Genomic DNA, 60,948 nt, shown 5'->3' with positions numbered 1-60,948 from the left:
AACTGCAAATCAGAATCAGATAATAATTCTGCAGCAATGTTATGAATCATTTGTATCCTAGAATGGTAGTAAACAAAGTTGAGGAGGTGGAGAAAATGATTTCAGAAAATTGAGGAAATAATAAAGCATCGATATCACCTTTTTTTTTCTTTTTTTTTTTTTCCCATTTCCTAACTATAATTTGCGAATCAAGTCCAGACACCTGTAAACAGCCAAGGTCCACAGAGTCGGCACAGACCCTTAAAATCTGGGGAAGATCAAATCAGACTAGCCTACAAAATACAATTGACAACAGTAAAACTTCGATTACAGACATAAAACCTCATTCTTGTTCAAACCACATCGACCATAGCCCTCAAGTACAGTTTTTCTGTGCATTGCCTTAGACACTCTCCCAAAGTACCTCAATCCTCTGCGTGGATCGTGACTGTGAGAGGAAGGAAAAAAGGTATAATTTCACTGCCAGAAAAGATCCATATACATAGGAAGAAAGCCATTCAACGACAAAAAATTAGCACTGCAAAATTATATATAAAAAAAAAAAAATTACATGGCAGTATATGGTGCAGTCATTAAAGCAAAGAAACAAAGAGCTGCCTTAGCGTGGCACCCTTTTCCGACTAAGTATCTCCTGTTCTTTCAATCGGTGCTGGAACCTTGCAAGGCGAGCTTGCAGACTAACCAGACCTGCTGCCTTGCGAGAAAGCGCAAAGTTCAACTGAGTAACATAGTTGTCGATGAGGCTGCCTGGTTGATCCACTTCTGCCAGCAGTTTCATTTCCTAGAATCCAGTGAACGGTTTAGACATTAGACATGTTCGAAATTAAATTTGAGAAGCTATGAAAAAAATATGTACCTGAAGTTTCTTGGAATTTCAAGCTTTTTACTAAAGATTAATGGGTGATAATTAACTGTGATTAACTCACATGTTTCAAATAAGATAAATATCTCTCTTTTTCAGAGGATTATAGAAGATTAGAACTCCTTGTCATGATTTCATATGCTTTGGGATTAAGAAATCAACGGCACATAATGCCTTGAGCAATGACTAACCTATCAAGTCAAAACAACTCCAAAGTTAAAAACCTATTAACTGATCAATTTTTCACTTACTTCACGAACAATCTCCATCGTGTCTTCAATTTCTTTTCTATGAGCAGCAATTAAGGCCTCTTCTTCCTACAGCAGTCAAAATAGCACATAAGATAAACAAGAGGCAAAAAGAAACCTCTTACAATTAAAATATTTCCAGGAAAGGACAGGCTACACAGATGTCCAACCTCAAGTATTGCATTAATATTTCCATCAGGTAGGGGTTCTGGTTCATATTGCCGAGGTCCAACATTATTTGAGCTGTATGTGACTGTATTCTGCTGCTTGGTTTTTGCGGTAGAGAGATCTGATCCATTAAGATCTTTTCTCAGCCAGTTCCCCAGCTTCTCTGATTTTTCTTCCCTAGACACTTTTCTACGAGGTGGTGAAACCTTCTGCACTTTCTCTTCTGTATCTTCTGAGTTTTGGGAATAAGAGGAGTTTGACTTTTGAATAGTAGAATCACCATAAGAATTTTTCATTTCATACCTCTCCCTGTCCATTGAGCCGGAAGCCACCCCTTTCTCCTCTCGTCCATTTAAGGGGTAACTAGACGAAACACTGGAGGACTGTTTATTGCTATAATCAACAGTAGGATTGTATGAGGCATTTTCCTTTTCCACAACCCTTCTTCCTACATCTGGTACTTTCACCTCTTGCCACTGGTCATAAACATCATCTGAGTCAACAGAAACTGGCAGAGATGATGCTGATGAAACATCTTTATTAATTGGTGGTAATGAATTGATAGCCTGATCCTTTCTCGCATTTCCGCTTCTGGATAGACTTTTAACCCTGTTCATTTAATAGCCATTCTTCAGATAAAATTACATAAGATAATAACCACTGATACTGGGATACTTCAATTTTTTGAAGCAGGTAAAAAAGAATACCTGTCTGCATATCGCAAAGTGTTAAGCGTATGCTCACAGGAACCTGCATTTGGAGAAATGCAAGAAATCATAACAGTCCTTGAATTGCCAACAAACGAGTCACGAAGCACTTCTGTGAGTTTGCTCCCGCGGAAAGGAATATGGAGCTGATCATTGTCAAGTGCACGAATGCACTCCTTGAGAGCCAAAAGACTCTTGTTGATTTCAGCTCCCTCAATCCTGCAGTGAACCAAATGATCCAGGAAAGGCACATATAAGGTCAATTTCCACAGCAATAAAACAACAGTCCAACATCAACATAAAAAGCTTAAAAAAGTGGTTTACAAAATGCAATATCTAGCTATGAAAATATCTATTTATAGCAACTCCATGGGAACAACTTAGTACATTCAATTAATGTTTCCAGATGCATGAGTGGCCTTCCAGACCCAACATGAGCTAAAGTAAATGAGTGGCCAGGATTTTGGTCTCCCAGTAGATACTTGGAAAAGATAAGGAACACCGTTTAAGTGAAAGAACTCACTAGGCATAACCCTAACAAGTCAACGAATGCCACAAAATCCAGCACCTTAAAAAGACCAGGATTGGTTGGTCATTGCCAGCAGATTCAGCTCTAGGGCTTGAGCTCTGGCAGGGCACCTATCCAACCTGTGGCCCAATGCGAAAAAGGGCATTGCCCAATCCAACCTGCAGCAATCACCTCTGATAAAGGGTGTTGCCTTTGGTACACAGCAGGGTATACGTGGGAAACAGCTAATCAGAAAATGAAGAGGAAAAAAAAAGCATAGAAAACTCCTGGAGGTAAATCACATAAAAGTGGATAGTGTCTGCTACAGATGCTTCCCTAAAACAAGCTAAGTCGAAAAAGTCAGGGAAGGCTGCCTTATGTGTCTGATCCCCCACATTACACATGCCAAAATCTTATCCTGTTCCATTCCTCCCAGAAATCTAGTCAATTGAACAAACTCCCCCCAACCCCTCCTGATATTATTCCACAAGCCCACCAGCCCACCCCATTTGACCCATTGGCACTTCAAGGTCGATAGGGTTATAACAACCTACTTCAAATCTTAAGTTAAACCAAAGCGGAATCTAAAAACTTGGATTTTAATATTAGACACTCCAATTCTTCATGCTTGACTACACAAGAAAATAAGAAAAAGATGCACAAATCTGACCTTGTTTGTCGGTCATTGTCAGTGGTGTCAGCACCTCTTTCACTACCAGCAAGATCAATAAAAGAAATCTTCCCAACAACCTTCCCTGGTTTAGACTCATTTCCTTCATTATTACGCCTGGAATCTTTCATCTCATTGTGCTTCTTAATGGCAAGTTGCAAGATAGCATGGGACCTGGAAGATTCCTCATTGGCACCAGTGGATCCTGTACTTCTTGCAGCATTACCTCTCTCAATGTATTCTTTAACAATTTGTACATCTGAAACTTCGAATTCTTGCAGTCCAACAATACAAACTTGTTGCTTTCCGTCTTCCCTCATAAAAAGTTTCCTATTTGAAAAAAATGGTCATTAGCAATTCCATACAGGCATACATGTGAACGCCTATGCATCCCCCATTAATGCAAATGGCTACAAACTCATATTATAAGACGCAAATCTACTTAACTTTTAAAAAAAATATAAGGTAAATGGTATCTTATCTAACCAAAAATCATGCATTCTTGATGTCAGCCACTGTCACACCCTGCATGTACGTATTAGTTACTCAGAGAATGGTATTTCAAAGAATGATTTACCATCCTGATCCAAGAACTTCAGGTGGCAGAGTTGCAAGGAGTGACCCTTTCCACAAACGCTTAGCATGCAAAATTACGCAAAAAATTCACTTGAAGCACAAGGACACATTTTATTTGTGGGTTACCGGAGCAACAGATGCTTCACAGCATTACAGCATGATAAAAATGAATCATCCACATACAAACACATGGAAACAATGCCATTAACTAAGTCATACACCTTCAGCTTTTGCAAGAAACAGGCATGCTGAAGTTGACTTTGCAAAGCAAGGACTACATTACTTTTCTCAATGAAAAATGATATATACATATGGCTCTTCATGCCTTCTATAACCGCTATATCAAATGAAATGCATCCAGGTTTTAAAGCCAAATAATAATAATAATAATAATAATAGCAAATGAAAAGCCAAAAACGATGAAAAACACTAACTTTCTGTCACTGAGAAGATCAAAGAGTTTCCCGCCATATATCTCAAAATAGCTTAGCCACAATTTAAATCTCTGATTACGGTAGAGTGGTTTATGTAACAATCTAGCAAGGTCTTCAGCAGCTCTGAGAGGTAACGGTTGCATTGTGAATGTCTTACCACTACCTGAAATTAATCAGAGTAGATAATCTAATAAGAACTTACCTCTAAAAAATGTAAAACCAGGAGCAGTGGCAATGAACAACAAAATAGAGAAAATTCAGCAAAAAGTTGAGAAACTTGAGATTAGAAATTATTTCAAAAGAGAGATCTATAGATGGATAAAAAATTACATTGAAACATAAGTGTGCCAATAACTAAATAAGAAGCTTTAGCCAATATTTTTTTTTTTTTTTTTACTTTTTAATTTTACGATGTGGAACTCCAGCAAGGCAGAGCCATTCAAACTAGGGATGAAATTGGTTCAGTTCGGTCAGGGTATTGCATGTTTTTCAAACCAAACCCGGTCTGGTTGGTTTGCTGACCGAAAAATTCAGAGAAACTCCTTGTGTGGAATTGAACCTAGGATATCTGAGTCTACAGCTCATAACAAACCTGCTCTTTGACAAATTGGCTGCAGCCTGACAGATAAAACTCCATCCAAGATAAATTCTCTATTCTAGAGGATTAGGAGGATTCCAAACATGGGACCAGATTTTATGCATTACCACTTAAACACCTTACACAACTTCTCCTCCAAATCGTAAACAAACATTTTGTCAAGACACTAAATACTGTTCCCTCCATCCCATTATAGATTATTTGCTTTACTTCTTTAGGCAGTTAGATGATAAATGGAACTTTTTCCCCTTGAATTACCCAATGTACACTTGCAGAAAACTCCTTGTCGAGGGCCTGTGCACCCCTAGGATTAGTCGGGACTTTGTTCTTGGACACCCAGTACCAATCAAAAAACAAAAAATAAATGAAACTTTCAAAAAATGAAAGCATATATATTATTATGTACAAAAGAAAATAAAGCACATCATTTGCTTTGCTTGACTTTCAAGATTACTTTTAAATTTAAAAAACTTTTTTCAAATTTAAATCCAATTGTCCTGACCCATCTAAGGGCATTTTAGGAATATTTTATTAAAATGTGTCATTTATTAATTTTCATATAATGAAGGGATGGATTGAGTATTTTATAATATAATACAATTACAAAACAGACTTCAGACTTTTTTTTTCATAAGTAACTTCAGACTTCAAATAACAGATTTTAACCTTACTATCGTACACCAATAATAAACACGATCTGGCTGGAACTTGTTACTCTTCCCTTTTTTTAATGGGATCCGGTTGTCTCAACAAGGATTTAACATGGGGGAACTGTTTCAACAAATATTTGTTTAAAATTCATAGACAATTTTATCATTCCTCCATGACTTCAGCACAAATATCTTCTTCATCTCATTCTAGCAAAAATAAATTATGAAGATCACATGAAACTTGACAACTCTCACGTCCAAAAAAATTTCAAGAAACAACATAAGTCCATTATGCGTCCAAATTCCTTTATACCATTTGTGATACATCCACAAACACACAAGTTTAAAGAACCTATACAGTATGAGATGCATCCAAATTCCTGATGTTCTGAACAATTCAAATTATTCAACAGGACTAGCTTTAATCTTATTAAATGATTATGACATAATTAGTTTCCTACATGGTAAGGGAGATCAGAAACTCAACATACCAGTCTGGCCATAAGCAAAACATGTAGCCTTTGTTCGCTCAAAAATGGTTGGAATGATAGGTTCAACGGTGACCCTGTATACCTGTCTCAGATACCAAGTAAAGAAGTCATGCATGGATCTAAATATCAACAATCATAAAGAAAAACCAAGTGCAGATAAAACAAAAGTCTTGAACATCAAACCGAGAATTAACAAAATCATAAACATCAAGGAATGATTATATCAACACATTTCAAAATATTCATGTCTACAAAATATGTCAGACAAGCAGCAGATAGAAAACTTCAATCTATAGTACTAGAACGATTACCTCATCATTGGAGACATCCTCATCAAGAACAGCATCAAAACAAAACTCATGCTTCTCCACATATGCAGTCAAGTCCACCTTTAACACCAAGATAAAAAACAATATGCTCTTTCAACATATGTCTCTAAGAGTGTGTTTGTACAAAGGAATAGAGAGAGAGAGAGAGGGGGGGGGGGGGGGGAGGGAAGAGAGAGCTCAATATCAGCTGCACAATTTTATTTAAAATCAAATTTAGCAAAAAAACACAAGCTATGGTGCTTTTTAATAACAAGCAATAATTACCTTCAGTTTGGGTTCATGGACAGTCAAAGCATTGTCATATACACTTACTATATCCTCCTCCTTCCGAGAATTCTCCTTTTTGTTCAAAGGCCTTTTACGTACCTAATATAACAATTAGAATACAATGGTTTCAGGATTTCAGGAAAAGAAAATTTGACAAATGAAATCCCAGCTAGTTGCACAAGCAAGAAAAGTGACAAACAACATTATCTATAACCATGTGCAATCAAGTCACAAAAGAAAATTTGGGACCAGCATATGCCCAAATGCATATGTAAATATTTTTTGATAATTAATAAGAATTTTATTACCATAGGCATAGCCCGAGTACACAGGAAGTATACAAGAGGAAATACCTATACACAGCGACTAAAAAGATAGAAAAAACTAGATTAACTCCAGCACATCATCACCATTCATTACATTAGCCTTAGTCCATAGACATAGAGTTTTAAAGAAAAATTCCCTAATTTCTACCATCGATCGTTCTTTGTCTTAAAAACATCTCCCATTCCTTTCTAGCCATAAACACCAAAATGCAAATGTAATTATCAATAAGTGATACACAAGGTTCATGGTTCCAAGTTCTGAATAACATATACTTTTGACAAAAAGAAGAAAAAATAAAACTTATCAAAATGTTTTGGTAACATATTTGTAAGCAAACAACCCCTAGGGGTTGGCTCAAGTGGTAAAGGCCTTGGACTTAGGGATATGCTCCCCCCAGGTCTAAGGTTCAAATCCCCTTGGGTGCAAACAATCTCTATGAACCATCGGATTGGGGGATTTTCCCCTTAAATTACCCGAGGTACACTTGCGGGAAACTTCTTGCCGAGGGCCTATGCACTCCCGGGATTAGTCAGGACGCTGTTCCTGGACACCCGGTGCCAATAAAAAAAAAACATATTTGTAAGCAAACATGAAGACAGATTTTCTTGTATGAAATAGGCAGAAAATTTGGTGGGGTGTTTTGTGCAGAAACAGCTAACATTACATAGGCAATCAAAGAAGGAGCATAGGTATCTCAAAATCAGTCCTGTCACATCATGGATATGGAATGGGCATTTATGGACTTGTAATAGTCAATCAACATATTGTGTAAATAGAGAAGAACAAAAAACAATCAAAACTATCTTTTAGTACAGAGTGTATGCCCCAAACAAACAAACAAACAAACAAATAGAGCACCCTACCACAACTTTAATTTTAGCCACATTATTTTCCTTCATGCTCTCTTTTTCATTCGCAGGTAATGGAAATGATGCATCTACATCTGGTCGCCCTCCTTGCTGTCCACCGCCCGTCACATTGAACTCATCATCAAATACTTTGGCACTGCCAGGCATAAAGGGAGAAGCCTCGAAGGGTTCTGAAATAACATGCTGAGAGTGGAAACAAAATGATGATCCATAGGGAAAAAATATATATATAGAACACGCTTTCAGCACAGATAAAATCATCCTAACCTTCTTACAAAAACAGATAATACAACACTGGTAAAATTGCACACAATAAAAAACAATTCAAATTATTCAGAAAAAAAAAGAAAGAAAAGAAACCATTACAAATTGCTATAAACTTCAAACCATGTCTGGATGATATACGATGGATTGGGGTAAATAACTAATGGGCAACAGAGCATTATTCTCCTTTTTTTTTCCATGAAACTCACAACCAACACGAAGAACATGTTATCATTCAAAAAACTTCAATCAACTTTCTCGCAAAACCGGTGTGCTTAAAAGAGCAATCCAAATCCCAGCCCAAACAATAAACAGCCCAAGAAGAAAGAAAAAAAAAATTGAACATAGTGCCTTTTTCTCTTACCAGTAAGAAAGCAAAACTAGTACCCTATTTTTTATTACTCATAAAAAAATTAAATAAAGCCTTCGATTTCTCACAAAGGTTATCAAACCAATCCCTAGTTCCTACAGTAACAATAATCAAATACTTTTTGTATTCCATAAGATAGAGCTTTCATATTAAGAAGAGCAAAACTAGTACCCTATTTTTTATTACTCATAAAAAAATTAAATAAAGCCTTTGATTTCTCACAAAGGTTATCAAACCAATCCCTAGTTCCTACAGTAACAATAATCAAATACTTTTTGTATTCCATAAGATAGAGCTTTCATATTAAGAAGAGCAAAACTAGTACCCTATTTTTTATTACTCATAAAAAAATTAAATAAAGCCTTCGATTTCTCAAAAAGGTTATCAAACCAATCCCTAGTTCCTACAGTAACAATAATCAAAAGAAGAGAAGAAGAAGAAGAAGAAGAAAAGAATCCCCACAAAAAATAAGCTCAAAAGCAGGTAATCCAATGAATCGTTCTAACACCCTTTTTATTCCAGCACAATTTACTCCCTATATTTCTTATGCTTTTTATTTAAGTTAAGAAGCTAGTTCCAGCCCAAAAAAGGTCGAGTAACTCATCCTATATGCATGTCTACATAATGTAATATAAAAGGTACTTTGAATTAAGCTAAAGTGCTTGTGAACCTCTGTAGTTGTTGGTGACTGAAGGTTCAGTAACTGTGCCACATGTATTTAACCGCTTTTCTCATATAAGGGGACAGAAACACAAGCATATATTACTTAATAAAAATCAAAAATCAAAAAATTGAAAGGCAACCTCTTTGTGTTTATAAGTAATTGAAGTTTTACTAAAATTTGAAAGAAAACTTTGAGCAACAAGGACTATATCCATTCCATGGCTTTCAATCTTAGTTCTTAAGACTACACTATAAGGTACATTATAATCTGATTTTATCAGAATAACTTCACATAACTATTTATGAAGTTTCCTGCACAGTTGAACAGAAAACCTTTCAAGGAGACATACCTCAGACAAAAGCTCTGTATCATCCATAGCATGAAGATCCAAAAGCCCAGCACCAAAATCGCCCCTAAACTCCGGAGAATAAAACCCATCAGATGTGGCTACCCCACCTGAAGTTTGGGCAGTATGCATGTATGGCTCAGAAGCAGACTCCCCATTAAATTTAAGGTTTCTCATCAACTTAAAAAGCCTCTGTTTCTCTTCAGCAGACTGAGCTCCGTATCCCTATGACAATATCACATGACACATACCTCCTCATCAAGTCTCAAACTTTACTCACACCCAAAGTACATAGAAGAGCCAACTTTTAACAGCATTTCAACCATCAATATCACATGAAAAGTACTACTAAAAGACAAGCTTCACATGTCAATAGACGCAGAATGATCAAACCGACCAAGATTAGAACTGAAAATCCCAGAAAGGATGACCAGTGTCTTAACAGCAAAATCCACAAACTTTGACAGGAAACATGCATTGATTTCTCATACGACTGGAAAAAAAAAAAAAGAAGAATCAAAATCAAACATGATGAGTTTTTAACGTTAAAAAACTTTGAATATAGTTTATTGATAAGTCACTTAAAATAAGTTTACTGGTAAGTTATACACTCGAACAGCTCTTAGGCCCACATCCTTATCCTTCAACCAGTTTTTATGGGAGGTATAAGTGTTGAGTAATGCTAATATGCCTCTTAATTTATACCACTCACTTTGCCCCTTGACATGGCACCACAATGTGATGCCACGTGGCTTATTAAAAAATATATATTCAGAACAAAATGGCTCCCAAAAACACAAAAAGAGGAAGACTAAAACCCTAGATTCCCTATACCCTTTTATGTTTGTGTTTTTAATTTTTTTTAATAAGTCGTGTGCCACGTCAAGGGGACAAAGTGAGTGGTATAAATTAAAGGGCATAGTAGCATTTCTCATAAGTGTCGGTTATTTCCAATAAGCTATAACTCATTAGCAATAACACCATTAATTCAAATAAAAAAACATTAAATTCACAAAAAATCTAAAGCCTATCAAAGAAATGAATAATCAAAATGAAAACCCAGGAAGAAATGAACTTCTCTAATTACCTTTCCCTGAAAAATAATGTCAACTCTAATGGGATCACCGCAAAGAGTGATCAAAACGACCACATAAAAGTACAGAAATATTCTGGGCAAACTTCATACCTAAACAAAACTACAGGCATTCATACCAAACATTAACAAACAAAGATACCATGTTCACAACCAGCCGATATATCAATAAGCATACCCTTAATATTCCTCAGGGAATGAGCTTCAGCAGTGATACGATTACCTGCATGAGAAGAATGATAAGAAAAATGATTACCTGCATGAGAAGATTAGGGAGGAGGCGGTGATCGATACTGGCGGAGGCCAATGGAGAGGCCAGATGCTGCAACCCAGCGGACTGAAGCCACCGCGCCATGACCGCATCGCCAGCGTCGCTCGCGGGGCCTGCATTGTGAACAGACCCGCCACCGGCATGATCGTATAGGGCGGTTGCCGCCGCAGCATTGCTCTGCTGCATCTGGCCACCCATGTGGCGCTGCGATCGTCTTTGAGGAGCCAACTTTAAGATCTATTGGACAACGCTACACGCAAAATTATCCATCAAGTTAAAAACTAAGGGAAAAAAGCTGAAACAAAAATCACAAATTCAAAATATAACTATTAAATTTCTAATCCAAATAAAAATCAAAACGACAAACGAGAAGGAACTCTTGAAGCCAGTGATATGAACGAACGGTACTCAAAAGTAGGGGAAAATTCGAATTCAAAGTAGAACATGAAAATGATGACGCGAGAACGGGACTCAAATACACGGAATCTGTAATTAGATGAAATCAGGTTTCAAAAAGACAATAAAAAAGAAGAAAGAAAGAAATTCCTCCAAGTTTCAAATTTACAACGAAATAGTTAAAAAGTTACAAGCATTTCCAACACATGAACACGCGTACCGGGCTGCAGTAAGAAAATGGACGCTATCAAGGTCTGTCTTTTGAAATTCTGGGTTGCGATCGGATCCGAAGCGGAAAACCTAAATTGATCGGACAGAAAAGGTTCAATGTCTCTCTCTCTCTGTATCCATCTCTGAAAAAAGGCTGAGGCTCCAAAGGAGAGAGTACGCCTTTGTTGATTTACAATTGGTACGCTTATTTATTTTCGAAGTGTATTAAACGGCTATTTTAAACTTATGTAAAGACTAATTTGCCCTCATCGTTATTCGTAATTTTCGGGTGCGTCGTTTTAGTCGACGACAAAGCGTTTGAAAAGGTAGGTACCGACCGTAAAGGGTAGTTTGGCAGAGTGGGTAAAAAGTAAAGAAATCAATTTCTTTATATCAAATTCTCAATGAAAACAAAATAGTATTGGTTTTTTTTTTTTTAATGGAACAAAATAGTATTGTTAGTTAATAGAAAAGTTCTATATAAATTTTTTGTGAAAAAATGAGTCTCATTAATAAAAAATAATTTTTTTATACTTTTTGAGCTGGTATTTATTTTTTTTACAAGGACTTGTATGGAACTTATCTATTTAAAATTTGTACAGATTATTTCTCAAAATGAAATAAGATTAATGTTATATGTGATTTTAAGATATGTAACTTGTAAGTCTCGCATATTCTTTTAAAAATAAAAATAAATTAATTAATTAAAAATTAAAAAAATTATCTATACTTACAATTTTATTTATATAAACATACATGCTGATGTGTTAACTATTGTAAATAATGAAAATTTTAAAATTTGAGATTTGAAAATCAAATTAAAAAAGAAAATACTGATAAAATGAGATTACCACTCAGTACTTATAATATTATGTGCAAAATGTACGTGTAGTACTATTTTCAGAAAATACGAAATTCAAATTCAAATTTTATTTTTTTAATGGTTGACTTCATTATTTTTTAAAAAAATTCATGAGACTTACACATATTAAAATTATAAAATCATTGCTCAAAATAAGTTGATGCAATGGAAATCGATCTCATAAATATAAATACTGTATTTCTTATAAATGTTTTTTTGATAAGTCTTTCTTTTAAATGTTATTATGCTTTATTTTTTAGAGATAGCAAAATCATATGCTTTTTTGCATCGTCTTGCAAACTAACGGCTAAAGACACCTCCCATTTTTCTTTTCTTTACTTTTGTTTCGTAATCAATGTTGTTACTTTCAGCATTATTAGACACATTTATTTCCCTTTTTTTTTAATATTTCCCTTTTTTTGAATTTATCTTTTGTAATTAAGGGAATGCTTAGGAAATGGATGAGATAAGAAGTTTGTAAATAGTAGTATGATGGTTTATGAATAGTAGTATAATAATTTGAGTTAAATATTTTTTAGATTTTGGAAAAGTAGAGAAAAAAAGTTGAATAAATAATATTATAAAGTTAAGATATTATTAGAATTTAATTTTTTAATATTGTTTTCATTTTGATATTTGAATTGTTTTTATTTTTTATTTGAAAGTTGAGAAACTTGTAATGATTAGTTTAAAAGTATTTGAGTGTTATATAGTGATGTTTAGAAATGAAATAATATAGGATAGGATGAGATCAGAATTTTCGGGTGTTCAAGTGTAGAAATCATAATTTTTCTTAACTCTATGAGATAGTTTAGTGGTTTTAGAATGAATAGTAAGAAATCAAAATTTTTCTTAACCCTGTCAGATGGTCTGTACACACATTATATTTGAATGTTGAGTTGATCTCAAATGATCTGTAAATAGTAATAAAAAAATAAATAATAATAAATAATTTATGAATAATAGTGAACTGTTTGTGAATAATATTAAAGTAGTATGAGACTACTTCTCATTCACCAAAACCAACTTAAGAGTGTGTTTGAATGTTAAAGTGAGTTGAAATAAGTTGAGTTGAGTTGATAAAATATTATTAGAATATTTATTATTATTATTATTATTATTATTGTTTTGAAATTTGAAAAAGTTGAATTGTTTATTATATTTTATGTTGAGATTTTAAAAAGTTGTAATGATGAGTTGAGATGAATTGTGTTTTCAAACGAAGCCTAGATTCATTAGATTGAAAGAGATTTTCCTTTTGAGGGCTTGTATTTCAAAACTTTTTTACCAAATATCCGGTGGCAATAAGAAAACAAATGTTTTTATTTTTAAAGCTCAGTAATGTTGAAGTGTCCAATAATAACGCTGAAAGTAAGACGGCAATTTTTTTGGTTGCCAATTAAACAAAGCAATTTAGTCAAAACCAGTCGTAGATAATTCCTTTAAATATTAATCAGCAAGCGTTAATGTCCAGACGGCATTTAGAACAAGACACCAACAACCATCAAACATATTTACTTGGGATATATCTTAAATGATGTAATACTACTTTTACGGATCTTAATTAAGTGTATTATTTATCATTCCACAACGTTGTGTCATTTTGGGTAGTTGAAGATATAAACCATAAAATCATCTTTAATTGGAGATGTAATGTGTTTAGTAACGACACCTAATTCATGTCTCGACACATTTTTCATAATAGAAGTGTTATAAGTACAAAGAGATCACACAAAAATAAATTTACAAACTGACATAATTTCATATAATATGTTAGATCTATTTTACTTTTACGTGATCTTTTTATCACTAAATCATGGGTTTTCTTTCGGTATAAAAAGCACCCTCTATGACAGTAATTAATATGGATGTTTGGCTGGGAAGGAACACACAGCGGCAGCACGAGACCACCCATGCCCTCCGATTTTGAACAATCATGCAGAAACGTGCTCTTTCAAAAGGGAACCATATATGTAAGAGTTTGTACTTTAATTATTTTGATGTCTCCGTGTACAAATAAAAACATACGTTTGGTTTTGCATAATGCACAGCTAAATATGTTCCAAATATGGTATCAAGTTTACTGCCTAAATACTCTGTTGTTGAATTATATATTCTTATAAATATAAAAGGTTTTGATATATATGGTTTTTTCATATGAATTATAAGATAATTATTATACAGTTTGTCGTGTTTTTATTGTTGATGTCATGGAAGTCTAGCAAGGCACAACAAGATGGAATCTTTTTTAGAAGATTTAAAAAAATATATAATTACACAGAGTAATGTTAGATACAGTTCTAATATATGCAAGTATTGCACACTTTTCTTTTTTTAAAAAAAAGTTAAAGTCTATCATTAAAAAATTAATTTTTTATGTTAGTTTCAAATTTACCTACTTTTTATAAATGAAGTACGCAAGACTTGTATATTCCAATGTCCCGTTTGGATGGTGAGACGAGATAATTTTAGATAAAAATTGAATAAAATATTGTTAAAATATTATTTTTATTTTAAAATTTGAAAAAGTTAAATTATTTATTATATTTTATGTAAAAATTTAAAAAAATTATAATGATGAAATAAAACCGTTTTGATATGCAAACGGAATCTAAAACTATAAATATCATTTATCAATTACAAAAGGAGAAGATGTGTAGTCCCAACCAAATGCTCCACAGCAAATACATTGCATGATTCGAATAAAACAAAAGTGAAAGGCAAAGAAGTCAATATTTTGTATGAAATCATTGTTTCAAATTTGAGATAAGGAAGGAACCGTTGTAAAGGTCGTTGTTTTATTCAATCTCGATGAAAATTACGTGGTTTTAACTACATATTCAAAATTCAATGGATAATGATGCAACAAACTTGTTTGTTTCGGCGTATTCGATGGAGCATTTAATGCCCCATCCTTTACATCCTTTAGAAGAAGAGTAAAGAGTTTAGATGGGTCATTTGGATTTTAATGTGGTTTTAAATGATTTGAGTTAATTGATAAATAATAATATTTTATAAGTCTTATTAAAATATGTTTAAATATAAATAGATTGAGGCATATGTTTAAATATATAAAATGAGTTTAACTTTTTATGAAAATTGAAAAATTACTAAATTCCATTAATAATTAAATTAAAATATATTGATATGATTTAATCTTCCGAACACAACCTTATTGCAATTTGCAAAAGAGAGAATAACAGACCATCTCTCCAGAGGGAAGAAAACCTAGTAAGAGTGTTGTCGGGGGAGGCAGCACATGGCCCATTTCAAAATCTAGTGAGAATGCTGCTATGGAGTGAGAGTCCAACCCCTAAATCTGAAAGAAAAAAGAAACCTAAAAAAAGATAAAAGAAGACAAAAGACTCGGATCTTTGTACAAAATGTAGTCAATGAATGTCGTGCATGCATGAATCCCCATGTCAAAATGGAGATCTCAAATTTACCAACAAACAAGTTTTTTATATGTCGAGAAGTATTGGCAATGGCTTAGCGTGTAAATTTTAACTAGAATTTGAAGTTTTGGTTATAGTTAAAAGTTTTGAAAAAGTTAATCTACATTAGATTGGATTAATTATTCTAAAGTCAAAATAGTAATATAATATTATATATTTTAATAATATTTTTTAAAAAAGTAATATTTTGTAAATACACTTGTATTTAATTTTAATATTATTATAAAATATTGATTTAATCATTTTACAGTGATTCTCCAAATATGACTAGGAGTCCTAAATTACTAAAGCTTAAAGTTTCACAAATATCCTTTTGGTTAGTCCAATGTAGGAGTTTTAACTCAAAAAAAAAAAAAAAAAGGTAAAATTTAGACTTAGACTAGGTCATTACCAATGCTCTAAGAAAGATATTGCCGATATCTTAGCTATTTTCGTTGAAGTTCCTTAGTTGCTACAAAACCAACAATATTTATGGATATTGACGAAGCATAAACAACGTGATAAATAAAACAACCACATGTTTAAAATAAAATAAAATTTAATATGTCAAGTTATAAAATTATTTTTATTAAAAAAATAAATCTAATAGATCATATAAAATTAATTAAGAAAGCAAAGCATAAGGATACATAATTAACTAAGAATAGTATAAGTAGGTTGTAAATGATGTGTTGTTGCGATGAATGTGGGCCAGCAAGAAGGATTATAATTATATTGCTGTTCGATCCGAAGGTGGGGGGGCCACCTGAAAAAGACGGGGCCTTTTCAATTCTATCATACCTTGCAATTCACTTCTTTTCGAATAAAGTCTTGCTTTAAGTTAAAGCATGTAAGGTTGAGACCCAATAATTAGGAATGGTAATTTGAATTAAAGTTTCATCATTTTTTGGCCGGATTTGCTCTTGTTATCTCTCATCTTTTCTATTCAACCTCATTGGGAACCCTATTAATGATTTCAATGGACAGCAAGTCCTTGATTTATTATTTATTTATTTATTTTTTGAGTCTTTTAATAAAGTGTAATTATATAGGGTTGGTGTCACGCTGCAATATTAGTCAATAATTTTTCAAAAATGATATGCGCACGGGCAAAAACATGAACAATAGACCCTACATTATTGTATTGATTTATGCGGACTTTCTTTTAATCATAGAAGAGCAAGAATTACGAGAAAAAAGAGAATTCAAGATATCATAGATGAGGTTAGAGTTGAATAAGTGGGTTTAGCCCATTTGGAGACGTCAATTTGACTAAATTGTACACAATAAAGTTGGCACTTAAGTGGATTTGATTTTTGGATGAATTCAAAAAAGTCCGTGTGGTGTCTGCCAATTTTGCCATATCCCTCATTTTTTGTTTTCTGTACCCTACCCTCGAGCTAGTAGTTTTCACTTTTTATGTAGTCACTTTTATATATTTTTTATACATTTCATTGATATAATTGATTATGTTACTTTTTTTTATATAAAATAATTGTTTTGATCAATCATATCAGTAGAATGCGTAAGAACTACACAAAAATGAATGTATATAACGGAACTAAAAAAAAAAAAAAAGATTTGTTTGGATGAGTCCATAGGTTTTACAGATTCCAAGGTTCAGTGTGTATCTCATGCATGCTGGTGCTGACGTTTAGAAATGGCATTTGCTGTATTTGCATGGGGAGATAAATACCTACATTATTATTATTTTTTATAAATATATACCAACTTTTAAGTAAGAGTTGATATAACATATTGGGAGGCATTTAAAGCCTTTGGATTGGACCTAATTATGATCCATGCAATATTATATCCACTTACTTTTGACACATTTTAATCGCATACAGACAACAGTCCATGCATGCAACCCACCTAACTGCAAGACCTGCATAATTAATTAATCGTGTTTTAGGCCATTTAACAAGTCATTTGTCCTTTAGTTTTGGAGATCTCAAACCCATCACACAACGAAATGGAGATGTTGAAAACATCTTTTGTAAAAGAGGGAAAAAAAACGGAGGGGAGAGGAGGCAGTGACCATTTGTATATGCACAGTAAACTATAGATTACCCAGAACCTGGAAATTGCATTTGCTAACACAACTTGTTATATCACTCAATGCATCGTTTTAGAATGAATCCATTTTTTAACCATTTCCGACTACCATTTTGAAACAAATACATTAGAATGTGCCTCGCCAGATTTTTTTTTTTCTTCTTTAAAAACAATGGCATGCTTCAATGCATCAAGTGTGGTACAAGTTTGACAAACCATAGAAAAAATGATCGATTCTCTCGACTTTCTAGAACATTAGTTCAATTTTGAACTAGCTTGAGTTTATTTTCAATCTATACACGTAAATCAGTAAATCTAATTATAAAAAAGCGAGACTTTGTTATAACATTCGTGACTAGCTTGGTATTATGGTTTATCAAAGACCCCCTCATATACTTGCGACAATTCTTAAGATATCTTTTTTTGATAGGTGTCGACTCTTAATATATCTACATCGGTAAAGACATCACAGAAACCATGAATCCATCATTCATAAATGCTAAAACAAGTTTATGATACTCCTATCATTTTTAATTTTTATAACTAATTTATACTCCCTTCAACTAGACACAACACATCTCTTGATGACAAGGAATACCGGAGACCATGTGAACGCAACACGTCTTTTATCCTGTTAAACCTCAGACCCTGTAACACTTTCTTGAGTGTCGTTTGGATTTGAAGATAAGTTGAGATGAGTTGTGAACAGTAGTAAGATGGATTATGAATAGTAATGAGATTTGTGAGTTAAAGTTGATGAATAGTAATAAATAGTAGTGAGATGGATTGAGATGAGTTGAAATGAGTTGAGATGGGTTGCGAATATAAGCCTCTCATAAATCTTCATCCGCTTTTCACTAATGGGACATAACTCCAGAAAATAGTTTGAACCCAAAGATCTGAACCTTAGACCCAGGGGCAAATGGAGCATACACCAAGGCCCTTGAGCCAACCCATAGACTACACTCAAAACATTTTTTTTTTTTTTTGATAAGTATAGACTAAACTCAAACATAACACCCATTGAATCAGAGAAAACACATTATAATGAGAAAATACCCATCAAAACCCAAACACTAGGCACAAAGCCTTATGTCAACAATAAAAACATCAGAAGACAAAACAAACAGATAACTGCAAATTCATCAAGAACGTCTTGGCAAGCAAGCTACTCCACTTTTAGCACTTGACCTCCTTCAAAGCATAGCCAAAGTACAAAAATGTCGGGTCAGTGGCACCTTCCTTGTAGTAAGCAAATACGAGGCAGCCATCATCATGCATGCTCTCCCCCACAAAACTGCAAAGGGTATAAAGGCTTTGTTTGAGCTATTTAACTTAAGCCAAAGATACAGGCATTAACAACTAAAAAACTAACTTTCAAGCTACTCAGTTGAGCCTGATATTATATCAGAACATAAAAGGAGAGGAGACAAATAACAATTACGTGCATTGGCATAGACAGAACATTGACACAAGGAAGTGGTAGTGAATCGGTAACTATTTCAAAAAGCATCATATATAAGAGGGCCTTACAATTGGAGGTCACTGAGCTTCGAAAGCAGGAACTTGGTTGCTGCCTCAATGTTTTTCTTAAATTTCTCTTGCTGCTCTCCCTCAAGCTTGGGTGTCAACAACTTGATGAACCTCTTCATATATGTGACAAATTGCTTCTTGTCAAAAGCAGGTTGCTCCTGCAAGCATGAGATAATAACCTAGTCAAACATTGCTTTGCAATAAAAAATAAATGATGTCATAAGATTTTGTGGGCACAACAAACCTGAAGCCTAAATGTGTCAACAATGTCAACCACCTTAGCAGCTTGGTCATCAACACCCTCATCATCCTCTCCACCTTCAGCAGAGGGGTTTGCACCTATGTCTACATCAACAGCTCCTTGAACAACCCACTGAGCAAGCAAATACATTGAAACCATAATTAATTGAATTCCAATATATATATATAAAGTCAACACAAATAAAATCCCGGATATCCTAATCAAGCCACAGCATTGTTTTCTTTTAGTTCTTGTACTGCGTAAACATGTAATGGCACAAGTCAGTCACTTGTATCAAAACCCTTGTTAGCATTACAAAGTAGTGAAACTCTTCAAACTAGGTATTCAAACTAAGATCTAAAGAGAGGAAGTTATAAACACCAACCTTTCCCTCAACTTCCCACAAAATTCCATTCTCGATTTCCTTATATGGGAACGAGTCCGAGAGAAGCTCATCACCTGATATCAATGCAACATTTAAACGGTCAGACAACTCCTCCATAACATCCCACTGCAGAAGCAAATTTCAATAAAAAAAAGTAATACCACTCAAATATATATAGCATTCCGTTAGTCAACAAAACCAATAAATTAATCCATCAGAGAAAAAAAAAACGCAAGCATCAAATCATCACATCCAGAAAGAGAGACTACAACAAAACTAGCAACACTCCAATATGTATGCACATAAAAAAGAAGTCTCAAACAAGTTAAATCAAAGGACAGTAGAGTATGAACCAATTAGCAAAGTCACCCAAAGCAATATAAATAGAGCAAACCAAGCGAAAGATTTTTCAAATGGGTCACTTTTTTCTCTGGACAGTTGAAATGGATCAGCTAGATTATCTGATATATGGCTTTAAATAAACGATATCTCAGCTAAGGGAATGATAATTCAAATGGGCCCATTAACTTAGCTCACACAAACTTGTTCAACTTAAACCGATATGTAAAACCTCCAGATCTCAACAACAGACGCAACAAAGAACACCAAACATATGCAATAACACGCAAGAAAGGAAAACATACCTTCAGAAATAAAACTTGATAGACAACACACCGATCTAAAACATGTATAATGCTTAAAACAAGACAAGCCTCGATTTAAACAAAAAGGTGAATCTGAGAGAGAAGCAACGGTACCTGTGAGGAGGTCCTGGTAAACCAACATGCTTGCGGAATCTCTCGGACCGTTCCAACAAAGAGTTAAGGGGCTAAGGAGGAGAGAGCGAGGATGCAGCCAGGGGCGAGAGAGAGAAAGAGGGCTCTGGCGCGTTGAGGACAAGGAGTATTTATAGTCAAGGGTTTGGGCGAGACGCCGAGAACTAGAAGTCAGTGTTGAGGGGTGTTCAGTAATTACGGGAAAAGGACTTCTGTTCGTGAATAATGGCCAATGGGTCCTTCGCCTCGTAGTGTGAATGTGGTGCCAATTTGGAATCGGGCCAGGTATCCATGGGCCAGGTACCTCAACATATTTTCTCTAGGCGAGATGGCACTCTACTCAACAGTATTCAGAAATAAAAATTTTATTTATTATTTCCTCAGAAATGATATTTATAATTTTAAAATGTATAAGTATCGTACAATTACTTTAAAAAAATGAGTAAAAATAAGATCTATATAAAAAAGTTATTTTTTTAATAATAAATCTCACTCTTTTTTAAAACAACTATTAGGAGTGCTACCTGCTCCTTACGGGGTTGGGACACCCCCTCCCCATCCCCCACCCTGCATGAGAGGGGGTGGATATTTTTTTCCCGTAATCCGTCTCCGTCCATGTGGAGGTAGGGTACTCCATCCGTTGCATGGGGTGCAGGAGTGGACCTCCATCCGTTCGCTCCCCGCCCCCTCCTCGGCTCCCCCAAACTTAGTGGCATTTATTACAACAAACCCAATCGAGTCATTTGTCGATGTCTGCTACTTCCATGGCAAACGAGATTAATATGAGAGGGATTGAGAGAGATTGAGAGAGTTTGGGAGTCTGGGTCTGGAATAAGAGAGTGAGAGATCGAGAAAGGAATACTTGGGGGGGGGGGCTTAGACATGCTGGAGCAGGGCGGGGGCGGAGCGAACGGGGCAGTGCAGTAGGTGGCAAGCACCCGCTGCCCACCACTAACAACTACACGACGCTTGTGCATTCTACGACTGTATGTAATATTACTCATATGTGTGTTTAAATAGAATGATTAAAATGAAAAATTATATGTTGGTGTGTGATGTGTAGAGATGATAGGTAGTATTTTTTTTATTTTCTATATTTTTCCAAATTTTTATATTTTTTAAATAGAAATATTTAATAAAAAAAACTGATAAAAAAAAAATACCAACTGGGTCAATCGAGGGGCCAACTATCATTTTCCTTGAATTTGATCTAATTTTCTCAAATCGTTATGATCCATCTACTACAGAACTAGAAGTTATGGAATGGACTGAAGGTACTTTGTTCCCCAGTTGAAAGTTATGTTTGTAATGAAGAAGATGTTGTAGATGTCCAGACATTCATGTGTGATGGGCCTTCGGGTCTTTGTCAGCCTTTGGGGCTGAGGATGCGCAGGACTTAATTCAAACCGGCATGCCCTCTTTGCCATTTTTTCCTTAGCCTATATACAGTTTTGGGTCTGGCCTTAGGCTTGTATACAAGCACCTCACAGGATCTTTCACCCATGAATAAACCGAGTTTTAGATGTGAAATCTCAACCCTTTTCATAATTTAAGGAAAGACTTCTCAAGTTCATGGCCTCTTAACAATTATGAGAAGTGGGACAATTATATAGAGATTTTATAAAGATAAATTTATAAAATGATATAATTTTTTATGATACGTTAGATTTATTTTACAATTTAAAATATCAAGTGACGTCTTTTGCAAATTATGTTTTATGACTAAAACATTTTTTAAAAAAATTGTATACATTTAAGAAAATTTGAACATTAGATCTAAAATGAGTATATTGCCAAAATTAAAGTGATTGCCACTTTAGCCAATCATCTCTAAAAAGCTGACCTCTCTCGACCATACTCAACACTCGGGCCTAGTTTATATATTTTTGAAACTATCTCATCTCATCTCAACATCTAAATAACAATTTTAGATTTTCAATTTTTTTATTTAATTATTACTTAATTATTATAACAAACAAAACATAAAAAATGATTTATTTTTTTTAAATTTCAAAATTTTAAAAAATTATATTCTAACTTTCTTTTAATTTTATAATTTTTTTATTCAATTTTTCGTTTTTTTTTTTCAAAATCTCATAAAAAGTTTTACTATTTATAAATTATTTTATTAATACCGTTCATAAAATTTTAATTTCATCTCATTAATATAACGAAACGAGGAGATTATTAATTATTTAAAGAAAGCATGTCTGAGTGGGGATCTCTGCAGTGCAGATTCTGGCCAGTATCCTATGTGCTTCATAGAGCGACAGACTGTACTATGTGAAGCATTGTTATAGGTAGCTGACACTTCCCACAACAGATTCATTAGCCGTACAAGAGATGACAAATGCATACAATTTTTAATAAGTTAGATCTGAAAATAATGTACTTAAATAATTTAAGATAATATGCAGCTCGATCCCAATAATTCAATATTTATATATATATATATATATATATATATTCTTTTAGAATTCAGATAAACAAGGGCCACGTGGCAGCACGAAGTTGAACAACGAACTAAGGAACCAGGAAAGGCCACAGAAGCAACCTCAACAAACGACAAAAATTGTTACGAGAGTAGTCTCTCTGAGAGACACGGCCACCACTGACAACGCGCCACGGTCTGTAGCCACCGACAGTGACCAATTTAAGCCAATTTAAGGTCCGGTTTATTTTCAAAATTAAAATTTTAAATTTTAAATTTTTTTAATCTCATTATTATAATTTTTATATAAAATAAAAATAAATAATTTAAATTTTTTTAAATTTTAATATTAAAAAATATATTCAAATGATATTTTATTTAATTTTTTAATTTTAATATTAAATCATTTCATCTCATTTCATCTTTAAAAATAAATTAAAAAAATCTAAATTTAAAAAAGCAATAGTCTCTTCTTCATTCTTGATGACAGAATTTAATTATTGAATTCTCTAATTTAATTATTTTCTTAATTAGAATAATACCAACATTTTTACTTCCTTCGTTATATCATTTCACTTATCTTTTGAACTTCTTTTGCATTATTTAAAGGAACATTTATTGCCCATTTTAATTCTTAAAAAACCCTTCAATTTTTGCTTTTTTATGACCTTTCAAATTTCAGGTCAATCATAATTATCATCCCAAAACCAAAATTTAATTTCCCAATGAATTTAAAGACCTTTCCCCCGAGTAGTTCATCTCAAAAGTCAAACCATCTGGCAAGATTCATTCTCGTATGTATATAATTTTATAGTGTTAAATTTATTTTATAATAAAAATAATTTTATAATTTAATAAATTAAATGAATACACATGAAATTTCTTTTGTTAAAATATTTATCTTAAAATAATACTTAAAAATGCTTATATCTCACACATTCATCTAATTAATAGGAGGAATATTCGTGATGTAAGCTAGTAGAATTTTTCTATCTAGTTAAATGAAATTTTCGTCTTAACGAGGGAAAGAAGAAGAAGAAGAAGAACAGTGTCTCAAAAGGTAATTCTGGATTAATAAAAATTAAAGCTCTAAACGTACAACTATTCTGAATGAACAGAATAATCTCAAAGTCTTTCATCACCATGTGTATACATGACAATTCTACGTACGTACACTATACCCATATACCGCAAAAGAAATTAAAACCCCGAAACCAAAGATAAATCAACGCCTTGAAAACCAAGATCCATCCATGTTATTCACCGGAGTCGTCACCGCCGCCGAAGATCGATACGCGATTGTACAAGAGAAACAAGACGATGATAAGAACAAGAGCCACCCCCACCGGTGACCCACTAACCCTGTGAATGGTATCGGGCTCGCCGGTAGAGAAAATGCCAGAGATGAAGGAGCCGCGCTCGGAGGAGAGGAACTGGATGGTGAGGAGGAGGAGGATGGGGAGGAGCAGAAGTCCAACCGGGCTTAGCAGCTCGGAGATGGCCTCGGCGATGGCCTCGCCTTGGTCGCCAATAAGGGACGGCACCACAAGCACTAGGATCACCACGACGGCCAGCAGGACGCCGTGGGGTGCTCCGGCTTGTCTTTCTTCTATCATTCTGCTTGGGGCTGTGATCTGTGAAGTTTTGTGAGCTTTGTTTTCTGATTGACTTGGGTGTTTTGGTTATGGAGAGTTTTGGTTATGGATCAGAGCAGTGATGGAGAGAGGTGCAATGACTTGGCCTTAAAATAAGTGCTAGGAGACGCGTTTCTCCAAATAAGCGTGGATTAGCTTCGCTCTCAAAAGAATACAAAAGTAATTGTTTAATACAGTATACTCGGGTGTCCAAACTTGAAAATGATATACCATTGTATTGTCCGAAATTACGGATAAAGATGTTTTTGACGTTCTGAGTTTAGGGTTTAAAACATTAGAAAGTTTGAATTTTCTTTTATTTTTTAAAATTTTATGTCGTTTGAAAATGACGTACATTCCTTTTTATCATTTTCTTATTCAAAGATTAAACTAAAAATCAGAAAGATATAAATATAACTAATAGATGGTCTCCCCTTTTCCTTCTTTTTAGTAAAAAATTAAGAGTTTCAGATCTGATTTTTACATAAGAGGAGGAGGTATCGGCTTTCTTTTCGGTCTCTCTCCTTCTCTCTTATTTCTCCCTCCACCTATCTTATTTATCTCTATTTGAATTATAAAAAAAAATTGAGTCTAGAAATTAGAGTGGATCTCAATTTCATTTTATGTAACCCTCAAATTAAAAAAAAAAAAAAAAAAAAGACTTCAAACATCTTTTATACTGAAATTACGTCATTCTTTCTTCCCAAATGATACCTACACCTCTTCTAAAAGCTGTTAAAAAAGTATTTATGTACTGCTATTAATCTTTTAATTAGTGTAGCATATATATATATATATATATATATATATATATATATATATATATACGGAATATCAACTATTTCATCGCGAAAGATAGGAGATAGGAGTAGGGATTTTTCCCCCCCGTTTCAATATGATAGCAAAGTTTCGGAAGTCCAAATGAGTTCGATTCGCGTCAAATTAATAGTATAAAGCAGAAGAAAGTGAATGAGAACGTGGAAATTAATACCAAGAGACGAGTAAGGGGAAATGCAGTGCAATTTCCTTTGATTTTCGATTCGTTAATTTCCGCGTTATGAGCGAAGTTGGGAGGAAGATGTTATAGAGCACATGGCCTAAACTGTTAAGCTAAAAAAAGTTCATTTGGATACGTTAATCCTAAAGGCATTCCTCATTGTTAGTTCACCATTTATATTTTGTGATCGTTGTCTCGACATTTTATAATACGATATCAAATATTATAATTATAGAGATTTCATAAAAATAAACTCGTAATCTGACTAATTTAATGTGGTATATATATATGTTTAAATGTATAATTATTTTTATTGTAAAATAAATTTAATATATTATATAAAGTTATATCAGTTTATTAAATTATTTTTACGAGATTTTTTTATAATTATAGCACTCTTCTCATATAAAATACATTTATTGATCATGCTTGTGATAAAGAGTTTTTGAAAAATTTCTCAAAATATTCTTGCTCTCAATCTAAGCATGATATCTGGACCAAAACAATCTCAATCATCAAAACATTTTGTGTCAATTGTCGTGACAAACGCAAACCAAAAGAAAAAAAAAAAAAAAACTTACAGAAATATCTTCACATGCATTTTCTCAATCCAAACATATTTTTAATATACATTACAACTTTCACAAAATTTCACAAAACCTGAAATTTTTTATGATTGTTGTGTTTGGATAGAATAATTTGAATTTAGATTTAGATTTATGGCATGATTTCAAAGGTTAAAATCTGATTCGAACTTGGTGTAAAATCTAAATTTATATTTTAATATGCAATCCAAGCAATAGATTTATAATTTAAAGATCTAAATCTAAATCTAAATCTAAATCCTCCACTCCAAATCTAGTCATCAAAACACATCATAAAAATATTTTAAAAATATAATAACTTCAAACCATCCTCAAACCTAAAACATAAAAAACTGCATTAACGGTAACCAGTATGGTGCACCTACCACCAACGTCGACCGGTTGCGTAGATGGTAGGGCTATTGTTTATTAAGTTAACAAGTTTTATTAGCTTTAGATAGAAGTTTAGCCTCCAAATGCAGTTAATTCTATGCAAATTAGCTATCGGTTAATTAGGAAATGCAGTCCCCTTTTGGGCAACCTTTACGTGACCTGTAAAATGGAAAAAGACGAATAATGTTAGATATAGTTTTAGAGTTTGTAAGGCTTACACTCCATTTAAAAAATAGTGGAACCTATAATTAAAAAGTAAATTTTTTCATGTGGATCTTAAGTTTATCCATCTTATTTAAATGGAGTATGCAAGATTTGCATACTTTATGATTGTATAAATCATTTCTCTTAATTAAATACTAAACCGTGCGTAAACCAACTTATATCGACTTTGCGGAGCATAAATTAGAGGGAGTTCTTATATTTAATTACTATGTCTCAATCTCACTCTCCACCCACCCTAGCAAAACTTATAGCTAGGATTTTCCACTATAACAAGCAACATGAAGGAATAGGGGGCATTGAAACTCTAAAATGCATACTGGAATATTTCACCATATATTTTGTCGCATCATGTAGTTTTTTGGATATGGAAATCAGTTACATGGTCACTGCCAGAGGTAGTTTTGGAAAAACACTCTCAGTTAGCAGAAAGAATACAAGGGATTGTCAACAGGGTTGCCATACATGCATTTGGAAAATGATGAGCTACTGTATCTGTCTTCCAAGTGCAGAAGAGTGCTTTCAAAGTAATACAGAGATGAGTTCTAAAATCGAATTCACAAGGACAATGTGGTTCATGTGAGCATTAAATTTTATTTATAATAAAGCAAGTTAGAAAACAAAAGTTGGAAAATGATGTTGTAACTATTATATACACAAAGATGGATTTACAGCAATGTGAAAATGAATGCATGGTATCTATTTACATATAAAGGGCTGAATGGATGAGAATAAAAATTTTGGATTGATTTTGGTAAAGTTGTATTCCATTGCTGAATGTGAAACTTAAAAGAAAGAGTAAAGAAATTAACAATGAACATATTCGAAATACTCCAAAGATATTGTGCAAAATGTGAACCAAAAGACTAAGGGACAATAAATTGAACACCTAAGATTCAGGTTTCACCCATTCATGGATTGTTGTTGAACAACTCTCAAATTCCTCTTTACTCAACCATCTACTCATCCATAGAGATGATGATTGGAAAATATAACAATTCAGGTCCAGTTTATAGCTTATCCGAAATTCCTTACTAGATTGCAAAGCAAGTTTGGACAATGAAAGAAGAAAAACTATCGGAGTCTTATATCATATTCAAGCATCAGTTGCACCTTACGTCAACAACAAATCAAGATTAAGAAAATAGAACTCCAAGCTTTTACAAATATAAAATGCCACATAACACAGTAAGTTTATGAAAAGGAAACCAATGGGAAAAAGAGAAATCAACCCCAATCCCATTTTGAGTTACTCCCCAAAATTTAGGATTAAAAATTTAGCCTAATATATTCCAATCAACATTTTGTCTCAACATTATATAGTCATGAAATTGCATAAAAGAAAATAGAAAGATGAAAAACGATCTGTTGCTCCTTGCTCTCTCCCTGAATAGAGTGTTTTTCCGTTCTATATATTATGCCTTTGTATCCCCCTCTCCCCTCATGTGCATGCACCTCTCCAGCTGCCTTAACCGATTTCTTCTCATCTTTTCTCAAGTCCAGAACCTTCCCCCTAGCTAAAACGCACACTAACTAAGCAAAAATATCAAATTTAGTTGGTATTTGCTCTTCCATAAATGCCTTGCAACATATATGTGCAAGTGCTCATTATTTTAAGGGCAAAGATGGAACTTTAGACTTGATATTGCTTAGCAATATGAATGTCATGATTATTCCTAGTACCACCAGCTGCAACTTCAATATTTTTACATGCAAATTATTGGCAGCAATCAATTTTGGCTCCAATACTAAAATCTAATGCATAATTAAGTGCTCAACCTTCTTTGATGAAATAATTTATCACTTAAGCTACTTAGTTACACATTTTTGACACTTTATCATACCCCAACTGGCTTTTTACTAGTCTCTAGCAAATAAAGTAATCAAGAAAGCAAGTAGATTCAACTTTCATCCAAAAATCTATGCCACATATAAGATTCATTGGGTTTAGGAGCATTGGAGCTGATGTAGATTAGATACTAACTCTTCATAGACGTTCATACATTATCTAGTTAATCTACCATGGGGAAGATGCAAAAAAAATGTTTAACACTGAGTGCACAAGTTGTGATTAGATTTCTAAGATGACTGTCAAAATCCATTAAAAATTCTAAAAACAACAGCTGATCAAGAAAGAAAACTGATGTTAATCTAATTTAAAACCATTGCAATGGTGGCTTTCACACTATTACACTTTAAAAGGCCATTTTCTTTTTTTTAGATGCCTCGGTAATAGATAGCCTTTTCCATTACACACAGCTTTTTCTTGATCCCTAGCCTGTCCCTTTTCTCATTTGTTTTTCATGCTTTCATTCTCCTTTATTTTTTTTTTTAATACTAACACTGCATTTTTTTCTATACAGTTTCTTCCTAAGCCATTAGGATATGATTCATCAAAGTTCCAAACAACTACAGTGTTGATCACCAAATAATGGCATAATAGTGTCAACCAAGGTATTCTAAATTTATGTTAGCACCAATAAGCAGTTTTTAGCAAACCTCCCCTAGTTTAAACAATTGAAAATTAGATAAACTTCTATTTTGATCTAAAATCTGGATAATTAGAAGTTAAAGTAGCCCATAACTCCAACAAATCCTTTCACAAGCATAAATGTTTGAAAGTAGAAGTTCTAAATCATGTTGAATCATAAGAAGTTCATTTCTTTTCAAAGGTTCTTCTGGGGTGCAATAAAATGTGTCTAACACAGAGTATAACAATGCAAGATTAATGATTCTGCTCACACCACCCAATTGGAAATGAGCATTGTCCTCAATGATAAAAAAGAAAGAAAATATAAGAAGACAAGAAACAAAAAAGAAAGGATACCTGAGTGAGGATGAAAGGAGCAATAAGAAAGGAACAAATGGAAAAAAGAGATATAGAAAGTAATACCTGCAGAAAAAAAATACAAAATAATACAAAAAGAAACTAGGGCAAAGTGAAAATTAACTAGTTGGAAGAGAGACAGGATCAAGCAAATGGAGAGTGAAATCTTCATGTAAAAAATTAGTGAGGAAGGGCTTAAGTCTCTGACCATTAACCTCGAAAACATTCTCATTTTGTGGGTTAAGAATTTCTACACCACCATGAGAAAAAACGGTTTGAACAATATAAGGACAATTCCATCGAGATCTCAACTTGCCAGGAAAAAGGTGAAGCTAGAATCGTAGAGAAGCACTTCATGATTAGGTTCGAAGGTTTTCGTTGAAGCTAGAATCGTAGAGAAGCACTTCATGATTAGGTTCGAAGGTTTTCGTTGAATATGCTTATCATGTAAAGACTTCATGTGTTCATTAGACAACTTAGAGTTATCATAAGCATCCCTCCTAAGTTCTTCTAATTCAGAAAGGTGTAACTTTCTCAAAGATCCAGCCTGGTCAAGATCAAAATTAAATTTCTTGATGGTTTAAAAGGCACGGTGTTCAAGCTCAATAAGGAGGTGACAAACCTTACCAAAGACTAATCGATAAGGAGACATGCCAATAACAGTTTTTTATGCAGTCCTATAAGCTCATAATTCTTTGGGTAATCTCAAAGACCAGTCCTTGTGGTTATGATGGACAATCTTTTCTAAAATGGTCTTAATTTCTCTATTAGCAAGTTCAGCTTGGCCATTTCTTTGAGGGTGATATGGGGTAGAAACCTTATGATGAATGTCATACTTGTGCAAGAGAGCAGCATATGGATTGTTGCAAAAATGGGTGCCATTGTTATTTATGATAGCTTTAGGCATGCCAAAGCGAGAGAAAATGTTTTCTTTTAAGAACTTAAGCACAATCTGATGATCTTTTTTTTTTTTTTTGCAAGAAATGGCTTCAATCCATTTAGACACGTAATCAACAGCAACTAAAATGTATAAATAACCAAAAGAAGAAGAAAATGGTCACATAAAATCAATGCCCCAACAATCAAAGACTTCAAGCACCAAACAAGTTGTAAGGGCATCATATTTTGCTTAGTTATTTTACCTAATTTTTGACAAGATTCACAAGATTTACAGAAATTATAAGAATCCTTAAACATGTTAGGCCAGTACAAACCATTTTGCAGAATTTTAGCCACAACCTTATGAGTAGAAAAGTGGCCACCACATGCTTCAGTATGAAAAGTAGAAAGAACAATAGATATTTCAACATTTGGGACACACTTTCGAATGATTTGATTTGATCAGTATTTAAACATATAAGGGGTCATTATAGAAGAAATACTTAGCCTCAATTTTGAATTGTTTTAAGTCTTGAGCAGTCCAATGTGGTGGAGTCTGACCTGTCACTAAAAAGTTCACAATGTCAGCATATCAAGGTAAAGTATCAATCGACAAGAGCTGATCACCAGAGAAAGAATCAAATATGGAGGAAGAGGGTTCAATTTCTATGAATTGAAGTTGAGAGAGATGATCAGCAACCACATTCTCTACACCCTTTTTGTCCTTAATGGTAATATCAAACTCTTGGAGAAGAAGGATCCATCGGATGAGGCTTGGTTTAGTATCCTTCTTTGTCAAGAGGTATTTCAAAACTGCATGGTCAGTGTAAATTACCACACGAGAGCCAAGAATGTGAATCTGAAATTTGCCCAAGGCAAAGACAACAACAAACAACTTATTTTCGGTGGTGGAATAATTTTTTTGAGCTCCATTTAAAGTTTAACTTGCATAATATATGACAAAATGGAGATTCTCCCATCACTGTCCAAGCACATCTCCTATGGCAAAATCACTGGTGTCAGACATAATTTCAAAATGAAGGGACCATTTAAGATAAGCTACTGTTGATGGAGGGAGTTGCTCAACTTTATACCTCTAGAATGTCCCATTTTGATTCCCTATGAAAGAAACATCAAGCTGGTCAGAATTGTTACCAGGAAATTCACTAACAACCTCTAGATCAGTTTCTAAATTAGCAAACTATTTTTTCTAAATAAGTCTTTTCATCAAAATTTGCCTCCAGCAAATTAACTTCTTGAACCTCTTCCAAGTCATGTGGCTGCCTGCATGTGTTAAAAATATTTAGTTCGAGTGTCATGTATCCAAAACTCAATTTCAAAACACCACTTCTATAGTTAATCAAAGCAATGGATGTTGCAAGAAATGGCCTCCCAAGGATTACTGGAGGTTGGAATGAAGATGACAAAGTCTACCGGATAAAAAATTTTATCAACTTGAACCAAAACATCTTCAACAATACCTTTAGGCATCTTGATGGATCGATTAACTAATTGTGAGATGATTGAAGTAGGTTTCAATTCTCCTATACCTAGTTGTTCATATATGGTATGAGGCAGCAAACTCACACCTGAGCCAAGATCCAAAAGTGTTTGACCAATTTTTGAGCTACCTATTACACAGAAAATTGTGGGAGATCCTGGATCTTTATACTTTGGTGGGGGTATTACTTTGTATAATGGCGTTGACTTGCTCAGTTAAGAAAACCTTTTTTTTTTTTTTTTTTTTTTTTTTTTTTTTTTTTTTCTGGACATTTAATTTTCTTTTAACGGTACACAAGTCTTTTAGAAATTTAGCATATAAAGGAATTTGTTGGATGGCATTTATAAAAGGGAAGTTGATCCTAACTTACTTAAAGATTTCTAAGATGTCGAAATGATGTTTATCTTTATGCAATGGAACAAGTTTTTGAGGTAAAGGAGCTGGAACAGGGCAAAGATTTATCTATACATCAGTCACATTTTCTTCAACAACAATTTGGATTGGGTTAGAAACCTTACTAGTCTTACCTAACCCGTGAGCAGGAATGTCTACCACTCGTCCATTCCTTAAAGTTGTGATGACCTTCATTGGTTTGATATTGGAACACGAGTTGCAGCTTGAACTTTTTGAGGTTGAACTTGCGAATTCGGTTGTGGCTATGTAGGAAATTTTCCTTTTTCTCGAATGCTCAATGTGGTAGTAAGCCTTGTGAGTGTGCTTCTCATATCATTTATGGCTTTAGAATTCTGATTATTGATTGTTGCTTGTCCTTGCATGAATTGTTGCAGTGTATTAGCCATTTGTTGGATAGTTTATTCAAGTCCCATTTTCTGAATTGGTGCAGGTTGGTTTGTATATTGAGATGCTCCTTGAAATGTAGGTACTTGAGCTGCATTTCGGTCATTCTTCCAACTAAAATTTGGATAGTTTCTCCAACCTGGATTGTAGGTGTCAAAATAAGGTCTAAGAAATGGTTTAGAAATAAAATTCACAGCATTTATTTGATCTAACAACGCCTCTTTAAATGTAGGGATAGTAGGACATTCATTAGTAAAATGTTCTAATTCCTCACAAATTCCATACTTTTCAGGCTCTCTAGGAATAACTTGCACCTCATAAACCTTTTTCAATTCAATAGCATCAATTTTCTGGACAACAGTGTTAACCTAGCACGCATATCATCATCATCTTTCAAGTTGAACTTGTCACCACTAGACTCAACACCCTTAGATTTGTCATAAGCACCAACAGTATCCCAAGATTGGGCATTCTTGGCCAAATAATCAAAATATTTGAATGCCTCTCGATCTTCAGGTTCTTTATTGAAAAACTCTATTAAACATGGTTTCAACGAATTTGTACATTTTAGGTGTCAAACTCTCATAAAAGAAATTAATAACACACTAATGCTTATAACCATGGTGTGTACATGAATTTAACAGATCTTTGAACCTTTCCTAACATTGATAAAAAGTTTCAGAGTCTTTTTGAGAAAAATTCATGATCTGTTTTTTTTCAAAGAATTTGTCCTGTGTATTGGAAAAAATTTTTTCAAAAATTCTGTCTGCATCTCCTGCCATGTGCCTATAGATTGAGATCTAAGTGATTTTATCCATATTTTAGCTTTGTCTTTCAAAGAAAATGGGAATAGTTTAAGCCTAATGACATCTTTTGCGCATGTCTGATCCAAAAATGTAGAATATACTTCCTCAAATTCCTTGATATGTAAATAAAGATTTTCAGATTCCATATTATAAAAATGTGGAAGTAAATGCTTCATGCCAGGTTTAAGATTGAAATTGTTTGCATTAAGAGGTTGGTTGATGCATGAAGGTGCACTAGTTTGAATAGGATGCAGGTATTCCCCAAGAGTCCTATTAGGATTTACAACTTCCCTCTCGGGATGTTCATTATCATCCATATTGCTCTGAATTTCAAATGTGGAATCAAGATACACTGATACTAAATTAGATTATGAATCAGAAGATGTTGAATCAGAGTGTGTGTTGTTAAAATTTCTAATCATACAACCATAATGATTTTGATCCCAATTAGACATATACAACAGCATAAATTCTATAAAATAAAGAGAACAAACAATTGAAAAAGAAAAGGATTAGATATCACTAAAACTGTGAAGATGTTCACAACATCAGAAACTTCAACTCTTTTAGACAAAATTGCTTCAATGAACACCAATTGTCCCTAGTAACGGCGCCAAAAACTTGATGAGTTGCTGTATCTATTTGCTCAAGTCCAGAACCTTCCCCCCAGCTGGAATGCACACTGACTCAGCAAAAATACCAAATTCAGCTAGGATTTGCTCTTCCATAAATGCCCTGCAACATATTAGTGCATTATTTTAAGGGCAAATATGGAACTTTAGACTTGATATGGCTCAGCAATATGAATGTCATGGTTATTCTTAGTACCACCAGCTGCAATTTCAATATTTTTACGTGCAAAGTATAGGCAGCAATCAATTTTGGTTCCAATACTAAAATCTAATGCATAATTAAGTGCTTAACTCTTTTTGGATGAAACAATTTACTCATTTAAGCTACTTAATTACGCATGTTTGAAACTTTATCAGAAAACTTCTGACAACCAATAGATCTAAACTGATACATACTCTTCTTGATTTTTGAAGTTAGCAGAACTTCTTATTCAAGTATTCGATGATATAGCCAAAACTCATGATGGATGGCCGACTTACATTTGTTCCCTACTGTGATTACAAAACTTGGAAAGCTCCTAAACATGTAGCCGTTAATGAAAGTTGCCTTGGTGACACTATTTTTTCTGAGAGTTAATGGGACATTATAAATTAAATGTCAAGAAACTACTAAAATTTGAGACTAGGGATAGAACATTCCTTATGTAATTAGTTTGTTGTACTACTTGGAGTGTTGGAAATTTTTTAGGTAATTGCATGTTTCAGAGGCTAACTTCGAGTGCTTGTAAAGTTAGCTGTGATAACAGGATGAAGTGAACTTAATTTTACTTATTTGAACTTGAGAACATCCATCTATTTTCTTTTGTTATTACAACATATACAATTACCAGGATAGAAATGCATGGGGACACAAAAAAGCCTGTATCTTAATTGTGGAGAGGCAATTGACGATTGGTGATAGGCGATTTGCGTACTAGCGCTTTTACGTGAGTTTTGCATGCAGTAGTGAAGGGCCCCTGGTGGTCCTATGCAGGTGGCCAAATCTCGATCCTTTGTAGACCATGTATCTGTGACTCCTCAGTCGCTTCTTGAGATTCCTTTGGCCATGAGGGCTCCTAAACTGATGGATGGGGAGGTGTATTTCCAGTTTTCGAAAGAGGAGATTCAAAAATTGGCAGAGCCTTTCCAGTTTTCAATCATTTTGAAATCTTTACGGCAACGTCCTTCATTGGATGCTATTTAGTTGTTCATCAAGAGTAGATGAGGATTAGCAGGGGTGACAGTAGTTTCTGCTATGAGATTGCATCGTAATGTTTTTGTTTGTTTTACGTCGGAAGAGGATTTTAACAAGGCATTTTTGCAAGAGGCCTGTGATATCGATGGTATTCAATACAAGTTGTTTCATTGGTCTCCAGATTTTGTTGAGGAGGAGGAGCCATCCGTTGTGCCGGTCTGGGTTTTCCTTCTTGGTCTACCCCTGAACTTTTATCAACCTTCTATTTTATGTATTTTGACGGTGCCCATTGGAAATTTTATTCGTAGTGATAATTCTATGCAATGTGCTACGAGAACAGATGGTGCGAGGGTTTGTTTAGAGTTGGATGCAGTGAAGAAACCTCTAACGTCGTTCTGGATTAGGGTGTCAACGAGTGTTTCCAGTCGTTCTCAAGAGGTGATTTATGAAACTCTTTCGGCGTATTGTATTCACTGTAAAAGGCAAGGCCATAATGAGAAGACTTGCAAGAAAGACAAATTGTAGGGAGATAAGGAGAGCCAATGGTGAGACAAGAGTATAGGGTGGTGAAGAAGCCTGCAAATGTTTTGGTTGATCCTAATGAAGATGCTTCAAATGTTTTGATTGATCCTAATGGAGATGCTACAAAAAACATAGAGGTTTTAGTTTTGGAAAATACATAATCATTGAATTTGATCAGAGTTGATGATGGATTTGCTGGGAATCCATTGAATCAAACACGTGATGTAGATAATGGGGTGAAGGTTTTGTCCCTGATAATAGTGTTAAGGAGACAGTTGAAGTCGTAGTGATGCCATTGACACAATCGATAGTGCTAGATCAGGGGGAGAAAGAAAATCTGAGGCAAGACTACATGTTGAAGGAACAGAGCATGGTATTTCACTATTGAAAGATATGGAATGGTTCGAGGATATGAATGGAAGTAATGAAGAGTCACAAGCACATGAAGAGGGCTCTGTTTTTGCAGGAGCGGATGATCGAATGGTCAATCTCTCTGATAGTGAACCTGGAGTGGAACCACTGGATGTGTGTAAGGAGGTTTTATCAAATTCAGAATTTCTAATTTAAAGCTGAAAAAACTAGAAGTGATGATGGTGAAAGGCCGAAGCTCGAAGTGGGTGATCACCCGTTCCTCTAAACTTAATTTATGATCAGTCCAATTATATATTGGAATGTCTAGGGGATTGGAACGTCCAGAAATAGATTAAAGAAAATAGTAAGGAGGTATGAGCCAAAAGTTTTTGTACTAGCGGAGCCCTTTTTGAATGAAGTTTCCATGGCAGCTCTTTATCGAAGTCTTTCTTTTGATGGGTGTTTGTCGAATGAGTCAGTGGAAGGGAAGTTGTGATTATTCTGGATGCAGGAGGTTGGGGTGACAATCATTTCAATGAGTAATCAACACATTACAATAATGGTTTCCGATGGTCTGCAAGAGTTTAAAATTTCCTTTGTTTATGCAAAATGTACATATGAGCAATGACAGAGCCTTTGGGAGGACTTGGAAAGGAATGGGGGATCGAGTATTTTGGAGATTTTAATATCATAGCAACTGAAAAGGAGAGGAAAGGTGGAAGGCCTCGATCCATGCAGCCTATGAATGATTTTAATACTTGTATTCATTCATGTGGCTTGATTGAGATGAAGTTCTTGGGGAAGAGCTTCTCATGGTTTTATGGACAACAATGGTTATCTCGAAGTTGGGCTCGATTGGATCGCACACTGATGGATCAAGATTTTCTATACTGTTTCCCGGAATCTTCTATGCACTATTTACCTCGTACTACTTCTGATCATGCACCAATGGTTATTTCCTTAGCAAGCAAGGTAATGTCTTATGGCCCTTCCCCTTTCTGATTTCAACAAATGTGGGTGCACCATCCTGGTTTTATGATTGTGTGAAGGAATCATGAGAGCAAGATGTACAAGGTCCGGGTTTGATAAAACTAGTCTCTAAAATTAAAAGATTGAAGGTGCGGCTAAAAACTTGGAATAAAACTATTTTTGGATGGATTGATCACCACATTTAGGAGTTGAAACGTTGGATTGAAGGCTTAGAGTCCAGTTTGCAGGGGCATTTTAACGAAGACATTGATAGAGCTTAACACTTGGGAAAAGAGAGAGAATATTCGACTGGCGTAATGTTCAAAAATTCGGTGGCTGGAGCAAGGGGATAATATTACTTGGTTCTTCCATACATTGCTCAACCACAAAAAGCAGAATCAGGTTCTAGAGGTGAGGCTTTAGAATGGGGTTGTGATACATTCCCCACAAGAGATTCATGATGATGCGATTCCATACTTTGCAGAGTTTTTGGGTCAGTCTTCCAAAGTGTAGTATCCAGAGTTGGAGGGATTAATTGATCCGATTATTTCAGAAGAGGAAAGTTTTCAGTTGAGTAATTACCTTTGGTGGAGGAAGTTAAAGAAGCTGTATTTAGCATTCCTATGGAAAGTAGCCCTGGATCGGATGGAGTTGGTTCTGGATTTTATAGAGCATGTTGGGAAATTATTTTTTAGGATGTTACGGATGCAGTAAGGGAGTTTTGTAGTGGCATCCCTCTTCCGAGGTTCTTTACAGCTTCTTTGTTGGTGTTGATTCCTAAAGTGCTGCAACCTTCAGGTTTATTAAGTTTCGCCCCATAAGTTTATGCTCTGTTTTTTTTATAAAATATGTTCCAAGGTCCTTGTTAATCGGTTAACACTTGCTCCCATCTATGATCTCTATGGAACAAAGTGCATTTATCTCCGAAAGAAATATCTTTGATAATATTAGTTTAACGCAAGAAATTGTTTCTTCTATTAATAGGAAGACAATGGGAGGTAATGTGATTTTCAAGATAGATATGGCAAAGGCCTATGACAGGGTGGAATGAGATTTCTTGCTGCATGTTTTGGAGAGGTTTGGATTTTCTAGTGCAATGTGTGGGTTGATTAGAAATTGCATTTCTTTGTCGTGGTATTTTATTATGATGCATGGGACTATTCGTGGATGTTTTCAGGGAGGAAGAGGTTTGAGGCAGGGCGATCCTCTCTCGCCTTACCTTTTCATTATAATGGAAGAAGTTTTATCTCGATTAATAAAGAAAGATTTTTCAACTAGAAGGATTGGTGATTTTTCCCAACCACGAGATACGCCAATTATTTCTCACCTGCTTTATGCAGATGATGTTGTCAATTTTGCAAATGGGAGTAAGAATCCGTTAAAGCTTTGACGGAAGTAATCGACATATATGAGAAATGGTTTGGGCAATGTGTAAACAAGGAAAAAACAGCGGTATGTTTTTCTAAGAATTTCTTAATTGGGTGAAAACGTGAACTACTTCGGATCACAGGTTTTGTAGAAGGATCCTTTCCATTTACATACCTTGGTGTTCTGGTTGTATTTGGGAAATTATTAAGAAGATTTTTGGATCCTCTCATCACATGGGTAAGGGAAAAGATTGGTGGATGAAAGAATAAATGTTTATCTTTTAGGGGTAAATTGGTTGATGAAGCATGTTTTGGCAAGCTTACCAACTCACTTGCAAGCTATTCTTCAGCTTCCAAAATCTGTTTTGAAAATGATAGATCGCATGTTTAGCTCATTTTTTTGGGGAGAGTTGAATGGGAAAAGAAAAAAAAATGGTTCTCATGGGGGAGAATGTGTCAATCGATAAAGGAGAATGGAATTGGGCTTCAAAAGTTTGAAGATGTGTAGGATTCTTTGCATGCCAAATTCGCATGGAAGATCATTCAAGGGGATGATTTGTGGTTCAGATTTTTTCGTGTGAAATATGTTGCTCATAAACATATTTCTTTGGCTGATTTGCATAAAGGTACATGTTTCTAGCGTATGGTAGTTCGTAGCATTCCTTTATTAGTGTTACAACAATCTAAATGGAAGGTCAGGGATGGAAGGCTATCCTTTTGGTTTGATAATTGGTTGGATGGGGGTCCACTTGCTAATGTAAATTAGATAGTAGAAAAGCCGATGTTGCAAATATGTGAGTTGAAGGTGGATAATGGCTGGGATATTGATAAGTTGGAAAGGCTGGCTGGCATTGCTAGAGCGAACAAAATTTGTAGCTACCTAGGTCCACGCAAAGAAGGCCAATATATATTGGTATGGACGAATAACAATGATGGGAGGTTCTCAACAAAGAGTGCTTGGGAGTGTGTTTGGGTTCGTGCTTCGGAAGTGTGCTAGCCTTCTTGGGTTTGCATGTAAGCTTTCCAAAAAAAAAAAAATCCCTGTGTTTATGTGCAAGGCTATGGATAATTTTCTAAGTGTTGATGAGAGGCTGAGAAGGGTTGGCATTCCAATTCCTTCAAAATGTGATTGTTGTGAAGGAGGTGGCTTCAGAGGATTTAAATCATGGCTTGATGGCGGGTGAAGTTGCTTCGAAAGTTTGGAGATTTTTCTTGGCTCGTTTGGGTGTTCCATATGAGTCGAGCAAGTCTTGGTTTCAAACTATTTTGATATGGTTCAGGAGGGCCTCAAGGGCGTCTCAAATGGGAAGTATCATTGCCTTACTTCCATTAATTATTTCATGGAGATCATGGTACCGTCGATGCAAGGCAAGGATGGAAGGAAAATTACTAGTAGCTGAAGAAAATACCAACTGGTCAGATTCTTGGTGGGTAATTTGCAGAACATAAAATCAAATTTTCAGAGAATTTCGCGTGCAGATGAAGTTCAGCTCCATGAGCTCAATGTCCTGATAATTCCAGTCAAACAGAAGGTGATACAGACCGTAAATTGGTTGAAACTTATGCCTGGAAGATTTAATCTAAATATCGACGATAATAGTTTGAGGAACCTGGGTGCTTTAGATGCAGGAGGTGTTTTACGTGATTCTTACGAGGATGTTTGTCTAGCATTTTCGTAACACCTTGGTGAAGGTATTAACATTAATGCAGAGTTGTAGGCAATTCTATTTGGTTTACATTATTGTCGAGATTTGGGTATTCAAAGAGTAGATGTGGAATCATATTCTCAAGTGTGTGTGAAGTGGGTGCATTGGCAGAGGTGTGATGTGTGGTACTTAGAAGATTATTGGGATGAAATAATGGGATTTGTTCATAGTGGTGATGTTATTGTGAAGCATATTTATAGAGAATGTAATGGTCCGACGGATTATTTGCTGAAACTGGGGGCAAATGGAGTTTCGTGCGTGTGAAGTTCTTTAACTTAGGCTCCAAGTTTTTTTAGAGGTTTGGTTCGTATAAACAAATTGGTTTTGCCTTATTTGCGCTTTTGTTAATAATTGTAGCTTGGGGGATGTTATTTTTTTTTTTGGTCGTGTTTTGGTAATAAGGTTGTTTTGGCTTTAGTGAAATAATGTAACCAAGGTCCTCTGCCAAAAGTGAGGGTATTTGCAATAAAGCTTTTGGGCATTTGAAAAAAAAAAAACCAGAACCAATAATGGAAAGGAAAATAAATGGTCATAAGATTTTTATAGTTGAGTTAGCCACCATATATAATCACACATTGCATAGGAGCACCTAGATTGTCCAAGACACTCCTCAAAACAAGACCCACAATGGTGAGGATCATTTCGGATATCAACACACTTCCCATCACAACAAACAAGCCCATAAGCACATGCCCTCCTGCATTCTCCACAGTGGTTCAAATCTCTCATGGTCTCCTTGCAAAACTGTCGAAAACAACATGTGCTCCTACCCTAAGGGGTTCTTCTCACGATTTGAGCATACATTTGGCACACAACAATACTCTGTTAATCCTACTTCGTAAAGCATAATGAAAGAAGTAATAATCAACACAAAGAAGGTGATTGTTAGAGCAGTCTTGCAGAACAAGTGAACAACCTTACAACCGTGCTCTGATATCTAAACTTGGTTGAAACCTCCTAAGTTAGAGCGGTCTTGCGAAACAAGCGAACAACCTTACAACTTACAAGGCAGGTTATTCATGCCATTTTTCTAAGAACGCAAGTGTGTTCTTTCTCTGTTTTCATCACAAGTGTTGGACTGCGTTTGGTTCCTAAACTCAGCTAAGTCCAGCTGGGGTTAGTTTAATTTTAAATTGAGTCTAACATCCAAATACCTAACTCTCAAATTATTAAACTAATCTCAACTCAAAACCTTCTTACATGTGGGATCCACAACCTTTTTCGATTTCTTATAAAAAATACTAAACTTATCTTAATATCTAAACACACTTTAAACTCAATTTAAATGGATTCCACATAACTCATTCCATTACTCAACTCATTACTATTCATAAACTAAACTCAACTCAACATTTAAATGTAGAGACTATGGTTTTGGTAGGAGGTGCGCCCGGCCCTTGCAAAAGTGCAACGCATGGGCGACACTCAAAGGTCCCAGCAACAAGCTACTGTGATGGACCTTCTCCCAAGAAAAATTAATTTAACATCATGTGGTCCGATGGACCATGTATAAGATATTAAACTGATAAGAACAGATACCACACTTGATCTTAGTGAAAAAGCCGAGAAAGGTATGCTTCTTCCAATGTCTTGCTTCCTTCTTTATAGCTGGCTTTTGGTTCACTCGGCTATCACTTCCTCTGTATGGAATCAGAAAAAAATAATGATAGAGTTACTACTCTACTACTATCCATCTATTATTCTTTTTATATTTAATATTTTTTAATTTTTAATTTTTAATTTTTACTTAATGTGTAATCCTATCCTCAGAAAAACATCGAGTATCTGACTTAAACTTGAGCAGTGGGAAGCGCGCTCATGACTTTCTAATGGAATAAGTTAAAAATACACACACGAGGCAACTGTAGACCCGTGTCTTTTCCTCCAAGAGTCCATTACATGTAAAGGTCGAGATGACATTGTGATGGGCCTTCTAGGCTTCAACCATAGCAAGAGATGAGTTTTATTAGGTCCATACACTTTAGGAACTTATAAATTTATAATTAATTAAGGTCTCTTTTATTTTATAAAACTTTAAATTTTATTTTATTTAATTATTATAATTTTTTTAAAATTTTTACGTAAAATAAAATAAATAATATAATTTTTTCAAATCTTAAAATAAAAATAATATTAAAAAAATATATTCTAACAATATTTTATTTAATTTTTAACTTTTATCTCAGTTTATCTTATCTGTAAAAACAAGGGCTAAAAGTTGAGGGGTAGCTAAAGCTTAGCTAGCTAGATGCCTAATTCCTAATTGTACTGGTATGTTTATCATCATCCCACCATCTTCTTACTTGATATTTAATAATTGGGTGATAAGTAATGGATTATAAATAGTTTTTAATAATTTAATGCCATATTATAGAAGGAGAGAACGATGATGGTACTTGCAAACGAGCCCGAAATGTTTGAGGCAATTGCACGTTTCAGAGACTAATTTGGAGTACATGTAAAGTTAGCCATGATAACAAGAGAAAGTGAACTTCATTTTACTTTGAACATGAGAACGTACATCCATAATATTTTCTTATTGCAACCGACACAACCACGGGGACAGAAAATGCACGTAAGAGAGACCCAAAAAGGAGAATTAAAAAAACCAATGAATGGTTTATAATTTATAAGATTTTTATTGCTCAATCACCCACCATAGTCACACATGGCATAGGAGCAACTAGATTTTGGGGGACACTCCTCGAAACAGGACCCGCAATGGTGTGGATCATTCCGGATGTTAACACACTTCCCATCACAGCAACCAAGCCCATAAGCACATGCCCTTTCACATTCTCCACAGTGGTTCATATCTCTCATGGTATCCTTGCAAAACTGTTGGAAACAACATGTGCTGCCACCCCAAGGGTTCTTCTCACGGTCTGAGCATACATTTGGATCTTTGGCACACGACATTACTCTGTTCCTACCTCGTAAAGCATAACGGAAGAAGTTCAAATGAACTGGACCATTCGAGCACTGCAAAGATGTTTCTTGGGTTGCAGCAATCCCATGGGAAGTAACAATCAACACCAAGAAGATGAGGGGCCAGTGGCAGTATTTAGTTGCAGCAAATGGAAAGAAATTGCCAGCATTTTGTGTGAGTATGCAGAAAGCATGGAAGTTCCAAAACAAAAACTCAGCATATGTGATTTTTGTAGCGTTTTGAATGAGAAAAGACCTCCCTATAGGTTGAGGAAGCATCAAAGAAAGATATGCACTTTTGTACTGAATTTTTTTTTTGGCTGCAAAAGCTGTGCCAAAAATGTAGCTAGCTTAAACACTCTTGATTACATACATAATCAACCTAACATGTTTCAAACTATTAATGAGTAGATAAGTGAAACAGACATGAATACGATCATTTGCGGGAAAGATGATTAATAGAATTCATGTAATTGTTTCTCCTCTCTGTTAGTCAATGAGAATCTTCCAACCAACCATTTTTTTATGAACTAAAAATTGAGACTCTCTCTCTCTAAGCATGGCGCAACGATATTCATGCCATTTTTCTATGAACGCAAGCGCACATGACTTTCTCTGTTAGCAATTAAAAAGGAGATTTCAGACAAGTTGAGAATTAGGGAAGACCCAAATGAATGTTTAAGTCAAAAAAACCAGATTTTAGGCACCACCACAGTGTTAGACTATGGTTTTGGTCGGGGGTGCGGCAAGCCCTTGCAGAAGTGCAACGCATGGGCGACGCTCGAAGGTCCCAGCAGCAAGCTACTTTGATAGACCTTCCCCCAATAAAAATTAATTTAATACCATGTGGTCCGATGGACCACGTATCAGATATTAAACTGATAAGAACAGATACTACACTTGATCTTAGCCAAAAGGCCGAGAAAGGTATGCTTCTTCCAATGTCTTGCTTCCTTCTTTATTGCTGGCTTTTGGTTCACTCCGCTATCACTCCTTCCGTATGGGATCAGAAAAATGTCCAGTATCTGACTTAAACTTGAGCGGTGGGAAGCGCGCTCATGAATTTCTGATCGAATAATTAGTTAAAAACACCAACACAGATACGCGCGCGCGCACACACACTAGAGGCAACCGTAGACTCATGTCTTTTCCTCCAAGAGTCCATTACATATAAAGGTTGCGAGGACATTGTGATGGGCCTTCTAGGCTTCTACCATAGCAAGAGATGAGCTTTATTAGGTACGTACACTTTAGGAACTTATAATTTAACTAAAAGTTAAGGGGTAGCTTAGCTAGCAAGATGCCTAATTCTTGGCTTGTTCATCATCCTCCCACCATTATTGTTAAGACGTAAGCAAAACAGAGGCAACGCCATTGAAGGAAAACTTTCTGTATTTTCATAAAGATGTACAGTGGCCTATATAATACAGAGGAGGGATTCAAATCTTTTATGCTACGGAACACAAAATGAAGAGTTGACTAAAGCTGTCAATATAAAAAAAGATATTATAAAATAAAATATAATAAAGATGAGATCCACAAGATCCAAAGTACTCACCTTCAAGTTGGAGCATAAAAGTCCGTAATGTCCAACTTACATGATAAGGTCTGAAAGCATTAATGGCCCAAGGCTTTGGTAAAGATCTCAGTAAGTTAATTGGTGGTTGAGACATGGGTGGTGGAAATAAGGTGAGATTGTAACTTTTCACGAACAATATGACAGTCAATCTCGATGTGCTTGGAACGTTCATGAAAAAGGGATTTTGAGCGAAGTGGAGAGTAGCTTGACCATCACAATAAAGTAACATAGGTTGAGGATGAGGGACAGTAATATCATTAAGGAGTATCTTGAGCCAAACAAGTTCACAGATAGTGGAGGCTAAAGCACGATACTCAACTTCAGCAGAAAAATGAGAAACTGTGGATTGTTTCTTCATATGCCAGGAGATAGGATTAGTGCCAAGTTGGATAAAGAAACCAATGGTAGAATAAGCCGAGAATTGTAGTGAGTTATTAGTAGAGAATAAAAGGCCATGACTAGGAGAGGATTTGATGTAGCGTAGAACACGAATGACAGCATCATAATGTGGTTGGCGTGGTTGATGCATGAATTGACTCAAAATGTTGTAATGGTGAGATAGATTAATCTACCTACCAAATGTCGATATGAGCTCGGATCAGAGAGAAGGGCACCATCTGTGTTAGTGAACTTAAGGTTCTGTTCCATGGGAAAAGGCATTGGGTGAGCCCGTAAATGACCACTATCAGTGAGAATATCCAAGGTATACTTGCCCTGATTGAGAAAACTACTGGTAGGAGATCAGACAACTTCTAACCCAAGAAAGTATTTTAAAGTGCCAAGATCCTCGATTTTGAATTTTTTAGCAAGAAAGCTCTTGATCTTGGTGATGGCAAAGTAAAAAATGAACCTTGGGAAAGAGCAAAGAGGGAATGATCAACATGAGAATGTCAAAATACAATAGTAATCAAAACAGAGGAGCGCTTAGAGAACCAATTGCGGGAAGCTTGTTTGAGGCCGTCTAGAGATTCAAAGAAAACATACATGGGTCTCCCCTTGTTTGCAATAACCCAGTGGAGGTGTCATGTAGACTTCTTCATCAAGATCACCATGGAGGAAGGCATTGTTAACATCCAACTGATGAATGGACCATTTTCGGGTAGTAGCTACAACAAGAATACATCGCACTGTGACCAACTTGGAAACAAGGGCAAACGTGTCATGGTAGTCGAGACCTTCAACCTGAGTGTATCCCTTGGCCATGAGACGGGCTTTATGACACTTAACGGATCCATATGCTTTAAGTATGGTTTTGAACACCCACTTGCAACCAATAAGTCTTTTAGTAGGAGGAAGTGGTTCAAGGGTCTAAGTGTGATTAGATTCTAAGGCTTGTATTTCGGTAGCCATGGCGTCACATCAATGAGAGTGTCGCACAGCCTCAGAATAAGAGGTAGGGACAACTTGGTGTGTAAGAGCTGAAAGGAAAGCACAATGATGATTAGAAAAATGATGATAAGAAAGAAAAGAAGATAAAGAATGGATTGTACCTGAGGAGAGCTGATGAGTAGGTGAAGCCGTGGATGTCGAAGAGGGCAATGGTGGATAGATGTAATCTTGAAGATAACCAGGCTGAGTGGTGGTATGTTGAGGATGAGTGTGAGCAGGAGGAGATAGGGAAGCTAGGGAAGGCATGGAAGGAAGGAGATCTGTTGAAGAGGAGGTCATAGGGTGAATTGTGATCAAGGTGAGGAGAGGGTGTGCGATTGATGAGGTAGTGGTTAAAATGCATTCAAAAGGAGATGGGAAGATGTGCTTGAAAGCGTAAACAATGAGCTACATTGAGTAGGTGATGATATTTGTGTTCAGTAACCCCCTTTTGTTGAGGGGTTTCGACACATGTATGCTCATGAAAAATGACATTATCATGAAAAAAAAGAGATTGCATTTGAGTAGATAAAAATTATTGGCCATTATCGGTGTGAATGTAAGAATCGGTCGTTGAAAATGAGTTTTAATTTGGGATGAAAATAGGTGAGGTAAGTATATGTTTTAGATTTTGTACGCATCCAATAAGCCCATGTGACTTGAGAATAATCATCAATTATGGCTAAAAAGTAGTGAGCACCAGAACTAGAAGCAGCAGAATAACCAGCCCCATATATCACAATAATCTCGATGGAAAATAAAATAGCTTTTATTAGGATTTAATGAAAAAGGAAGACGAGTATGTTTTGCTCATGCACAAACATCACATGGGGAATTAAAAGGAGAAATTGACAAAATTTTGGGAATACAAGATGACGATGGGTAACCAATAAGTTGGTGCCAAAGAGAAGGGTTGTGAAGACGTTGAGAGTGTAAGGCCGTGTATGGTAGTGGTTTGTAGTGGTAGAGACCATCACGTACTTCATCCAGTCCAATCAGCTTCCTCATGAACAAGTCCTGAAAAGCACAAAATGTGGAAAAAAAAATAAGCAACACAATTAAGGGCAACAATGATTTTGCTAATGGAAAATAAATTAAATTTTAAAAAAAGAAATATAGAGCATCAGTTAAGGAAAGATTTGAGGATAGGTGAACGGTGCCAAGTTGTGTGATAGAAATGGTATCACCAATGGGTAATCGAATTGGGCACTGAGTATCAATGGGCAGACATCTACAAGATCATAAGATTGGGAGGACATATGATCCGATGCACCTGTCTCAATGACCCAATCCAATTCATGAGGGGAAGAAACAAGATTGCAAGAAGATAAGATACCGGCAAAGTTGGCGAAGGTGGAGGATGTAGGCGAGAGCATATCCATGAGTTGTCGATATAGCTCGGCTGAGAGACAACGGATAACATTGTTTGTTGAAGAACTTGGAAGAATACTGACATTGTTCACTGTAGGAAAGGACATGGGTTGTGTAACACCCAAGCCAACACCCAAGCCATGCGAAGACCAACCCGTTGGAGAAGGAAACGACGTCGTTTCCTGGAGGTCAGTACCCCCTTTGATTTCCCTCTTCTTCCCTATGCCCTGACGGTTTCTCCCTCCCAATTCCATCTCCTCCTTATCACCTCACCTCTCCTCTCCGATACTTTCTCTCCCCAGTCACCCATGCCACATTTATTTTCACTCATAGATCCCTCTCTCAACAAACCGAGCTCTCTCTCTCTCTCTCTCTCTCTCTCTCTCTCTCTCTTTCTTGTGGTGAAGACCCAAGCACGATGACCTACACCACCAAATCGACTGCCCCACCACCTCAACCCTTTGGTTTCTCCACCAAAGCCCATGCCCAACCCCATCACACTCCTCACGACGACACCACCAAACATCGAGCAAGCCACCAGATCAATAGCCTTTCCTCCACGGTGAACCACCAAAGCCAGCCTCACTAACGCCATACATCAACACCATGAGAAGCGAAATCCGCCACCACTCACACATCCAAACGTAAACCACCAACCACGAAGCCCAGTCGTGCCTAACCACCATAGCCTCCATCATCAACCTGCCTCCCTCAGCCCCTATAGCACCAAATAACAGCCTCCACGCACGTCAAGTAGGCCACCCAATGGCACCACCCAACCATTGCTTTGCACCACCACTACCCACCCTATATAAAACCATCAAAATCTCCTGTTTTCCCTACACCCATAAACAGAGCCTTTGCTTTCTTCCTGTGAGCCGCAAGCCGCAACCACCTCCTGCCAGCCCAAATCTGCCGCACATCCTCCCTTTAAGTCCCCCATTGCAAAATCTCTCCCTCCACTCCGTTATTCTCGGGTTGAGACCACGGTGCCATTTCCTCCCGCAAGACTCCACCACGTAGAGGAAACCGCCCACCTCTCTGTGTGTTTCTTGGCCTTTTGTATTCCAGAGTTCCCACTCCTTTAAATTGGAGATGGGTTGTGGGCCTCAAGCCCCTTAGGTCAAGTGGCCTTTCTTAATAATTTTAAGTGGGCTAGCTCTCACATGAGCTTATGAAAGAAAAAATTGTTTTCTTTTAAATTGGGTTGGGCTTATGTTTGAGTTGGGTTTTAACAAGAAGTATCGATTTATGAAAGGTCATACTATTTTAGGAAAATTGATGGAACGTCAAGAAATTGAGGTTAGTCACATGAACACTAGATTTATGACTTTAGTGTCAATATTATGGAGTTAATATAATTTTATGAATTAATCAGGAAATTATTTGGAGAAATTATATGAAAATTAAAGTCATTGGGGAGCGATGATGTTTTTTTTTTTGGGCTATGATTATAGGCTAAATGAAGTCTATGTTATTTAAGTATTTCGGGTTTTAGTTAGAAAGCGCGTGTTTAATTAGATAGTGCTTATGTACTATTGGGAATTTACGTAAGTTATGCGTCTATTTTATAGGTGACGATTAATATTCGTTCAGTATTATCGTTGGAAAATTAAAAAAAGTTAAAAGTCGAGGTAAACGGGGTTCCTATACTAGACTTTGCATAAAATGAATGGACTGAAGTTGATTTTATGAAAAATGTGCATGTTTTGTTACAAAAAAGAAACTTGAAAACAACATCAGTCATGTATTCTGCATTACTTATGAAACTTTGTAAAAGAAGAAAGTATTTCTTGTCATGATTGGTGTATATATGAGCTGATTTTTTACATTATGTTTCTGAACTATGCAAAAAGAGCAAATATGAGATCTAAAGATTTCTGCATTGATTACATGAAGATTTTGTTTTTGATATTGTTAAGATGATATGAATTCATTTCAGTACTCTGTTTTGATATGATTGGGCATCTGAAAACCTTTAGCATGACTTTCTGATTCTGTTCTGGTTCTGATTTGATGATTTTGATTCTGATTCAGTTTTGCTTTGATATATGGCCCTGCCACGGGTGATAATAGTGGCCTCTAATCCTGTCACGAGATATAATAGTGACCTCTGGCCGTATCACATGATATAATAGTGACCTATGGTCTTACCACGAGATACAATAATGGCCTCTGGCCCCACCATGAGATACAATAGTGGCCTCTGGCCCTACCATGAGATATAATAATGATCTTTGTTCCGAGTGCGGCACTTTGGGTGGAAAACAGTGATAGGTTCTGTTTGGTTAACCATAGGCATGCATAACCCTACCACGGGGGTTAAACATAGTTTCTATTCTGATATGATACTCTGATTTGTTATGATAAGATGATGATAGTCAGTCATGCCATACCAAAAGGTTTTTGAATATGAACAATTTGAAATATCGCTCTGATATTTTGATAACACGTTTTTGGGATCTGCATTCTGAAATTGAAATGTTTTGTTTTGCATTCTGAAGTCTCTGAAAATGCTCATGTTTACATATTATTATATATTCTCTGCTTATTAAGTTGTTGATAACTCACCCCTTATCTCTACATTATTTTTCACATAATTTGAATGTTTTCATTGACGATTAAGATTAGAGAGCATGGATGAGATTAGTTAAGCATAGTGGACTAAGCACAAAAGGATGCCATGGTTATTGGAGAATTTTATTGAGTAAAGTTCTTATGTTCTAGTGACGTGGTATGTTGAGAGGTTGACATTTATATTGAGAACTCCGTGGTGTTCCTAGTTAATTATTTGGAGTAGTTGGGTTAAAACAGTGAGATCTATGTGTAATTGAGAAATTGTAGTCTATAACTATACTGTGAGATGTGAGTTTAAGTGACAAGAAGTAACTCTTCGACCCATACAGGACTAGGGCGTTACACTCATCTAAAGAGGAGGATAAGTGCTGGCGTGATCCTCTTCGATTGGTGGGATGACCATGGAACTTGTAGCAGGTGGATTTCCAATGTTCGAGAGCGCCATGGTGATCGCATTTGGGACGACCATGATCCTTTCCTTTGGAGTTAGAATGACGATGTTGGTTCAGAGAGCGAGTTACGGACATTGCAACAATATTTGAAGGGGATGCAGGTAGATGGAGAAGGTGTTCTTTATCTTCTCGGTGAAGGATGGAGTAAACCTTGCTAATGGAAGGAAGCGGGTCCATGGCTAAAATTTGACTTTGAATGGAGGCGTAGGAATCATGAAGGCCCATAAAAAACTTGAAGACTTGCTTAGTGTCGTGTATTTGATGAAGAGCCAAGAAAGCACTGTAGGTGCATGGAGGAATGGATTGTAACATGTTCAGCTCATCCCAATACGATTTGATCATCGTGTAGTAATTAGAGATGGACATGGAATCTTGATGCAATGTGGTGATATCTCGTTTCAATTTGAAAATTCTGGGATTGTTACTTTGAGAGAAATAAGCTTCAAGATCAGTCTAGATAGCACGAGCATTTTCATGGTAGGTAAGACTGGAGACCAAAGACTTATCAATGGAGTTGAGAAGCTAGGAAAGTACCATGTCGTTGCAGCGATCCCAAAGGTGAGCATCAACGATAGGATCAGTCAGTTTGTGAGTGACCCATCAATGAAACCGAGTTCAATTTTGGCGTTGACGGCCATCTTCATGGTACGCTTCCATGTGACATGTGAGGTAATTAGGGTGATCTCCAGAGTGAAGGAAATTTGGCGATGAAACGTTTGTGATGGATTGGAATGTGCAGTTGAGATGAGGAAGCCATGTTAAAAGAGATGAGATTTGGTGAGGAAGATGGTGAGAATATGGGTAGGAACGTCAGATCGATGTGTGCTCTGATGCCATATTAAGACGTAAGTGAAACATAGGCATCACCATTGAAGGAAAACTTAATGTATTCATGAAGATTTACAATGGCCTATATAATACAGAGGAGGGATTCAAATACCTTATGCCACAAAACATAAAAGGAAGGAAATAGTTGACTAAAGCTGTCAATATAAAAGAAGATATTATACAATAAAATATAATAAAATTGGGATAAAAAAATTCGTCATAATTATCTTGCATGGCATCCAATGATTGTATGATAGGCAATAAATGAAAAATAGTTTTCAATAATTTAAGGTCTCATTAAAGAATGATGGAAGGATGATGGTATATTCTCTTTATGTTTTTGGACAGCGGTTGTGAGATCCCTATTTTTCATGGGTTTTAATTATTTTTTTAATTGTGTTATTTATTTATTTGTTATTGTAATTCATTTTGGTATGTTTATTTTTGTGTAATTTTATTTGTAGTGTTTTATTTATTTTTAGTGGGCTGTGTGTGTGAGTGTGGTGAGCTGGTTCCAACCCAGCCCGTGTGATTTACTTGTGGCCCAGTCGTGTGGTCTAAGCCCAACCCATGTGCGAAACGCAGCCTAGCCCGTGCGGAGTGTAACCCAACCCTTCTGTGTTGCTAAACGGCGTCGTTCCACTTTGAACCCTAGGGATTTCATCACTTTCTTCATGCGCTGTGTGACTTCTTCTTCCCCTTTCTTTTCCTTTTCTTCTTCTTTCTTCTGCAATTTTCCAGCTCCTCCTTCCACTTTCCACCTCCTCCTTCCATACCTTTGCTTCATGTCTTTCGGTCCGAAGCTTGCTGTCGAGCTGCCGTTCCCCACGGCCACCACCTCATTCTTCCGTAAGCATCTCGGTGGCGTTGGGCATGGGCTCCGAATGTGCTGTCTTTGCCGCCGCACCACACGTCCGCGCGAAGACATCTCACTCCTCCACGGCTTGCTGCCGTTATTTTTCATCTTCTCTACTCGTGCGACACACAGCTCCTCAAACCGCCATAGTTGGTCTATTTATAGTCCACGGGTTCCTCAGATTAATTTTTTGGAGATCCTCATCCTTTTTCTCTCTTTCAAGCCATTTTCATCTCTTGGTATTTTGAGTGTTGATCTGTAAATTTTTGTGTTGAATCTGTGAGCTTGAGGTTTTGCCGTGCTCTGTTTTGATCTAAAATTGTGAAATTTCAATCGGTTTTGAGTGAATTGTTGGTTATTGCAGTGTGTTGAGTTTCTCAAGTTTTATTTCGTAGATCGATTTCTTTTGAGAGAGAACCCACTAGAAAAGCCACTGTTTGATTCTTGAAAATTCGTTGTTGCCGCCGTTGAGTCGTCACCTTGAGCACCACTTCATTTCGCTTGATCTTTCAGAATTTCCTAACTTTGTGTGTATGTAATTTCCCAGTTTTATTAATAAAGTTGTTGTAATTGTATTTTGTAAACTGTCATTTCTGTTGTAACTGTTGATTGTAATGATCTGTTGGATTTGGGCTGTTAAAGCGTTAGGTTGTAACTGTTGTAATTGTTGGAATTGGGCCTTGGGTTTGGAGGACGGGATTTGACTTGTATTGTGAAATGGTGAAATTGTAAATAAAGGATTATTTTTATAAATGGATTATTTTAATTGTATATTCCTATTAAATGATTGAACTGTATATTTATGATTTTTATTAAAAATGTGTTGTGATGTCACATGGTCTGTTTGCATTGGTGACTGAATATGTGGGTGCGTGTGCATCACGATCCCAAGCCGAGATGAAGTATTATCTCGGTGGAGCTCCTCTGGTCACTCGGGAGTGTAACAGACTGACGTGACATCTCCTGAGTTGTCGCAGGGCGATGACGGGAATGGACGAGATGGTAACGCTCTCGTACCGATTCCGTGACCTTTTGGCTGACGAGGTTAGATGATACTTGGCCATGTACGCGCTGGGTGCGGAACTAGGCATCGCTCGTTACGAAGTCTCATGCACAGACGTTACTCGTGATGTGACGAAGAGAGCCAGGGTATGCGGACGGTCCATAGAGGAGACCGTGGTGCATGCGTAATTTTGTAATAATTATGATCGGAACCAAAAATGAGATTTTTAGTATGAGTATAAAAAGGGTATTTTTGGAAAAAAGAATGTGATTTCGTTTTCTGCAATATTTGTCCGTATGGGGACTTGTGAATATATAAACGTGTTTTAAATCTCTTGGATGTTGTTTTGGTTAATTACTTGCTGAGATGTCATAATCTCATTGTGGTGTTTTATCCTACGGTTCCGTTTTATGGTGCCGTAGAGTTTGACGCAGAGCCCGAGTATGAACCTGAAAGACCGGCTCCGCCAGAAGCTTAAGTTGCTGATATGTTGTTCAGCGTTTTGGGATTTGTTTCCCTTGTGTTATTTGTTTTCTTTAAATTATCTGTTGGAAGACTGTAAAATTCTTGTAAAGTTATTTTACTGCTTTTTGAACAATTCTGGTACTTAATAAAGAAAGACATTTTATTTTCTCCGCTGCGAATATTATTTTGTACATTTATTGCATGTTGTACACACTTTGAGCACTGGTCGTTGGGGTGCGTGATCCGTGTGGTTATCATCCCGGTGTCACAAACTCCACAAAAATAACACGTGGGAGTCGAGGGTGCCACAGCGGTCTCAGTAGCCAATGATTATCTGATGAGTCCTTTTTAATTTACAGCTGTTATAGAGGATCAATATGTCCCCCACACTACTGACATGGTAACAATTGATTTGTAAGAGATATTTAAAATTATATTTTCTTTTAAATCATAAAATTCCAATATCTTAACAGTATGGAGGTTGTGTTATTCACACCAACTTGTAAATATAATTTTTCTTCAGATTTGGCCTTTGTTGAACCATACTTTGCATGCCATATATATATATATATATATATATATATATATATATATATATATACATACAAGACCCCATTTCTAGACTATAGGTGATCCTTGAGAGGGATTATGAGGCATTTCATGATGGAGCAGTTGAAGGGTTGTTCTTGCTTTCTAAATTTTTTATATAATTAATAGAAGTTTTGGCATTGATACTTTTGGTCTTTACAAGAAAATAGTTGCCTTTAATTTATAGGGCTAGCATTTCATAAATGTTGCTTTCTTAATTACTTAAAACAAAATTTCTAAGGCAACAGATACCACTGGACGCACTACAACATATTTGCCCATTTCCCACGAGTTTTTTTTTTCAAGATCTATTATCGTGGCAAATACTTAGCCGATGATACAAAAACTGTCCATGGAAAAAAAAACAAGCCTTTTGCAATGAGATCATGTCCAACGAGCAAAATTTTTTTTAAGAGTGACAGAGGGTCAACTCCTTGATTAGGGTTCGCCGAGGAGCTTATAAATCTTGTATGGATTTGGATGAGAACCAACAACTCAAAACAGGTATTATCAAATCTTCTTGATTTTGAGGTTTTGTTTGCTTTTTCCTGAATATTTCATAATTTCAGGGTTAAACAGAATGATCTTTACTCTTTAGGCTTATGATTTTGAGGTTTTGGTTGGACTAGTTTACTGGGCGCGATTAGATGGGGTTTAACATTTTTCAAATCCTCAAGATACTGAAAGATTACGCAGTTCAAGAAGAAAATGTAAAGGTTCTTCAGGAGGGCTTGCAAGCTTGATTTCAACACTAAGCTTATGAGTTTAGGGTTTTTGTGTTGTGTACGCTTGTTGAAAATCTTAGGGGAGTAGTAACTTTCATTTAAAAGAACGGAAAACTTGTTTGATGATATCAGTTCATGCTGTAGTTGAGAATTTATCTCTTACAAATTATGCTGAAACTTATTGTGTAGATAACCATGTTTGTAGTTTGACAATGGGTTGATTTTAGACTTTGGTTCATATGACATTATAGTTCTATGTGCAAACCCTATGCTTATATGTTATAATTTATTCAGGTGCATGTATATAGAGATGTACATCTTTCAATTTTGCTTATGCTAGTTTGGAGATATGCTAGTTTGAAATTTTTTTGCTACATGGGTTCTTGTTTTGATAGGCTGGTTTAACTTAATGAATGGTGTAGGATATATGTCTTAGCTAGCTTATTTCAATGCAAAACATCATCTCATACACTAAACTTCCATGGATATATTTTGCAAAAATAGCTCTGTTTTTTTTTTTTTTTTTTACTTGCACACTAAACTACCAAAAAGCTGAAAATAGATTTTATGGAACAATTTTCACTTAAACATGCACTAACTTGAGTGTTCCTACTGCGTATAAAGTCACAACGTCTAATGATGGGGGAAATATTATAGTTGCATAGTTTTGTACATCTGAGAGTAGTGGTGACAGTCGACCATCTGATACTGCATTGTGCAGTGGCAAGTAGGTTGTGGCCGTTAGCTAGCTTTATCATTGTTTAGATTGCACTAACTATATCTTTCTTTTTTTTTCTTTTTTGTCATTGCATATTTGAATAATTTCTATGCATGCTCTGCATCTTCAATTTTGATAGATTGTCATAGCTTTTGACTTTATTTAAAACATGCTAGAATGGTATATAGTAATTTTGGATTCTTGGGTATGGTTTTTCTTTCATCTCATATTTCTGGAAGTTGTGGTTGCTGCTATCAATATGATACGTGATGGAAGAATTGAGGCACTACCTCCATTTGTAAACATTTGGCATTGAGTGTAGTTATACAGAAATGAAAGGAAAAAAAACAAAATTAAAGAAAAAATGATTAAAATGATGTAACAACATGGATGGAATTAGTGAACACTTGGTGGGATAGAGTTGTGATCTAATTATACATGTAAACCTTTTGTTATTTCCATTTTTTCTTCCTCTTTTCTGAAGTTTTTTTTTTTAATCTAAATACTGGTCTTTACCCTTTGCAACCAGCAAATGCAAGTTGGTTGAGGAGCTAGCTAGGCAATGATCACTTCAAAGGAACCATTGTGCCCTGCATTAACCTTTATCTCCTGCAACTTATGGTAGCTCGCTGGAGGTAAAAATGTAGCCTAGTCATCCATAATTCTCTTCTTTTAGTCTTTTCTTTATTTCATTTCATTTATTTCTTCAATTATTCTTATGGTGTATATGAGATAGCCTGCCTTTACCACCAATTTGCTAAATAACAATGGAGGAGAAAATATATAAAAAATCTTGCCATGGGAAGTTATAGATATTAATGATGTAAAAGCAGAACTTTGAAAAATGTTAAGAGTCTACGACTTGTAAGCACAAAACTTCCCGGCACAAGTGCCCTTGAGAAACAAAATATGTTGTATCGGGACTGTGAGAACAACATGCTAGAGGACCTTGAACAAACTATGGAGGAGCTCAAGACTTTCCTTTCCGATGCTCTACTCCTTTGGACTACTACAATAGTCGACTTTAGTAAGCTGAACTTGCATGTTTTGAGGGATGATTTCTTTTTTCAAGATAGGTATTTTCTTGCATTCAACCCATGTACTTGGAGTACACATTTTGAGAGTTTTAACAAAATTTTTATTACTAATTTTTTTTTTTAAAGAGCCGATGTCACATGTCCAATAGTGACCCATTTTCACTTTTATTAAAAAACACTCACTTATGGCCGAGGAATACCAAGAAACAAAGTCCTTGAGATCTTAAACCCTCAGGTATAAAAAAAATCCCCAACAAACCCAACAAACAATCCCCCGAAGCCACAAAACTGATTAACATCTAAGAAAATGAATGCCAAGTTTATCCATACGAATAATACCCCGAATACGGCCATGAACTAGAGTATCATCGCCAAAATCTGAATTGACCCTTCACGTCCCCTGCTTAGCTAGAAAGTCCGCTACCATATTTGCTTCTCTCAAGATGTGACGAAATCGAACATTGAGCTCCCTAACAATAGCTGTAATTTCTTCCCAAAAATCCCAAAGAAACCAATATTTACACACTCCCGAAGCCAACTACCCAACTATGACCATAGAATCTGACTCTACCAAAACATCTCTCAACCCAAGTGCCTACACAATTGAAGCCCATCAATGAGAGATCTACACTCAGCGATGGTATTAGTAGCATGACCATAATAGAATGAGCAAAACCGGCTACTACCCCCACCTTGAGAATTTCGAATAATACCACCCCCACCTGAAGTACCTAGATTACTGCAAGAGCCTCCATCGACATTTAACTTACCCGTCCTCTCTCCGGTGGTCTCCATGCAATTAATTTAATTTTCCTTGTAACAACAAGAATAATTGGACAGCCTAACTCCTCCAGAATCACCTGCTCAAGGGAGCCTTGCCACCGAAATGTTTTTATCTTGCTTGACATTTCACTAATTAGCATTTTAACAGATCGAATAATAACATTCGGGTTAAAATTCGTACATTCCATTCTAGCCACACATCTAGCTCTCCATAAAGCCCAGGAGATTACAACAGGGAGAACCCCCGAAGCCAACCAACTTGTGTGGACATGGAAGCTCGCTGCCACCAAAAACTCATCATCCCTCCCAGCTTCAAATCTATGGTACTCTCATTCGACATGTATTCGCAATAAATTGCCATACTTTTTGAGCTCCTCCTCCCCCACATAAAATATGATTCAGAGTCTCCATTTGTGACTGTTCACAACACTCACACTTAGAAACAATCGGTATGCCTAACTGCTGAATAAGGCCATCCATTGGTATTGCCTTCTTCTTAGCTCGTCAAACAAAGAAAGACATCTTCTTTGGAAGCCAATTCTTCCACAACCATTTTTTCCAGAGGCATATTTCACCACGTTGTCACACCAGATGCCAGGCGGACTTGGTGCTAAACTCACCACTAACTGTTGGCTGCCAGACACATTTGTACACTCCCGTGCGTAGCTTGATGTTCGCTTCACAGATTTTAACAAAGATTTCTTCCGGAACAAGCTCACGCAATGCATGAGCATTTAGCTTTGTTTCTGTGAATATGTCCGCCACCTGCAAGTCCAAACTTCCAATAACAGGTATAGTAGCAATTAAAGGACCCTCTCCTAACCAGTTGTCTTGCCAGAAATTTACTTGGCCTGCCCGAATGATCCATCGTGAGTTATGTAAAACCTGAGGCATGAGATCCAAGATCCCTTTCAAAAAATGAGACCCTGTTCTACTATGAGTAACAGAAAAAATATGGGAGTTTCCAATATATTTGGAAGTAAAAAAATTCGACCACATCGACTTATCATTAATAATCTTCCAAACAAATTTCATAAGTAAAGATGCTTGTACCTCATGCAGACCCCGAATACCCAACCCACCCTCTTCCACTGTCATACAAATTTTGCTCCAAGATATCCACTTCCTTTATTTTATTTTATTTTCCAATGACGAACCCTATAAAAAATTTGAAAAATTTCTCTTTATCTCCAATACCACTCCATTTGGTAAATTCAAGACATAGAGCATATGTATAAGCATACTATTCAAAACATGCATGATTAGAACAATTCTACCTCCAAATGAAAGAACCTTGCTCTTCCACCCAGCCAACTTTTTTTGGATTTTTATCAAGAGCGAATCAAATAATCGGATAGTCACGCGACCCATAGTCAAAGGTACACCGAAATACATGCAAGGCCAACTACCTTCCGCAAGATCCGAAATCACCTTCAAATCATTTTTACGAACAACCAAGATAGAGGAAGAGAAAAACATTGAAGACTTACTCGGATTAATCAATTTACAAGACATCAATTCATACCTATGCAATACTTCCATAAGATTCTAAATAGATGACTTTCCCCAATTAGTAAAAATAATATATCATCTGCATAAAGTAAATGGGAAATCAAGGTACCTCCACAAGGATGGAACGACTTAATCTGACCCAAACCAAACTCTTTATGAAGCATTCGAGGGAGGATCTCCTCCGATAAAATAAATAGATAAGGAAAAAGAGGATCACCTTGATGAAACCCCTGCGACGGCTTGAAAAAACCTTTGGCACACCCATTTAATAGAAACGAGTAAAAATGGGAGGAAACAACATTAAAAACAATATTTTGCCACTTCTCTGAAAAACCCAACCTACATATGATCTGTAAGAGAAGATTCCAGTTGACTCGATTATAGGCTTTGGTGGCGTAGCGGAAGACAGAGATAAAGAAAATGTTATGAAGAAGAGCTGTGTCTTCTCTAGAACGAAACTGGGGACAACTTTATTTATAAAGTTCAAACTTTTGCAAAAAGAATGCTACTTCCTTTCTTCCATTCACAGGTTAATTGTAGGAAGAAAATAACAATAAAGGAAAGTATTTAGTAAAGGAAAGTTACCATACGAAAGTAATAAATTAAAGAAAGAAACCATATTAGGAAAGAAATAGAGTATCAATTCATCTTATTTGCTATGAAAAGAAAAGGAAGGAAATCGTTGTGCTAGTGTGGTGCGATCCGCACTGACTATTCTTGGTCATTCATTGGTGGTTTAGTTGCCTGCTCATTGACGTCCTGCATCAACTCGCCCTCCCTTGGAAGAAGACTCGACCTCGAGTTGATGTTGCGATAGAGTGGTTCATCTGGTGGATGATACTCGTATAAATCTGCCACATTAAAGGTTGACGAAATTGCCATATCTTTCGGTAGCTCAATCACATAAGTGTTATCACTGATCTTCTTGAGGACATGAAATGGACCATACTTCTTGTTCTAGAGTTTGCTATATGTACCCGATGGTAAACGTCCCTTACGCAAATAAATCATGACCAGATCACCTTCAGCAAATATTTTGGCTCGCTTACGCTTGTCAGCTGCTACCTTGTATTTTTCGTTGGCCTTATCCGAATTGCTTCGAACTTCCAACTGAACTTGCTTAATTCTTGAAGCCATATTCTCAGCTGCTGTACTGAAACCTGGTAGTTTAGGGAGGGGAACCAAATCCAAGGCATGTTTAGGTGGCTGAGTGTAGACAATCTCAAATGGTGACTTCCCTATGGAGCGGTTACACATGTTATTGAAGGCAAACTCTATCTGCGGAAGGCTCACATCCCATTGCTTTGGCTTATCACCAGAGACACATCGAAGCATGTTGCCTAATGTTCTATTAGTCACTTCGGTCTGGCCATCAGTTTGAGGACGGCAGGTGCTGCTATACTTGAGAGACGTTCCGAACTGCCTCCACAAAGTTACCCAAAAATGGCTGAGGAATTTACTGTCACGGTCCGAAGTGATGGTTTTAGGGACTCCATGCAAGCGAACCACTTCTTTAAAGAAAAGGTGGGCGACATTAGACGCGTCCGACGTCTTTCGGCAAGGTATAAAGTGTGCCATTTTCGAAAATCTATCAACCACCACAAAGATGGAATCAGCTCCTCTTTTGGTTCGGGGTAGACCGAGTACGAAATCTATGCTCAAATCTTCCCAGATATTCTCTGATACGGGTAATAGAGTGTAAAGCCCCGTGTTTTGGGATTGTCCCTTCCCCACTTGGCACACAGGGCACCGCTGCAC

General features: G+C 35.9%; 3 protein-coding genes and 2 non-coding genes across 6 annotated transcripts; all 5 read right to left on the bottom strand.

The window, feature by feature from the left end:
• Nucleotides 1-289: 289 nt before the first annotated feature.
• Nucleotides 290-11,518, bottom strand: LOC121246705 (kinesin-like protein KIN-13A). Of its 2 annotated transcripts, XM_041144943.1 has the most exons (14): nt 11,329-11,518; nt 10,698-10,962; nt 9,352-9,573; nt 7,699-7,887; nt 6,506-6,607; nt 6,224-6,301; nt 5,913-5,994; nt 4,174-4,336; nt 3,164-3,493; nt 1,986-2,204; nt 1,281-1,887; nt 1,114-1,179; nt 551-781; nt 290-427 (listed from the first exon to the last, which is right to left on the bottom strand). In XM_041144943.1, the coding sequence occupies exons 2-13, from the start codon at nt 10,908-10,910 to the stop codon at nt 599-601; spliced, it is 2,454 nt and encodes an 817-aa protein (XP_041000877.1). In that variant the 5' UTR covers nt 10,911-10,962; nt 11,329-11,518; the 3' UTR covers nt 290-427; nt 551-598. The 2 variants fall into 2 exon arrangements, with proteins under 2 accessions (XP_041000877.1, XP_041000878.1); XM_041144944.1 differs by lacking the exon at nt 290-427 and having other exon boundaries at nt 437-781; nt 10,698-10,949.
• A 7,182-nt stretch (nt 11,519-18,700) lies between these two features.
• On the bottom strand, nt 18,701-20,799 carry LOC121246704 (translationally-controlled tumor protein homolog). Its single transcript, XM_041144942.1, has 5 exons — nt 20,590-20,799; nt 19,832-19,905; nt 19,450-19,578; nt 19,206-19,363; nt 18,701-18,969 (listed from the first exon to the last, which is right to left on the bottom strand). Exons 1-5 carry the CDS (start codon nt 20,615-20,617, stop codon nt 18,852-18,854), a joined length of 507 nt encoding a protein of 168 aa, XP_041000876.1. The 5' UTR covers nt 20,618-20,799; the 3' UTR covers nt 18,701-18,851.
• Nucleotides 20,800-24,089: 3,290 nt separating this feature from the next.
• On the bottom strand, nt 24,090-24,832 carry LOC121247851. Its single transcript, XM_041146313.1, has one exon. The coding sequence runs from the start codon at nt 24,652-24,654 to the stop codon at nt 24,295-24,297; it is 360 nt and encodes a 119-aa protein (XP_041002247.1). The 5' UTR covers nt 24,655-24,832; the 3' UTR covers nt 24,090-24,294.
• A 16,947-nt stretch (nt 24,833-41,779) lies between these two features.
• Nucleotides 41,780-41,975, bottom strand: LOC121247938. The gene has a single exon (XR_005937339.1). It is a non-coding gene; the product is annotated as a U2 spliceosomal RNA (small nuclear RNA).
• Nucleotides 41,976-44,063: 2,088 nt separating this feature from the next.
• LOC121247916 lies at nt 44,064-44,259 on the bottom strand. The gene has a single exon (XR_005937318.1). It is a non-coding gene; the product is annotated as a U2 spliceosomal RNA (small nuclear RNA).
• Nucleotides 44,260-60,948: the final 16,689 nt, after the last annotated feature.

Source organism: Juglans microcarpa x Juglans regia, chromosome 1S, assembly GCF_004785595.1.
Source record: "Juglans microcarpa x Juglans regia isolate MS1-56 chromosome 1S, Jm3101_v1.0, whole genome shotgun sequence".
NCBI classification, from domain to species: domain Eukaryota; kingdom Viridiplantae; phylum Streptophyta; class Magnoliopsida; order Fagales; family Juglandaceae; genus Juglans; species Juglans microcarpa x Juglans regia.
This window is presented reverse-complemented; position numbering and strand designations above follow the sequence as displayed.

Excerpts from the sequence above, each read along its gene's own strand:
- LOC121246705 (XM_041144943.1), bottom strand. The coding sequence starts at position 10,910 with ATGGGTGGCCAGATGCAGCAGAGCAATGCTGCGGCGGCAACCGCCCTA. Across the intron at positions 9,574-10,697 it reads TCCCTAATCTTCTCATGCAG|GGATACGGAGCTCAGTCTGC; the intron begins GTAATCATTTTT and ends ATATTGTCATAG. Across the intron at positions 5,995-6,223 it reads AGGATGTCTCCAATGATGAG|GTATACAGGGTCACCGTTGA; the intron begins GTAATCGTTCTA and ends TATCTGAGACAG.
- LOC121246704 (XM_041144942.1), bottom strand. The coding sequence starts at position 20,617 with ATGTTGGTTTACCAGGACCTCCTCACAG. Across the intron at positions 19,364-19,449 it reads TTGACACATTTAGGCTTCAG|GAGCAACCTGCTTTTGACAA; the intron begins GTTTGTTGTGCC and ends TCATGCTTGCAG. Across the intron at positions 18,970-19,205 it reads AAGCTCAGTGACCTCCAATT|TTTTGTGGGGGAGAGCATGC; the intron begins GTAAGGCCCTCT and ends TACCCTTTGCAG.
- LOC121247851 (XM_041146313.1), bottom strand. The coding sequence starts at position 24,654 with ATGATAGAAGAAAGACAAGCCGGAGCACCCCACGGCGTCCTGCTGGCC.